This window comes from Cervus elaphus, chromosome 5, assembly GCF_910594005.1.
Source record: "Cervus elaphus chromosome 5, mCerEla1.1, whole genome shotgun sequence".
Classification (NCBI taxonomy): domain Eukaryota; kingdom Metazoa; phylum Chordata; class Mammalia; order Artiodactyla; family Cervidae; genus Cervus; species Cervus elaphus.
In genome coordinates this window covers 103,376,623-103,448,711 of record NC_057819.1, presented here as the reverse complement: position 1 = coordinate 103,448,711, position 72,089 = coordinate 103,376,623, and the positions used below count along the sequence as shown (strand labels likewise).

The window sequence follows — 72,089 nt, the reverse complement described above, 5'->3', positions numbered from 1 at the left end:
ATTTGCAGGCAGATTCTTTACCATCTGAGCCGTCAGGGATCCCATGACTGCAGTACATTTGTCGAAATCAAGAACCTGATGTTGATATATTAAGCTTAACTAAACTCCAGGCTCTCTGTGGATTTCATCAGTTTCCCACTGAGGTCCTCTTCCGGTTCCAGGAGCCAGTCCAGGGTGTAGTGTGGTAGTCGTGCAGTTGTTGTATCTCCCAGGCACCCCTGGTCTGTGACACCTTCTTGTTTTTCATTATTATGACAATCCTGAGGAGAATGAGTCTTGTGGGGAGAATTTTTTTTTCACTTTAAACTTTTTATTTTATATTGGGGTATAGCTGATTAACAAACAATATTGTGAACAACGAAGGGACTCAGCCATACGTGTACCTGTATCCATTCTTCCCCAAACTCCCCTCCAGTCCAGGCTGCCACATAATGCTGAGCAGTGTTCCCTGTGCTACACAGTAGGTCCCTATTGGTTGTCCATTTAAAATATAGCAGCAGTGTGTACATGTCCATCCCAAACTACCCCTCCCCCACATTGTTCCCCCATGGCAACCATAACTTTGTTCTTGTAAGTCCGTGAGTCTCTTCCTGTTCTGTAAGTAAGTTCATTTGTATCATTACTTTTTAGATTCCATAAGGGATCATTCATCAATATTCTTCCACTATGTGTGTTAATGTGCTAAAATGTAGCAAGATAAAGAATTTTGACATATATATATATATATGACATACTATACTTCTGTTTTATAATTTTTAAATTGGGATATCATCCTTTATCATCACTAAAACAAACAAACAAAAAGACTGGTTTCAGAATATTCCATTGTGAAAACTAAATCTTAATCTTTAGCCAAACTTAGATGACAGATAGCTCCTTAACTTTTTATCCTACGATTCCCAACTCTGCTGCAATGCACATCCTTGATCTAAATTTCCAGGTGTGTCCCTGATCATTTTCTAAGGATAAATATTAAAAGTTTCTAAAGACTTTTCTCTAAAAAAAAAAAAAAGATCTAATTGGCCCACCAGGTCTCCAAACAGTTTTTATTTACCCTGCCAGCGTCCATGCATACACTTGCATGTCACCAAGTTATGCTTTCATCAACAACGCAGAGTGTTGTTGCCCTGAAGCTTAGACAACGTGACAGAAGAGAAGTAGCTGATTACACGTGCGGCTGAGTTCTCCTCATGTCTATCAGCCACAAGGCTTTCTTCTTTTTAGAGCCGTTGGGCTTCCCTAGTGGCTCAGATGGCAAATAATCTGCCTGCAATGCAGGAGACCCAGGTTTGATCTCTGGGTCGGGAAGATCCCCTGGAGAAATGCATGACAACCCACTCCAGTATTCTTGCCCAGAGAAGCCCACGGACAGAGGAGCCGAATGAGCTGCAGTCCACTGGGTCGCAGAGTCAGACACAACTGAGGCAACTGAGCTCTCACGTTAGGGTAGGAGGGGAAGGAGACAGGTCATCTCTTCCTAAGTCATTTATAAAAATCTTATTCTGTACTGAGAGATTCTATATTGATGATATTTTGAAGTTATTTCTTCCTCAGTTACTGTTTTCCTTATTTTGCCTGTATTTTTTTTAGAAAGGGATCTTACAAATATATCATGCACTCAACAATCATGTTTCCTGTGACAATTTCTGCTAAGTATCATAGTCATAAGGCCTTTTCTCATAATATTTTTCTGTTGTTATTCACCTGTATTTTATTCTGATATTTTCATGTCTCTTTATTTCTAAATATTTAACCCACTTGGGGTTTATTTTGGTTTGAGATCGGGTTCTAACTTTGTTTTTCCAAATGGTTCGCCAGCTGTCTCAATACTGTTTGATGAACAACCCAGCTTTTCCCCCACTGATTTGAAAGTCTATTTTAACACCTCATATTTGGGGTCTGGCAGTAGACCACCTGTTAAGCAACCAGGAGAAGATTCCAACAAGGAAAACAGGAATAGACGAGAGCTGGAAACTCTTCCAATTTTGTTTCTATGGCCATTTCCAGTTAAATTATCAGTGTCTGCCAAAAGATAAGAGTCCAAGCCAAATCCAAAAGGACATTTCTATTTCTGCTCTTTCCACACCGAATCTCTCTCTTGTTCTATGCCTTCTCCCCAGAGGTAGAGATATCTGCCTTTGGGAGCAGCTCAGGATTTTAAGGCTTCCCTAGTGGCTCAGATAGTAAAAAGTCTGCCTGCAATGCAAGAGACCCAGGTTCAATCCCTTGGTCAGGAAGATCCCCTGGAGAAGGGCATGGCAACCCACTCCAATATTCTTGCCTGGAAAATCCCATGGACAGATGAGCCTGGCAGGCTACAGTCCATGGCGTTGCAAAGAGTCAGATATGATTGAATGACTAACACTTTCAGGACTTTAGGCACCTACTGTTTGCAAAACTGCACATGTCCTCTGGAATGAATTCTATTAAAAGCTTCCCCAAACTTTATGGTAAACTACTTTATGGCCTACTTCTGCCATTTCTATACCTTTCTGCAGAGAAGAAACTCTATTCTCCTAATTGAGAAGCCTGTCACAAGTAGTTACTAAGTACATAACAGCTTATAAGCTTAGTTGCAAATTCATTGATTTGAAGAATTAAAATCTACCTGATAATAACTATCTAGAGACCAGGCATTAGAATAAAAATTTTAAATTTCCCCCAGTGCCATTATTGTTCCCCCATTGTACAGGTGAGAACTGGAGGCACAGAGAGGTTAAATAACTTTCTGAATGTCATGCAGTTCTAAGCAGTGGAGGAAGAATTCCAACTCTATCACAGCCTATGCTGAAGGCCACCACCTTTATTCAAAACTGAAGGTTGATATGTTCCCTTGGGGACAATGTCAGGTTCCTTGTATGGCCTCTGATTTCAAGTCTGAAAGATTTTAGTAACTACCAGTAATAACTTCCTGATTATCACTTGCTTCACTCTTGGAGTGTTTTTTTTGTTTTTTCTAGTTTGTGAAATGAAATCTGCAGGGACTCCAAGTCTTGAGTTAGAGTGTGGTTTCCATAGATTGCAGTGCTAAGCCATTTCTTTAATGACACAAAAATAACATCGGTAGAGTTTTATTGAGTTTTGAGGCTTTATACCTGCTCTGGTTCCCTTGTGGATTGTACCATGTAGCAGAGCCAATGACGCCTCATGTTTCTTTCTCCAGACCTCTCTGTGTGTCCTCCTGTCTGATCACAATGAGAAGCTTTATGTGATTCAGTACCTTTGTAGTTATTCATTTTCAGAGGATATCAATTAGAATAGGATCTAGTCATTTCCTATCTTGTACAGTTCTGTGTAGTCTTGCCCCCCCCCTTCTTAATCTTTCCTGTTTCAATTAGGTCTTTACTGTTTCTGTCATGTACATGTGTGAGAGTTGGACCATAAAGAAGGCTGAGTGCTGAAGAATTGATGCTTTTGAACTGTGGTGCTGGAGAAGACTCTTGAGAGTCCCTAGGACTGCAAGGAGACCAAGTCAGTCAATCCTAAGGGAAATCAACTCTGAATACTCATTGAAAGTATGCTGAAGCTTCAGCTCCAATACTTTGGCCACCTGATGCAAAGAGCCAACTCATTGGAAAAGACCCTCATGCTGGGAAAGATTGACGGCAAAAACAGAAAAGGGCAGCAGAATATGAGGTGGTTAGATATCATCAGCAACTCAATGGACATAAATTTGAGCAAATTCCAGGAGATAGTGGAGAAGAGAGGAGACTGGTGTGCTACAGACCATGGGGTCACAAAGAGTTGGACATGACCTAGCGACTGAAAAACAACAGTCATCTCCTGCTCAAAGTGCTGAAGGGGTCTTTTCCACTCACCCTCTGATCTTACAGATTAGGAGGCTGAAGTTGGTCAGAGTAAATGATGTGTCCAACGGACCCCAGCCGTAAGCAGCAGAGGGTGATGGATCCCTCAGATCTCCTGACCTCCGGACTTTCCTTTTTGTCTGACAGCTTGCTGCCTTCAGCCCTATGGCCAATCCTGCTTTTCGATGACTTTTTTTTTTTTTTTTTTTGCAGTCACTGGATGGCTGACTCAGGTTTCATGTAACCAAACACAGCTTGAAAGCTCTCTTCCCTGTCGCTTACAACAAAGTGCCCGTGGAAGAGTTTATGGTGCAGACGTATGTGCTTGACTTCAACCTTCTCATCTTTTCTTAGTAAAAAGACATACAATATATACTGCCGCACCGCCCCCCTCCCTCAACTCCACAGAGGGATCAGAATCTGGATAATTTGTAAGTACATCTCCTCACTCTCTTTAATGGTGCGACGTCACAAATGCTCTTTCCAAGGCCTGCGAAACACAATTCTTGCATTTTTGGTTGTCACTGCATTCGATCAGTGCACTCTGCAAAATATGCTTTTAATTTTCTACACAAAATACTGCGTAGGAAAACTGCAGTTGGCTCACTTGGCATCCATTTCCAGCCTCTTCGTTCTTGCCATCATTCACTCTGCAGTCTGGAAAATTGAATACTTTCTCCTCGGCATCCTTTGTTGGCATGTGGGATGGAAACAAGTCTGTTGAGGGGGTTACTGGGAAATGGTCCTGATGAGGAGGAGGTCGAGAGGCAGAAGGTGGGCTCTCTTCCTCTTTCTTTCTACCAGGAGTGTTAGTGGTGATGCCCGGAGGTATGACAGCCATCTTGTAGCAACGAAGCAACAAACATAAAAATCAAAATCGAAAAGCTATGGAAAGCAGTATCAAAAGTTAAGAAAGGCCGGTGTCTCAGATGACATCACTAAGCATCTCAAAGAACTAGAGATCTCTAACATATATTGATTGTTTTAAGGACAAAAGGGTGGTATTAACAATATATTTTGAAAATAGGAAAATATATAAACAGCTGATGAATAAAAATCATAGTTGCAGTACCTGATTTTAAAATGCTGATATTTTATATATTTTCTCAATATGGCATTTCTCTGAACATTTTTAACCTATTAAAGTAGCATTAGTGTCTAAACTGTTGTAATTGACTTTTTGTTTTTTATTTCACGATGATTATGAATGTTTTCCCATGACATTAAGTATTCTTATATAACATGGCTTTTAATAGCCCCAATGTATTCTATTCCGTGAATATACCAGTATTTCTTTGACCAATTTTTCATCATTGGATTCTCTAGTTTTTCACCTCTTCCTGCCATTATTAATATTTACATTATAAGCACTCTTATTCACTCATCTTTATGTTAATCTTCTTTTCTTTAGGGTCAGTTCCCCAAAGTGGAGTCATTCGGTCAAAAGGAATGATCTTTGTTACTTTTTATGCTTATTGGCAATGTTTCTGCGAAAAAGTGTATTAAGGTGGTTCCTACCACGACTGTATTTGGAAGTTAGTACCTAGCATAGAGCACTCATCTAAAGTTTTGTCACTTTCATCTTATTAAAGGACTAATTATGAGGGCTCCCTTTGTTCCACATCCTTGCTAACATTTGTTATTTGAAGACTTCTTGATAATCACCATTCTGACTAGTATGAGGTGATAGCTCACTGTTGTTTTGATTTGCATTTCTCTAATAATTAGTGAAATAATTAGACCTAACAGAAGCAGAAGATATTAAGAAGAGGTGGCAAGAATATACAGAACTATATAAAAAAGATCTTCATGACCCAGATAACCATGAAGGGTGTGATCATTCACCTAGAGCCAGACATCCTGGAATGCAAAGTCAAGTGGGCCTTAACTAAGCTAGTGGAGGTGATGGAATTCCAGTTGAGCTATCAAATCCTAAAAGATGATGCTGTGAAAGTGCTGCACTCAATATGCCAGCAAAATTGGAAAACTCAGCAGTGGCCACAGGACTGGAAAAGGCCAGTTTTCATTCCAATCCCAAAGAAAGGCAATGCTAAAGAATGCTCAAACACAATTGCACTCATCTCACATGCTAGCAAAGTAATGCTCAAAATTCTCCAAGCCAGGCTTCAACAGTATGTGAACCGTGAACTTCCAGATGTTCAAGCTGGATTTAGAAAAGGCAGAAGAAATATAGATCAAATTGCCAACATCTGTTGGATCATTGAGAAAGCAAGAGAGTTCCAGAAAAACATCTATTTCTGCTTTATTGACTACACCAAAGTTTTTGACTGTGTGGATCACAACAAACTGTGGAAAATTCTTAAAGAGATGGGAGTACCAGACCACCTGACCTGCCTCCTGAGAAATCTGTATGCAGGTCAAGGAGTAACAGTTAGAACTGGACATGGAACAAACTGGTTTCAAATCGGGAAAGGAGTACATCAAGGCTGTATAGTCTCACCCTGTTTATTTAACTTATATGCAGAGTACATCATGCAAAATGCTGGGCTGGATGAAGCACAAGCTGGAATCAAGATTGCCAGGAGAAATATCAATAACCTCAGATAGGTAGATGACACCACCCTTATGGCAGAAAGCAAAGAAGAACTAAAGAGCCACTTGATGAAAATGAAAGAGGAGAGTGAAAAAGTTGGCTTAAACCTCAACATTCAGAAAACTAAGATCATGGCATCTGGCCCCATCATTTCATGGCAAATAGATGGGAAAATAATGGTAACAGTGAGAGACTTTATTTTTGGGGGCTCCAAAATCACTGCAGATGGTGACTGCAGCCATGAAATTAAAAGACGCTTGCTCCTTGGAAGAAAAGCTATGACAAACCTAGACAGCATATTAAAAAGCAGAGACATTACTTTGCAGACAAAGGTCTGTCTAGTCAAAGCTATGGTTTTTCCAGTAGTCATGTATGGATGTGAGAGTTGGACTGTAAAGAAAGCTTAGTGCTGAAGAATTGATGCTTTTGAACTGTGGTGTTGGAGAAGACTCTTGAGAGTCTCTTGGACAGCAAGGAGATCCAACCAGTCAATCCTCAAGAAAATCAGTCCTGAATATTCATTGGAAGGACTGATGCTGAAGCTGCAACTCCGATACTTTGGCCACCTGATGGGAAAAACTGACTCACTTGAGAAGACACTGATGCTGGGCAAGATCAAAGGTGGGAGGAGAAGGGAACAACAGAGGATGAGATGGTTGGATGACATCACCAACTCAATGGACAAGAGTTTGAGTAGCATCTGGGAGTTGGTGATGGACAGGGAAGCCTGGCGTGCTGCAGTCCATGGGGTCATAAAGAGTCAGACATGACTGAGCAACTGAACTGAACTGAATAATTAGTGAGGTTGAATATCTTTTAATCTCTATGTCTTCTTTGTTATTGATGTTTAGTTGCTAAGTCATGCCCAACTCTTTTGTGACCCCATGGACTGTAGCTCGCCAGGCTCCTCTGTCCATGGGATTTCCCAGGCAAGAATATTGGAGTGGGTTGTCATTCCCTTCACCAAGGGATCTTTCCTACCCAGGGGTTGAACTCATGTCTCCTGCATTGTCAGGCAGGTTCTTTTCTACTGAGTCAACAGGGAAGTCCTGTGTCTTCTTTGGAAAAGTGTCTATTCAGGTCTTCTGCACATTTTTTGATTGGATTGCTTATTTTCCTGATATGGAGCTGTACAAACTGTTTGCATATTCTGGATATTACCCCCTTCTTGATTTGAGAAGAGTATTTTTTCATATTTGTTAGCTACTTGTATCCTTTATGCAAATCATCTCTTTGGGACTTTCTCTAACTATTTTTTGCTTACAGTATTCATGTTTTTCTTAGTGATTTATAAGAATCATTTATATTTTAAAGATAGCCATCATTTGTGTATACATGTTACAAATTTATTCCTATCCTGATTATATAATGTGCTTTTATTCTCTCCTATATATGACTTGTTTTTATAATTAATTAATTAACTATATGATTAATCTATCTGGAATTCATTTGGGAATATTATATCTGAAGACTCCTAATTCTGCTTTTACCTGTTAGTTAAGTAATTATTCAACATTTGTTGAAGAAGTCTTGCTGATTTCTGAAAATGGTTTTTCTCTACTTGACTATTCTGTGATGTGAAACACTTTAACATTTTACACTTGTAAACTATTAAAGCCTGGACATCTACTTTGAGGAAGATGGAATAGATGTACACTTTCCTATTCCCCCTGCCAAATACAATGATAAGACCTGGAGATTTTATACAAAAAAAAATCATAAGAAGGCTCTCAAAGATGAGAGAAGGTAAACTGGCTGGGACCTGAAGATCCAAGGAAAAACACAGTGCTAAATCCTCTGGGTTTTTCTTTTTTCCTTATATATACCACACTTAGAATTAAAAAAAAAAAAAACAAAAAACAGTAACTAAGAAACACCAACAGGTGCATACAAGAAAACCCAAACAGAAACACAAATCAAAGCCACAATGAGATGTTACCTTATACCTGCCACCATCAAAAAGAACACATATTGGCAAGGATGTGGAGAAAAGGGAACCCTCATACACTATTGGTGGGAATGTACGTTGGTGCAGCCACTGTGGAATATAATATGGAGGTGTCTCAAAAACCTAAAAATATAGCAACCATATGACCCAGGAGTTCCACTTCCAGGTATAAAACTAAAAAAACAAAGGCACTAATTTGAAAAGATACAAGTACCCCCACGTTCATAGCAGTACTACTTACAATTGCCAAGATGTGAAAGCAAACTAAGGTCCATATAATGGATAAAGAAGCTGTGGTATACATACACAACGGAATATTACTCAACCATACAAAGAATGAAATTATACCACTTGCAGCAACATGGATGGACTTGGAGGGTATTGTGCTTAGTGAAATAAGTCAGACAGAGAAAGACAAATACTATATGATAGTGCTTATATATGGAATCTAAAATATACAACAAACTAGTGACTCTAACAAAAAAGTAGCAGGCTCACAGACTTAGAGAACAAACTCGTGGTTGCCAAGGAGGATGTAATATAGGGGTGGGGAGTAAGAGGTACAAACTCCTGGGTGTAAGCTAGGCTCAAGATGTATCATACAACATGAAGAATAGCCCTTTCTTATATCTGAGAAGTCGTAGAAATACATTGCTGTAGAGATTTTGAACCCTGGTAGATTTTTTTTTCACACCTATAGTTTCTTTAAACTGTGTGTTTTATTTGCTTCTTTATTTTCAGGGTGGGTTGGAGAGCTGTATGGACGAGGATCTGGATGTTGTAGGAAACTGTAATGAACAAGGCACAACAAATTTAACAGGCACGTTTTGGTTGATTATCCTGTACCAATTCTTCTTGAAGACAGGGTACCTGTTCCATCATAAGACAGGTAATTACCTTTGCTTTATAGAATGTTCCTCTCTTGTATGTTTGAATATTTTAAATCTACTTCATTTGTTTAGTTTCCTTTTGGGGATTTCACCCACCATGTGCTTGTTTATCCCCCATGTCTCATTTTCTTTGTCACTCTTCACATATTTTGTTCATTTCTTTTTCCTAAGCCTGTCTTTCATGTCTCTCTTACTCAGCAATATTTATTTTGATTTCTGAAGATTCTGGGTCCTTGAACTGATTTTTGGAGTGATTTTTTTTTCTCGTCCACGTTTTCCCTGGCACTCTTTCAGCTCACAATATTTCTTTCTGTTGCCTCATCACATCTCCTTTGATCCTGTATCTCTTCTTTGAGTTCTGAGTTTCACAGATGCCATCAAAAATTCACTGACCCTGAGGATAAATGTTTGTTTGTACTGTTGTTTGCAGAGTAATTCTTCTGATGTATATTCTCCATCTGGATTTTGTTTGGCATGTTTCTTTCTTCTTCCTCTCTAGCTATATCCATGCCATGGCTCCTTTCTGATTATGATTTATCTTTATATGGGGCTTCCCTAGCGGCACCTTGGTAAAGAATCCTCCTGCCAATGCAGGACATGCAAGAGATGTGAGTTCGGTCCCTGGGTTGTGAAGAGCCCCTGGAGAAGGAAATGGTAACCCACTCCAGTAATCTTGCCTGGAGAATTCCATGGACAGAGGAGCCTGCCCGGCTCCATGGGATCACAAGGAGTCAGACGCAACTGGGCATGCACACACGGAGAGGTGAAAAAACAGGGAGCTGGGGAGACATGCTGTGTTTTTTTCCCCTTGGGTGCAAGCTATCTTTGTGTAGGAAACAGAAATAAATACAGCAGAGAACACTTTCTGCTAATTCCATTCAATTTTTGGAAGTGTCTCGACAATACAGACATTTGTCAGATTTGAGGATAGTTTTTGGGTTCAGGGACCCATGCTCAGTTTTAATTAAATCTGTCCTTTCTAGATAAGCAGTGACATAATTGCCATAAATAACATCATATCTCTTTTCAAATGCAATTGCTGGGGTTTTTTTTGTTGTTGTTCGAAGGGAGCCTGCCCATTTGAAAAAATAAAACAAACGAGTGTTGGCATCTGCAGCACCACTGCTGTAAGGCACAGCTGATAACGCTAATGTGGTTTAGATAATAGTTGCCATTTATTGTTTCAGTATGTACTATTTGAACATAACTATATTCATAAGGTTGGAAGGAAATGTGGAGACCAAGAAATAATCGGCAGGAGCCTGAAATCACGTTGAGAAGACAAGATAGAGTAGTGATTAATTAATTGGTTAATTAATCAATTCTTGTATCTAGTCACTGAGTGTGTGCTGCCAGACATCATGGTAAATAATGCAAAACCAAACTCCATCTTTGAAGCCTTCAGTCTGATGCTGGAGACAGGAATCAAATGACCATAGACACAGACATAAAATTAAACTGTGAGACAGCCAAAAATTAAAAATAAATAGTAAAAATGTTATTAAAAAGTAGTAAACCATGAGGAGTGGCTTGCCATGTGTGATGAGAGTACAAATTTGCAGTTACTGCCTCATATTTGCATGCAGTGCTAAGTCACTGCAGCCATGTCCAACTCTTTGGGACCCCATGAACTGTAGCCCGCCAGGCTCCTCTGTCATGGGATTCTCCAGACAAGAATACTGACGTGGGTTGCCACGCCCTCCTCCAGAGGATCTTCCTGACTCAGGGATGGATCCCGTGTCTCTTTCGTCGCCTGCACTTGCAGGCGGGTTATTACCATGAGTGCCACCTGTTAATAATATTTGCGTGAGGGTTTGTCAAGTGTTATGAGAGTAGTGTTTTAGCAGTCTCAGAGGTGTCCAGATTAAGACATGGTGAGCTGATTCCTTCAATAAACAAACACTACTTAAAAAATACATATGAGATGAGAAGTCTGAGAATTCGTTAGAAAAGCTGGGGTCTGTATTTAGGACAAAGGTTTGGAAGTGAGGGTGTCGGCATGTAGTTGAGGATCAGTCACAAAACAAGAGGACTAAAACTCAAAAGTGTTTTACAGAAGAGGAGAAAGAATTCATGCTGGAGGGGTCAGGCTATATGGAGGTTTGAGTGCCAAGCTCAAAGTTTTGTGCACAAGCTCTAAAGGTTAAGTTTCCCCAAACTTGTTGCTCTCAAATCACCTAGATAATTTTTTTTGTTTTATAAAATATATAGCTGTCCAGGTGTCAAGTTAACCCAGTTAAGGAAGCTCAGGTGTCAAGTTAACCTCGGGCGATTTTGCACCAGAAGACATTTGGGAATTGCTTTAAATTTAATGCATTCATAGCAGATTTGAGGCACAAGAAGGCCAAGAGATCAGAAAACAATGTCCGTAAAAGATAGTTTATTACTCACAGTTCCCAAGGGGAGGGGGCACACCATGGTGGGAGGTCAATAGGGAAAGCACCAGGGTCAATCAGGGGACAAAAGGAGAAGCGGAACCATGGAGTCGAGCCTTTACTGAGATTTCCATGGGAAGGAATGAGAGGCAAGGTAAGCAGGTTTAGAATTGGATTTAGAGTGAATCATTTCACCAGGCTCAGGGGCTACAGGGGTGTCCCTAACTGTCTGATACCTGGTCCTGGAATGAGCAGAGCAGGTGGATAGTGGCCTGAAGTGTGGGAATTCCATATAAGAGGTAGATGGAGTTTGGGCTCGGGTTTGGTGGATTTGTAATTGAAAAGTATGCCTGTGGGTGATCTGTTTATTATTTCTTAGAATTAGCTAACCAGTATTTGGAGGAACATTTCCAGAGTTAGCAAGACCCTGGATGTCAAAGCATCAGAACGACAGAAAATAGAGGATGTGGTTGTGATGGGGTGCATGCTACTGGCGTCCAGAGAGAGGAGGCCGGCGCTCTCACTAGACATTCTACACGCACAGGACGGTCCTCCTGCAAACAGCTGTGCAGCCTCAAGGGTCAACGTTTCCCAGGCCAAGGCACCTTGGAAAATTGAAGAGTCCTCAAGGGCAATCCTGGAATTTCTTCATGTAATTTTGAAACTCCCAAGGGGATTCAGGAAATTGTGAAATCCATCAGAAGTCGATGTTTCTCTATATCCTAATATGAGAGATCGCAGCGAGCTGTCTGTGACATTTACGCATAGATGTTTATCATGAAGGAATTAACCCTCCATCCTTTCATCGCACCCCACTGAGAGATACCTCTTCTACCAGCATCACTCCTCATGAGATGTAATGTATGAAAAGTGCCTCGTCAATGTTTACGCGAGTCCAAGGTGGCACTTGTGGTTTTACTTTCATGACGCACATCGAAGCTCTAACTGTGGCTGGAATTTCACGTAGTTTGAAGGATGACTTCATCTGTGTCTGCCTGCTGGTGTATAAGCTGCCTGAGGTCAAGACAAGTACATTTTGCCCACAGTAGCATTCAGAGTACTTATCACAGTACCTGAACGCTTGAGGGAAAGTAAAGTGAACAAATATGGAGAGACCAAGGGGCATATGAAAAATAGAAAGATGTCAAGAACAGTGCCTAAATGGGGCTTCTCTGGTGGATCAGTGGTGAAAGAACCCTCCCGCCAATGCAAGAGACACGGGTTCAATCCCTGGGTTGGGAAGATCCCACATGCCACAGAGCAACTAAGCCTGTACACTGCAACTTCTGAGCCTGAGCTCTAGAGCCCAGGAGCAGCAACGACTGAAGCCCACGCGCCCTCAGAGCCTGTGCTCTGCAACGAGAGAAGCCGCGCCGATGAGAAGCCCTCACACCGAAACTAGAGAGTAGGCCCCGCTCTTGACAGCTAGGGGAAAGCAACAAAGACCCAGCACAGCCAAAAAAATAAATAAATATAATTATAAAAAGTTACAGGCTTATTTTTTTAAGTGCCTAAATAAACCATGTGACCATAAAATCAAATAAGCCATCCTCTTTGATGACAATTCTTAAATTATCATTTTGTTTGAAAAATTCAGTGTATGCTGTTTAGTGCTAGCATTAGTTGGTATTTCATGAGCATTTTCTATGTGCCAAATACTACACTAGTTTTAACTGTATTATCTCACTGAACCCTTAAAACTGCTATAAGAAATAGGTATTATTAGTCCGTTTCCTCAAAGGCAACACATTTTAAGTGAAATTACTCAGAACAGCTAAAAGGAAAGCTGAGAAAGATTCACCCACAATGACAAAGACAGATAATTGCAAATATTTATACTGAAGTAAAATGAAAGATGCAACACTTTACACAGGAGAAAAGGAATAGTATTATGTCCTATTATATTTCAAGAAGAACACTCCACCATGAAAATATAACACATACACACAACTGAAAACATCAAATTAAAGCATATAAAGAACATCGATTAAAAATACAAGGAGAAAGGAATAGAAACACAATAATATACTATTCTTTTTTATAGATGAAGGAAGTCACAAATAATCAAGATTATAATGAATTTAAGTACTAAAACTAATGATATTATAAGCATACCAAATTTGAACCCTAAAGATGGGAATCCTCTTTATTTTAATAAATGCTCATGACATATTAATACAAACTGATGATACACTTTTTTAGCCAACCTTAGTATACTTCTTCCCCAAAGTGGAAATTTTAGGATAACATCATCTAAACATACTATGGGACTTTCCTGGTGGTCCTTAGTCTCAATGCAGGGGGCCCGGTCCAATCCCTGGTCAGGGAACTAGATCCCGTATCCCACAGCTAAAGATCCCCCAGGCCACAACTAAGACCGGCACAGCCAAATAAATAAATACTTTTAAAAAGCCGTACTATGCTTAAAAAAAAAAAAACCCTGTAAATTAGTAATGCCAGTTAAAATAACACAAGCTCAATCTCATAAAATTAAGATAAGATACTGTTTAAATAGCTATTGTGCTTTTGAGGGGAAAAACTGTAATTCTGAACTACAGCCATCCCTTGGTACTGGATCCAGGACCTTCTGTGGAGACCAAAATCCACAGATGCTCAAGTCTCCTCATCAGTATCTATACCCATGGTTCTCATATTTGAACCTTATTATTGTAACTGGACCAATAACATGAACAAACTAACACAGCTAATTGAAACAACACAGCTAATTGAAACAAGAGAGAGAAAACAAATGTACAGAATCAGTCACAAGGGAATGATGCTGTGGACAAGAGTTTAAAAGCATTATAAGAGAACACTAGGTTACTGCTCTATGCTAATCAATTTGAAAATCTCAATGAAATGATGATTTTCTAGGAAAACAGAAATGACCAAAAGGGACTCAGGATAAAAGCAGATGACCTGAATAGGAAAAAAAAAAAAACAGGGAAGAAATTGAAAGTGTCAAAGGCTCACCTCCAAAAAAGGCTCCTGACTCACATGTTTTTATGAACAATTTTTTCCAACTTTTAAGAACAGATAATTCTCGGACTCTGTAAACTGTTTGAAAGGGAAGATCTGAAGCTTCCTAGTTAGTAAAGCTATCTTAACCCTGGTTCTAAAACTTGACAACCATAGCATGAGAGAAGAAAAACACAAACTCTGTTCCCATTGTAGAGAGAGAAAACATCAGGAATGTGAGTCTGATATGACATCGAAAAATAACATTCAAGGCCAAGTTGCATTTTCTTCTAAAGAATGAAAGGGTGTGTTAAAGCTACTATTAAAATATATTACATAAACAGGCCAGGGGGCGGAAATCTAAGTATGATAAGAAAAAAACCTATTAGGTAGAATCAAATACCAGTATTAGCAAATCAAAGAAAAATTTGATGTAAGAAAAAAGGATATGTTTGAACCCAGTGGAGATTACATGCGATGGTGAAGCACACGAGGAGTGTTCATTGAATCAGGTACATCTGCCATCACCACAATTACACACTATTTTTTGGAAGTTCTACCGAGAGCAATAAAACCAATGACTGAAAACAGAGTGAGTTTTAGTGGCAATAGGACCAACTTGTCATTTCCAGGTGATGAAGGATTTTTCTCCTTGGAAAATCAAGAGAATCTACTAAAAATCTACTTGGACTAAAAAGTTACATAGAACGTGGGTGAAACAAAATAAATAAGCACAAATTGAGTCACTCAGTCGTGTCCAACTCTTTGTTGGCCAAAGTACTGGAGTGGGTAGCTTTTCCCTTCTCCAGGGGATCTTCCCAACCCAGGGATCAAATCCAGGTCTCCCGCACTGCAGGCAGATTCTTTACCAGCTGAGCCACAAGGAAAGCCCAAACTAAGCCTCCACGACCCTTTAAAAATTTCAAAAAGCCAAGAAGCATTTTTTAAAAAGAGATTTATTCAAAGGAATAAAAAATACACAGAGTAGCTAGGAATGAATTGTAAAAGAAACATTAAGGGTCTATGTAAAAAAAGTACATGACCAAACTTTATCACAATGTAGTAAAGAAAGGAAGAAAAGTAAAATAAATTTTATTCCTAGAAGGAAAGATATTATTTTATAAATGTAATTCTTCCCTCCAATATTAGGTAACTTTAAGGCTTTTCTAATAGATTTCAGAATGGCATTACTTTATAACCTGGAAATGTGATTCTGAAGATTATCCGAAAACATAAAAGAAAAAATGCAGGCAATTTTACTTAAAAGAGGAGCAACTCAGAGACATGGCTAAACTGTTTATAAGACTACACTCATCAGAAAAACCTGGTAATATCATAGGATAAAGAGCACCATAGGAGAGAACAGAAAGCCATAAAAAAGCATATGATGGACGAAAATTTTCAAGAAACTGGAGAAATGATGCCTTAATTAGTAAATGTTACTGGAAAACTTGGTTATTACATACTCAAAGAACATTTAAAGACATGAACAATGCTTACAATAAAATATTTTGAAAAAAGCTAGATAAAAAATTATATATGAAGCATGAGTTTTATTTTCTAAATATGAACACATGTCCTTATATGTGTATATACTTATCAGAAATACTGTAAGCATAGAATTAAATATTAATTATGGTTATCTCTCGGTTGTGAGGCTACGAATGAATTCAATCGCTACTTTTCTGCAGTGTTTTGTTTCAGTTTTCCAATACACAAAAATGATTTTTATAATCTGGGGAGGGGAGTCACACTCTCACTTAATCACTAATCCTCTATCATGAATGTTCCCCACACCTCTGCTCTGATAATGTTCAGATTCCACGTTGCTGCCATGTCTGATTCTGACCCAGGACTCCTCCTTGAGAACAGCCAGGAGCAGACCCTTCAGGGAACTGCATAGTCTTTGCAATCTTGTTTTTAGCCACCTTTCCCATCAGCTGCTCTGCTCAAAAGGCCACCTGAACATCATTTAATTATTACACCTAGTTCAACATACAGTTTACCTACCACTGCGCATAGCCCGGGCATTAGGGTCTGTGGGTTACAATTCCAAAGGACATAGCTCCTGTCTCCAGGAGTGACACACACGTAGGAAAAGACCTGCCCAAAGTTCTATTCGGTGTCACATCAACGCTGACAAAGGTCACCCCATTATCTACCTCGCAACCGATAACCTCAACTTCTGGAGTGCCAGGGTGGCCAAATTTAGCAAACATCACGTGGGGCACCCTTAAACGATTATTCAAATTTATTCGAAATTCAAGTTTAACAGGGCCTCCAGTATTTTATCTGGCAACTTGCTCTGTTCTCATATCTAATCAGCAGAGTCTAAATTCGAACCTAATCTCTTGCTTTTAGTCTAATTGCCCTCAGAACTGCTGCATTTGGGGGTCTCGTTTGCTTTTGCAATTGTGTGTGTGTCTGAACATTTCAACAGGTTTGGCGCAGCTGAATTCTTGTTTGGCTTCTGCAGTGGCGTCAGGCGTCACCTCTGGTTAATGGCCCTCGGTGAATTAGCTGAGTAACCTCAGGGGCCCTCAGGGCACTCAGAGGGGAATGCAGGTCAGGGGAGCTCTGTGCTGTCCTGGGCCCTGTAGGCGGGCAGCTTGCCTTCCTGCGTCTCCTGGAGAGCTCTTCACCCCACCGCCGGGCTGTGACTCCCACAGAGAGCAGCGCTTTTCCTGCAAAGACGCCTTGTGGTCCACGTCCACCTCTGTGGGCTCTGGTCTGACAAGATGCTCAATGCTGCCAGGAGAAGCAGCCCCCATCTGCTACCTGCACCCCCTGCCTAAAGTCCAGGAGTGGAATGAATAAAGAAACGCTTCCAATGGCATCCATGTGGCTGCAAATGGCATTATTTCATCTACCTCCTCCCCCACCTTTTTTAAATAGCTGAGTAGTAGTCCGTTGGTCTTCCCTGGTGGCTGAGTGATAAAGAATCCACCTGCAATGCAGGAGGCTCCGGGTTCAATCCCTGGGTGGGGAAGATCTCCTGGAGAAGGAAATGGCAACCCACCCCAGTATTCTTGTCTGGAGAATTCCACGGACAGAGGAACCTGACAGGCTACAGTCCATGGGGTCGCAGAAGAGTCTAACAGTGACTAAACAAAAAGTATTCCATGGCATATGCATATGACATGTTTTTAAAAAATGGAGAATAAAGCAGTGCTTTACACTTCTGTGTCAGCTTCTGCACCACAGCCAAGCGAATCAGCCACACGCACCCGGGTGCCCTGTCTCGTTTGGATTCGCTTCCTGTTTCATCATACTAAGTGAAGTAAGTCAGAAAGAGAAAGACAGACACCTTTTGATATCACTCATATGTAGAATCTGAACTGTGACACAAATGAATTTATCTACAAAACAGGAACAGACTCACAGAGAGCAGACTCGTGGCTGCCAAGGGAGTAGGGGGAGGGGAAAGGCCTGGACTGGGAGTCTGAGATTAGCAGGCACAATCCTCTGCATCCTATATTACACACAGGATGGATAAACAGCAAGGTCCTAATGTATAGCCAAAGGAACTATATTCAATTTCCCATGATAAAACATAATAGAAAAGAATATTTTTTTTAAAAAAAGAATGTATTTAAAAAATTAAGAAATGCTTCCTGTTGAGCTGGGATCTCATTTCTGTGCTGGGCTTTGCCTCCCAGCATTCTCATTTATTCTCTGAGAGGCGGACCCTGATCCCAGTGATCTAAGATGAACTGCTTCAGGATGGGGTGGGGGGCACCATCTGGGAAGCCCCCACTTGAGTGGTGGACTCGATTCTGAGGGATGGCATTTCAGGGGTCTGTTGAATCTATAGCACTGGTGGATCCCATTCCAGGCAGCAGGATACACACGGGAATCCACGCAGCTCAAGGCCCCACCCGGCCCGTGGCCAGCAGGAATGTCATCGTAAACCCCAAGATTTAACTGGCCCTGGGAGTGTGGCTTGCATATTGGCAGAAATCATCCACTCCCTTCCTAACGCTCAGTAAGCATGAGATCCCTTATGTATCAGGTGACCTCAATATTCAGAGAGATCTGGAGGCCAAGGAGGAAAAGCCACACCTCTTAAATTGTGCTGACTTTGTGCCCAGAGCAGGGACACACAGGGCACCGAGGTGGCAGGGGCTATTTCATCATCCTCGTCCATTTCTCACCATCCATCTCGTGTACTAGAACCTGCTAGAGAGGGGCCAGCCCTCTCCTCTCTGTTGTTCTCTATAATGTCTGGTGTAGGGTGCAGGTGGTGTAGGACAGATACAGTTATCTCTGAGCCTGGCAGGTGGGAGTCCAAAGGTGTTGTTTGCGCTTTTTCAAGTCCTCTGCCAGGGACAGCCTTGGCATCAGTTTGCTGGCTGCCTGGCTGGCATGCTGAGATTCTTGGCTGGGAAAGGAGCATTTCAGGGTCAACCAAGAGGACAGAGTGTAGAGATGGTGGCCTGGTGCCAACCTGGCATGCAAGTTGAGTGCTTGGTCACCTGGAGCGATGCTCAGCCACCTGCTCATCGGGCTCTCCGTCCCCACCCGCTTCTTCCGGCAGTGGAGGGGGTGCTTAGGCATCTGTTACACCTCAGCAGACAGGGGGTGGGCGGGCCTCAGACCCTGCTCTGTCTCAGAGCTGTTATCACTTCAGCATTCAAGTTCTATCAGGTAGGCGCTGAGCCTGAGACGTGTGTGCTGTTTCCAGGACAGGGCGCCAGGGGACAAAGCCAACGTGAGAGGCAGTGACACTTCTGGTCAGTGCGGCCCCCTCTCTGTCTCTGTCTGTCTGTCTGAAGTCAGGGCTGGTGAGCGGCAAGCTGAAGGGGTGTCCAGGCTGGGGAGGGTGGTGGGCAGGGTCTCGCTAGAATTTCATAAGCTGAGCTTTGAGAGAGATTTGGAAAACAGCCGAATAAAACCCCTGAACCTGTGGCGAGCCTTGTGTTCATTAAAAGAGGGTTGATTCTGCTCCTACAAAAACAAACAACTCCTCCAGGCTCGGGCTCTTTCGTGTTATTGTTAAATGCCAGGATACTGTGACTTTTTGAGAAAAGAATTATTTTAAGGCCAGCCCCAGGAGGTGTGGCTGACTTCAGCTGCAAACATAAATTTAAAATGACAGAGTCCTTAGATTTATGGTTTGGCTTTTCGCAGTTCTTTAACATGCTGCATTTAATAAAAGTAATGGGGTCAGATTGAAGTTGTATGTACATCAAAGCTGAGTTCAACTCCTCTGACTTGACCTCTACTGTTTGTTACTGAACAAACAGTAACACCCTTCTGTTGTGTGGCTCAAAAAAAAGTTCACTATTTGAGGTTGACAACTCTTATCTTTCTCTATCTCTGTCATTCTACGACTTAATGAGCATCTTCCTTGTGTTGAAATCAGCCTTGCTATCAGTCAATCCTAGAGAAGCTCGTGAAGGGAGACAGATTCAAACAACTATGAGAAATGAAGTATTGAAAATGCAAGGCTGGAACCATGATTGGGGAACAATGGCAATTCTGGTGACTTAGTGGTCCAAACAGTATTTTTATTCTCTTCTTTAACGTTATCAAGAAGAAGGATTACTTTTATAAGTGATTACTGCCTCCCACGCAGCTAGCATGTCTCTGGGTAGTTGGTAGTGAATTATAGATAAGGGCTCTGTGAAGGTCTCTGTTGGTTAAGTCTAAGCAAGTTGTGTTCTGATGATGACGGTGGTGATGAGGCTGCTGCTGCTGCTGACACAGTTTATTGAAAACTCAGCATGTACCAGGGATTTGTTCCAAGTGATTTATGACAGTCAAACCATGAGAGAGACAGTGTGTGTGTGTGTGTGTGTGTGTGTGTGAGTGTGTATGCACTTGGCTGTGTCCAACTATTTGCGACCCCACGGACGGCAGCCCCCCAGGCTCCTCTGTCCATGGGATTTCCCAGGCAAGAATAGTGGAGTGGGTAGCCATTCCCTGCTCCATGGGATCTTCCCGACCCAAGGACAGAACCCACCTCTCCTTCATTGGCAGGTGGATTCTTTACCAGTAGTGCAACCTGGGATAACATAAACCATGAGTAACTATTATTATTTCCATTTTGCAGTTAAGGCAACTAACCAGAGGTCACGTAACTAGCCCAAGGTCACATAACTGGGAAGTGACAGATTTGCTGTTTCATTCAAGACTATTTGACTCCAGAGGATTCATTGTTGACTACTATACTGTTAAAGAGGATGTTGATGGAAGAGGAGAATAAAAGAGGTAAATCATTTCCTGAGAGTTTCAAAAGTGGAATATGGCAGGTTTCCACATGATAAAGAAAGTCTAAAGGTCATTGGGATTAAAAAGTCTCATTGAAGAGAACATGAGTAAATGCTACTTGTTTTCAATTAGTATCAAGTAGTATAGAAAGGAAGGGTTAAGGTTTCTTGTCATGGAAAAGGTGCTTACTTGTATCTAGGAACTTGTATTTTTATATCTCGCTCTAAATCTTCTAAAATGGAATGCCATGGTAACAGGAGTATTATGTTTTGCTGTTCAAATAAACTGCAAAGTTCTATTTTTGACAGAAAAAACAATTATTGAGAGCAAAATCAGGCTTATCTCTCTTTCTCAGTGAAATACTCTTAGGGGATGTTCAGCCTTTGGCACCCAAAGCTGTTGACTGTCGTGGTTAAGACTTGTTCTCGTTTTAGTTGGAATTCTGGCCCCAGCCATGGTGGTGCAACCTTGGCTAAGCTACTGAACCTCCTTGTGTTTCAGTTTCGAAGGCTGTGAAATATGGAGAAGAGTAAAGAGACCTGCTACACAGGTTGTTAGAAGACCTAATAGGTAAGGTGCTTAGAATGGGGCTTGGCAAGAAGGAAGGAGAGATGTTAAGTATCATTAACTTTCACTATTATTTACCACCTGGCAATAAATAATCTGACTTGAAGATACTTTCCCTCAGGGAAAAGCAATCACAATATTAAAAATCATACTTTGAAAACCCATACTTCTTAATGTGATAGTAAATATGCCATGGGTTGTTTTTTTGTTTTTTTTTTTTTTTTTGCCTAGGAACTTATGCCTGAGTGCTACAGGGGAGACAGATTTAGGAACAGGGAGAAATGAGGATGAGAATACAGATTCGAAGAGAAACCAGGCATGGTCTGCAAGTTGAAGACAGAACTTTTTCTGCCTGAAAACCACAACCCCCCAGTTCTCTTGCTTTTCTTCTCAGGTGAAAAACAGCTAATAATGCAGATTCCAGGGCACTGATGGGCCACCTTCACTGGGAACCAGTGGTTCAGGACCTTCAAGAATTAGTTTTCTTTGTCCTTGTCCACATATTACCCTGTATTTTCCCTTTGTGAACCCCTTCTTTTCTCTGCTGCCTAGAGGGACCGAGCCACTAGGTTTGGGGGACAAGGACTTGCTCTCTGTAACAGAGACTGACTAGGTGTTCACCTTTTCTCTTTCCTTCTGGGCACACAGCGAGGTGACTCGTTTACAATCCTGGCTTGCCCTGTGGCTGGGTTCTTGAAGGTGGGTTGAAGTGACCTATACTCTTCTCAAACTAGAAATTGCTCACTGATCTTTCTTTTCCTCCAGAACTTCCAGCAGGACTCCATCATATGAGTGCCCTGTAGATAGCTGAAGTGGCTTAAACTGTGCAGGACATCTTTAGAGTCTCAAAAAGATATACTTGAGAAAAGCAAGAAATCTTAATGCTAAGGGTCAGTTAGCATTCTGTTATTTAAGACAGTCTTTTTTTTTTTTTTTTAAACATTGCACAGAGCTCCAAGGAAGTAAGTAACTTAAGGGCTAGTAGGGGAGTTTGGTGGGAAGAAAGATACACATCAAACTGAGAACCAAAACAGTTCTGCTTTCATCTGTTTAAATAATGAGGGGAAGGGTTTAGATAATTGCTTGGAAATTCTTAAAATCTTTTTTTTTTTATTTTTTGACCTCACCAAAAGGCCTCTAGCATTCTAGTTTCCTGACCAGGGACTGAATCCATGCTCCCTGCATTTGAAGCTAAAAGTCTTAATTACTGGACCACCAGGGAAGTCCCTAGATAACTGTTTTTAAAAGTTTTTTTTTTTCTTTTAAGAATTTGAGCCACTGCTTAAAAGAAAGAAAATCTTTCACAGGGAAGGGACCTACTCTGTGTCAGCTACTTTATATCTATTATTTTCAATAACTATTACCACACCCTTACCAGTAACGAGGGCTTCCCTGTTGGCTCAGCAGTAAAGAATCTGCCTGCCCACACAAGAGACACAGGTTCCATTCCCTGGATGATCCCCTGGAGAAGGAAATGTCAACCCACTGCAGTATTCTTGCCTGGGAAATCCCATGGACGGGGGAGCCTGGTGGGCTCCAGTCCACAGGGTCACAGAGAGTCAGACACCACTGAGCGACTGAACAACAACCAGTGATAACCACCTAGTTTGTAGGTGAAGAAACTGAGGTGTAGAGATGAAACATTTTGAAGGCCAGAACACGATGTCAGCTAGAGCCAGAATCAGAATCCCCGGTTTATGTATCCTTGAACCCAACACTTAAGGACTGAGTCTGTTAATTCTTTCTTGTATGTATAATAAGCTTGTTTGTTTAAATGAATCACCCTGTGATGATGGTAACAATGATGAAAATGGTACCGTAAAAATAACTACCCTTTATTGACTTTCTGGTATTGTAACAGCATCATTTCCCCAATTTCCCTGGATATAAGAATTTCTGTGCTTGGCAAATACACAGATTCTCAGGTTCCAACCCACGTCTGCACTATCAAAATTCTCAGGCGGGGGAATTTGGTAAGTTTGGGAACCACTGCTCTAGGCTGGCTACATGATATGTGCTCTCCACCCATTAGCATATTTGATCCTGTAACAATTGCACGAGGGTTATTATTTAGCCCATCAAACAGATGAGAAACCTAAGGCAGAGAGAAGTTAAGTGCATCGCTCCTGCTGGTAGCTGTGAAAGTGCGTCAAAGTCGCTCGGTCGTGTCTGATTCTTTGCAACCCCATGGACTGTAGCCTGCAAGGCTCAGGCTCTGGCTGTGAAGTTCTCCAGGCAAGGATACTGGAGTGGGTAGTCATTCCCATTCTGCAGGAGATCTTCTCGACCCAGGGATCAAACCTGGGCCTCCTGCATTGCAGGCTGGTTCCTTATCATCTGAGCTACTAGAGAAGCGTAAGCTGTAGCGAGGGCAATCTCAGGTGTCTTCCAGGTCTGAGGTCACACCCCAATAGAAGGGCTTAACTGGCTTCCAGGGGAACTGATATGAGAGTCCCGACTGCTTGGTGTCCTGTGCAGGGCAGAGAACATTCCAGCTTGGCCCTCTGCCCCATCCTTCCTGGTTCCTGAAGGATCTATCCCTAAGCTGCTGCTTCTCCTCCAGCACCTCAAGTTTCCCTCTCTCCACTGGCTTCTTCCTCTTGAGTCATAAGACCAAGATTTAAAGAGCTTGCCCTTTAGGAGGAGAGAAGTGACTTGTAAATACAAGACTGCCTTAAGGCCACTGAAGGTGATCAAATGGGCTTGGCAGCGATAGTGCTAAAGAACCCGGCTGCCAGCGAAGGAGATGTAAGAGATGCAGGTTCAATCCCTTGGTCAGGAAGATCCCCTGGAGAAGGAGATGGCAACCCTCTCCAGTATTCTTGCCTGGAGAATCCCATGGACAGAGGAAACCAGAGGGCTACAGTCCACAGGGTCTCAAAGAGCCGGACACGCCTGAAGCAATGTAGCACGCATACACGAAGGTGAGCAAAGACAAAAGGGACCATGAGACTCTGGAAGAGAGACCTAAGTCCTGCTGTGGAATATTTGAGATGGTGTGGTATGGCCCCATTCCCACAGGCCAGTTCTAGGATATGGGTAGGTTTTCCACTGGCAGCAGTGGGGTGAGGTCACCAAGAAAATATTCTGCCCTCTTCTTTACTTTGCAAGTTGGGTCTCTGGAACTTAGACCAAGGAAGGGAAATAAATCTCAACCCTAGAGATGGGCTAGTTGTCTTTGTCATCTGTTTCAAAATAGGACAGAATTACAACCAGCTGGTCGTGACTTTCCATCCTGACCTCTGCAGGAGGGGGTGTGAAGCCACTAGAAAGCCCACTGCTTGTCCAGGGCACCAGCCTGCATCTCCCTCTTGGGGTGGCGTGGTCGCTGTGGGGTTTTCTGCTTTTATTTTTAATTTTGTTAGTAACTGCAAGCCTCATTGTTCCGGTATTTTGAATACAACATTTTGTAAGTTGAAAATAGAAGGAGAGGACAGAATGTGCAACATTTTCTAGTTCATTGTTCCATGTCCATAAAAAAGAAAAAAAAAAAACACTCCAAAAAGGAAAATTCTACACTCTCCAAGGTGGCAGCTTTAATCGCACTGTTCTCTCTGTAATTTACAGTGAAGGGTGAAAAATGAAGCTCCTTCAGGCCTCTCATGTCGGCACACACCAGGGCAGCCTTGCCCATCCTCACCACTGCTAACATTCTAGCATTCCACAGCTCATCGCCACCTGCTGTGGACTGAGGGTTCACCACACCCCCACACTTCAAAAAAGATACGTTGAGCTGCTAACCCCCCGTAGCTGGGAACATGATTTTATTCAGAAATAGGGTCTTTGCCGATTTCATCAAGTCCAGAAGAGGCTGTCCAGAGTGGGCCCTGATCTAACAGGAAGACGGCCTTGTGATAACACAGAGACACAAGGAAAAGCCACATGGAGATGGAGGCAGAGACTGGAGTCAAGCATCTCCAAGTGGAGGACAACCAAGAACCGCTGATGTCACTGGGGGCTAGGAGAAAGGCCTGGACCAGACTCTCCCCCAGACCCCTAGAGGGAATCAATGCTGCCGAGGCTCTGATTTTGGACTCCTGGCCTCCAGAGCTCTGAGAATAATTTTCTTTTATTTTAAGTCACTCAGTTGGTGGCCCTTTGTAACAGCCACTCTCCAGGACATAATACGCATCTCAACTGAGAACTGTCTACAAAAGAATTCTGTGTAATGTTACATATAAAATTTAACAAAAACACTGAACCTGACAACCGTTCTAAGTATGAAAATGGTGATCATGTGAGAGTGTGGGACCTTATAGAGTGGTTGCTAGGCTACTTGGATGGAGAAAAATAAGGTTTCTCAGAGAGAAGTTTGTTTCATCTTCAGAAGGAACCTCAGAGATAGATGGTCGAATCCACGAGAGGGGGAACTATGTCCTGCAGGGCAGAATCAGCCCAGGGTCCATCACTGCACAGAATGGTTTGTATATTTTTAAACCATTCTTAATGTAGGTCCATCTCTCTTTCCCTTCCATCCAGCAGAGGCCTCCCGATGGATGGGGAACCACCAGATGGAAGGACTTTTGGTCCCCAGAAGACTTTGTGGCATATGTCCCCTGACCCCCAACTCACGTTTTACTGGTACCTGGCAGTGCTAAGTCACTTTCAGTCATGTCCGACTCTTTGTGACCCCATGGACTGTATCCCACCAGGCTCCTCTGCCCATGGAATTCTCCAGGCAAGAATAATGGAGTGGGTTGCCATTTCCTTCTCCAGGAGATCTTCCCAACCCAGAGATCGAACCTGTGTCTCTTACAACTCCTGCGTTGGCAGGCAGGTTCTTTACTGCTAGCGCCCCTGAGAAATACCTCCTGTGTTCAGCCACTGACATGTTCTATGTTGTGACTGTTGCCCAGTCCCAACAAATACTCTTCTTCTCTGTGTGAGTCTGACCCTACTTCTACTCTAACCCTAATAAAAGCATTAACTTTTATTCTTTTATTAACTCTAATAAAAGAAAATGCAATGGAGACCACATGTGGCCCAGGAAGCTTAAGCTACTTACTCACCAGCTCTTTACAGCAAGCTTGCCAACCCTTGATCTAGTCCAATGATTTATAGTATCATCATTATTTTTTAGTGTGGAGCATTTATGTTTATTAAAAATAAAACATAGACACAAAGAGGCTGTGTAAAGCAGGCACACCAACTTGAGCTCTCCTACCACTGAGCTGATCGGGCCTGATTGTGAAAGTGAAAGTGTTAGTCGCTCAGTTGTGTCCAACTCTTTGCGACCCCGTGGACAGTAGCCTGTCAGGCTCCTCTGTCCTTGGAATTCTCCAGGTAACAATACAGGTTGGGTTGCCATTCCCTTCTCCAGGGGATCTTCCCAACATAGGGATCAAACCTGGGTCTTCTGTGTTGCAGATGGATTCTTTACCATCTGAGCCACCAGGGAAGCCCTGAAGGAACCCATGGTTCCTCTAAATGATCACTGCACTGATACAGGCAACGAATGATCAAGCCCTCAGTGTCTCAGCAGTCCTGAACCCAACACTTCGCACACATTCTTAAATTTAATTTTCCAAGTAATCACAGAAGTGCATTATCAGTGTCCCCATTGTTATGCATGAGGGAAGGGAAGCTTTGAAAAATTAAATACATTTACTGTCCTATATTTAGAGTTACAAGAATACTGGAGTGGGTAGTCACTCCCTTCTTTGGGGGATCTTCCCTACCCAGGATTAAACCCATCTGGGTCTCCTGCATTGCAGGCAGAGTCTTTACTATCTGAACTACCAGGGATGCCCATATCTACATCTAGTCAATGACAAAGACAGGATTCACATTAACATCCTTCTGGCTCCAAACCTCCCCACTTTTAACAGTGTCGCATTGCTCTCCCCAAGTGCAGCTGCTGTCTAAGAGCTCTCCCACCTTCTGGGGGGTGGGTGTGCATAGCCGTGCCCAGGTCTAGAGAGGTGAAGGGTGTGTCCAAGGCCAGAGGCTCACTGGCCATGTAACTGGATCTCCAGTCCAGGTCTTCTGACTTCTGACTTGCAGTCCTGTCATCCTGATCTGACTGGCCCTGGGATGCAGGGATGGGCAGGTGGGAGGGTCGAGGTCCCCACCTTCTCCTTCTCATCAGTTTGGTGGGCTGCAGAACGAGACTGTGTAGAAGGTGCTTGCCAGACCGTTGTCTCTTCCTCAGTTTCCTGTCTGGTTCTGGCTCACACAAGTAGCACCTCCCTCAGCAAAGCCCTTGCACAACTCACTCTCCGGTGGTGGGGGCGAGGTTGGGGGGATGGGGCAGAGGGTGAGCTCTGATCTCCAGGAGCTGCCAGTAAGGTCAGCAGAGCAGCCCCCGCCCCGCACGGACTTGGCCAGTCTTCCTCCAACTCTGTGCCTCCCCCTCCTCCCCGTTTCTTTCATGTCCCCTGCCCTGAAAGCACGGATCTGTCTTCTGATGCCAACTCTTGCTCCCTGAGAATCTGCCTCTCCACGCCGGCACCTCAGCACAGGCTTGACTGACATCAGCAGATTCCTTCTGAACCCAGCCTGGAGGACTGCCCAGGTTTTACCCCAAGGGCTACATTTCCAAGATTCTCGCCGCCCCCATCCCACCTCCGGGGAGCAGCAGCCCCTTCCTCCCCTGTGAACAGGGACTTGTGTTCATGGCATTGACTCCAGTGGCTTTAAGAGACAAGGAGTCAGAAGCAGTGGTAATAATAACAGAATTATTTCACGAGTGAAGCATACACAGAGTCCCTTGTAAGGCAGGTGCTATTATAATCTCTGTTTTGTAAATGCGGTAACGTGTTCAAGGACACAGAGCCAGGAAAGCTTGAAGTCAGACTCTGACTTCCACAGCCTGGGTTCTTATCGCTCCTCTAAGGTACCTGGAATCAAGACAGCGGTCACCTTTGTGGATGCTAGGCCTGCCTCTCGGTGCCCTGTCATCGTGGTGGGCATCACCGGGAGGCGTGTGCTCACATGTTTTCTGTGGCATTGCCTGTGTTTTCTCCCCACTGGGCAGCTAGGCCGTCTGTCTTCACTGCTCCAGGGAAGGGAAAACCAGCAACGTGGAGATAACATAAGAGTCATATTTTTAGCTTTTGAGTCTCAAATCCCAGGCTTTCGGCATAAACCAGATTGGGAAATTTACATGGATGGCTGGGAAACTCTTAATCTGGGCCTGATAAGACTTTTCAGATCTGGGAGCTGGAGGAGCTGGGAAGCTGATCTGATGGTGGGGTCTCTGGGAAGGAGCCCCGGGGGCCTCCCACTGCCCTGCAGCCCAGCATCCCCCAGGAGGGGTGAGATGTAGCAGTCAGACAATCCTGGAGATGGCAAATCAGAAGTCTGGCCTCCCTCGGATCTGCCTGAGGACACCCTCATTTGACTGAGGTTGCCTCTCCATGACTAAGAAATACTGGGGCTCAGAAGAGAAATTAAGTACATTTATAAAAACAAAAACCAATAAGGACCATTGCATTTCTTACACAGCTGAACCTGGGGCCCTGTGAACCCACCACGGGTGCAAGATCTTGCTCTAGGGACTTCTTTGGTGGTCCAGTGGTTAAGGTGCCACACTTTCAATGCAGGGAGTGCAGGTTTGATCCCTGGTTGGGGAATTAAGATCCCACATACCACGTGTGCAACCAAACAACAAAAAAGGAAAAGATCTCACTCTGCTGCACTGATCCTACAGAATTCATCTTTATTCTCCCCATAGGATAAGTTCTTCCCTAGTGCCTCAGATGGTAAAGAATCTGCCTGCAATGCAGGAGACCCAGGTTCAATCCCTGGGTTGGGAAGATTACCTGGAGAAGGGAATGGCAACCCACTCCAGTAGTCTTGCCTGAAGAATCCCATGGACAGAGGGACCCAGTGGGCTATAGTCCATGGGGTCACAAAGAGTTGGACATGACTGAGCAATTACCACTTTCATAGGATAGCATTTGATTACAGAGTGCAAACATTACTTCCCCGGGGAGCCACAGCTAATAAGTAGAGGGAAAAAACAGCAGGAGAAAAGTGGAAAATAAACCATGAAGGAAAAAGAAAATCGAAGGAATAGTCAGAGGCAGGTAGAGACTGCCTAGCAGAGCCTCAAAGGTACAACCATCCCAGAAAGAGCATTCGCCTTCATCCCCCAGTCCGAGTGAGTGCTCCATCAGGATATACTTACATTTTATTTGGCAGGCTAGTCATTCCCTCCGTCCTTTTCCCCGAAGCTGTAGCTTGGGGTCGGACATTGTGAAAACGGAGCCAGCCTTCAGGAAGGAGGTATTTCAACTGCGTCGTTTCGGTGAAGAAAAAAAAAATGGCGTGTGGATCAGAGTTCTGTCTTGGAAATTATGCTTTGTGACAAATATGTTACGAATGACTCCCCCCGTAACCCGCGCCAGTGTGTAGGCTAACACAGCATTCAATTATTTTAACCTGCCATGAACTCGCCTGTGATAAATCATGGGAAACTGCAGAGAAGGCTTCGGTCACTGCACTGCTTCACTCGCTGGAGTCATTCACGGCTCTAAAAATACAGTTTCTATCATTGGATTCCTGGGATTCCTGCAGTGCTTACATTCTGATTTAAGTGGCATTAAAGCTGGGGTGATTAAGCGGAGAAGTCCAAGGCTACCAACCAACACAACGTCCCCTGAGTGTCAGCCGTGTATCGGTGGAGTGCACGGTTTAGCCGGCACGCAGCTGGGGTGCGGTCAGAGCCTGGCCTGTGGGTTTGGGAAGAGGCTGGGGGTTCTCAGCCTGAAAAAGGACCTGTTGGTGAAAGTGTGGACAAGGCTTTTGGTGGAACCAGTCTTGAGAGTAAGGGGATCAGATCGTGTCAAGTCCAATTTGGAACATGTCTGGAAGTGATGGGGGGTTGACTGTTCATATTTAAGCCTCGACTCAAGCATAACCTAGGGCTGTTTTGTTCAAACAGGCAAGGATTCTAATAATGGACTAATGATGTAGAATAAGGCTGCATCTACTTCATCTTTAAGACTACCTTCTCCATGCTCCATCTGGGGAGAGAGATGGGTCCTTTTGCCACTTTTCCTTGTGGTCCTGACAGTTCCACCCTGATTCTAGGGCCCCTCCATCTCCTGGAGGATTCTTGGGAAGGCTTGAGTGGATGCTGCTAACTCAATTTATAGCACGTCTATTTGCAAGAGGGTTTCCCTGGTGGCTCAGTGGTAAAGAATCGGCCTGCCAGTGCAGGAGATGTGGGTTCAATCCCTGGGTTGGGAAGATCCCTTGGAGAAGGAAATGGTGACGCGCTGTATTTTTGCCTGGGAAGTGCCACGGACAGAGGAACCTGGTGGGTTGCAGTCCATAGGGCTGGACACATCTGAGTAACTAAACAACAACTATTTGCAGGGAAAGAAAGAGAGGAGGGGGAGAGATTTGGATTTGTTGCTTTCATAAATAAAGGGTTATAAGATTTGAGACATGAAGTTCAGTAGTGCTACAGCAAGAGAACCACCACTGTCCTGGAAATCCATTGTTTGGGGTGGTAATTCCTCCAGGCTCAATTTCCTCTCCCAGTAAAATTAGTTAGCTGGGTTAGTTCTCAACCTGAGCTCTGTATTAAAATCCCAGGGAGAATTTTAAAAGCATGCCAATGTTCTAGCCCATCTCCAGATCTTATTTAATTACTCTGGGGTGGGGGGTTTCTCTAAGTAGTTCTGATGTCAAGTCTGAGGTCTCCATCAGCTTTTATGCAAAAGCCTCTGTGATGGTCTGAGCTTTTAAGGAAAAGGAGCAAAAGTAACCCATGATAAATGGCACTGGCCTGTTACAGCTGGGACCGTTCTGATACAGTATTTTTCTAGGATGCTTTGCAGAAGTTTTCTACCCCACCATGTGGTTGGGGACAAAACAGTAGTAAAATATATGATTTTGATACATTGGTTACTAGGAATACAGAGGGCATGGCTCTACATATGACAGGGGTTAAGTCTTGAGCACTTATCCGCAGAGCTCACATTCCCAACTTGTGATAAAATATATATATATAGAGAGAGAGACAGACAGATAGAGTTCTTCCCGGGATTCCAGTTCGATGCTCTGCATTGACCAGGGTCTGATTCTGAAGAGCACATGAGTTATTCCAGGTCTGAAACTTACTCCACCATTGTTACACAGCTCGTATACTGCTATAGGATACTGTCTGTGACGTAAGTGCTGTGAGAAATGGTTGTGGACGTAAAAACGCTGTTAATGAGAAAAATCCTTGTCACCAGCCATCCTTTGGGGGTTTCTGGATTTGATTACCACTTTTTCGATGCTTGAGAATCTGACTGGTACTTAATGCTTTCTCATTTTTCCTGATAGGGACCGCTAAGCACATTATGTTCTCCCAGTTGGCAACTCCACAAAGGCCAGCAATAAAACCCCCCGCTTGTGTAATAAACCGTTGTACAATCTACTGCTTATGAACAAGGTCCCTGAAAGTGTGCAACCTTTCTGCACGTTAAACACAAAACAGATGGAGGGTTGAAAATAACTTTCCTCTTCAGGGGAGGGGGAAAGCCGAAGGACAGAGGGCCAGACTCACTGTCGAAGTCCTGAGTTACTAAGCTGGAGGTTGAGCTCTGGTTCCAGGCTGTCAGGGGCAGGTGCATTCTTTCAAGGATGCTCCAGACCTCAGGGACCTGCGGGGTGGGGGGAGGGGCAGCGGGGCTTCAAGGAAACGTGTGTGCAGCGGTGAGGCGGGCGGCCTCATCCACCACTTGCTAGCCGGGTAACCTGGGCAACTAACTCGCTCAGAGCCTGTCTTGTCAACCTCCTGCATCAAACGATGACCTTGAACCTTATTCCCCAAGTCGCTGGAAATGGAAATAATCATATTTTGTTGCTATTGCTGTATATTTGCTTTTGTTTATTTGTGTGTGTACACACACACACACACACACACACACACACACATATATAATATATAAGGGCTTCCCTGGTAGCTCAGATGGTAAAGACTCTGCCTGCAATGCAGGAGACCAGGGTTTGGTCCCTGGGTCAGGAAGATCCCCCAGAGAAGGGAATGGCAACCCACTCCTGTATTCTTGCCTGGAGAATCCCATGGACAGAGTAATCTGGTGGGTTACAGTCCATGGGATCACAAAGAGTCAGACATAACTAACACACACACACATAATATATATACAAAAAATAATATATATATATATATATATATATATAAGTTTATATATATTACATAAAATTCATGATACAGGAGAAGGGATGGAGCCAAGAATTTATAAATGATTATTTACATATGCATGCATGTATGTATTAATCTAGATTTATTTTCTCCCTTGTTTTAGGGGAAAATAGTGGCTGTTTATAATACACATTTATCATATGCTGTTTTATAGTTTACGGTGTTATTTGTGGACATGACTGAGATTTAGTTATTAAAGAGAACTGAAAATTCACTTCAGGGTAACCAAATAGCCACCTTCCATTTGTACCCTGCTCCCAAAGACAGGAAAATTGCTGACCCCATGGTAAAGTGTCGGGTCTGAGAGGCAGGCAGGCAGTGTTTTATTGACACACACACTATTGACACTATGCAACTGATGAGAACCTACTGTGTGCACAGGGAACTCTACTCAGTTCTCCATGGTGACCTAAAAGGGAAGGAAATCCAAAAAAGAGGGGACATGTGTGTTTGTAGAGCTTATTCACTTTGCTGACTAACAAAACATTGTTTTGCAAAAACTAACACAACATTGTAAAGCAGATACACTTCAATAAAAAATAATTAAAAGCAAAACATAATAATGACACTTACAGAAAACTTTCCTTAAAACATAGAATCTTTTCAAGTGCTGATGAGGCATCTGCTAAAGGAACGAGATTTGGGGGAAAGAGAGGGCTTTCAACTAGTTTTACTTGTCAGGGTCCAGTCAGGAAATCAGAGCTCACACAAGGAATTTCAAAGGATGGGATTTTTAAGAGAAATCGATCACTCAGTTGGGGAGGCAGCTGCCACGCCTGAGCTGAAAGCAGCCAAAGGAAGAAGAGGCAGGCTGCTGAAGAGGCAGGTCCCTGGGGTGGGGGCATGGCCAGGGCCGGTGGCTCTCAGAGGCAGAAGGTTCTGTCAGAGCAGCTCTGACGAGGGGAAGCCGGAAGCTCCCTTCCCTCCTCGGGAATTCATTCTCTCTCTAGCACCACCTATCGGCAGCGTTAACAAGAGACCAACTCCCCAAGAAAGCAGGTTGCTGAAGGGATGGGTTTGGAGCTGAGATACAAGAAGGGGGACAACCCGTTAGTTCATGAGGCCAGCGGTTCGTTAGAGATTCCCAGCAGGTAGAATGGTGGGCAAAGAATCATTGACACAGGAGGAAAAAGAAGAGAATTAATAAGCTCTGTGGTCAGATTCCCCCAGCAGAGAAAAGAGCCTGCAAGAAGCTAGATGGAATCCAGGCAAACAGATCACATCAATTCCCAAGTCCTAGGGAGATCTGGTGGGGCTTCCCTGGTGGCTCAGACGGTAAAGAATATGCCTGCAATGTGGGAGACCTGGATTTAATCCCTAGGTCAGGAAGATCCCCTGGGGAAGGAATGGCTACCCACTCCAGGATTCTGGCCTGGAGAATTCCAGGGACAGAGGAGTCTGGTGGGCTACAGTCCATGGGGCTGCAAAAGAGCTGGACATGACTGAGTGACTGAGAACAAGGAGATCTCATCCCTGTTCTCTCATCCCCATCCGGTTCTCTGACCGTTGGTCAGTAAGTGGGAGAGACCTGTTCTCTGCGGCCACTGGCTTCCTCCTGTGAATGGTCAGAGACTAGAGCCAGTGACCGTATTTCATGTATACGACCCCCCTTCAAGGATCACAGCCTTGCTGTGGTGGAAGGGGCTTGTGTAACTCAATGAGACACGTGGTGCAGAGCCATCTAAGATGGACAGGTCATAGTAGAGAGTTCTGATAAAACCTGGTCCACCGGAAGAGTGAATGGCAAACCACTCCAGTATTCTTGCCTTGAGAACTCCATGAACAGTATATATTAAACATGCATTATTTTTTTCCAAAGTTATTATTTTATTTAATCCTCCTGTAATCCATTAGAGGTAAACCAGACCATTTTTGTTTATTTTTTTTTTATCAAAGTATAGTTGCTATTGGAGAAGGAAATGGCAACTCACTCCAGTATTCTTGCTTGGAGAATCCCATGGATGGAAGAGCCTGGCAGGCTACAGTCCATGGGGTCGCAAGAGCCGGACATGACTTAGCGACTAAACCACCATATTTGCTATGCAATATTATTTGTTACAAGGTGCACAATATAGTGACCAGCCTGAAAGGCAGGTATGCATGAGTCCATTCATACAACATTCTGGAAAAGGTAAAACTACACGGATGGACAATCCTTTATCAGTCCCCCTGGACCATGGGGGAAAGAGGCAGCAGCCGATTACAAAGGGGACACCTAGGGGGATGTTTAAGGGTCGTTATGTATGGCTCTCCAGTGGCGACTAAACAACACATATATCTGTGTCAATGGGAATTTGCTGTATTACTCAGGGAACTCAAATGGGGGCTCTGTGACAGGTTGAAGGGTGGGATGGGGAGGGAGATGGGAGGGGAGTGGGGAGGGAGGGGACATGGGTGTACCTATGGTTGATTCTTGTTGATGTTTGACAGAAAATCACAAAATTCTGTAAAGCGATTATCCTTTAATTAAAATTTTTTCTAAAAATAAAAAAAAAAACCCACCCATCAAACTTAATGACACAAAAAGTGAACTTTAATGTATGAAAATCAAAAATAAAAATTTTTAAGCAACACATCAGATTGGAGTCAGAGAATCAATGTATAGCATAACCTCACTGAAGGGGCTGGGGGAAAAGGGTGGGCATAAGTAAGCTTGGAAAACAGGCTTCTTTTTTTTTTTACATTTTAAAAAATTTAAGTATAATTGCTTTAGAATGTTGTGTTGGTCTCTGCTGTACAATGAAGTGAATCAGCCATAAGTGTACATATATCCCCTCCCTGTTGAACCACCCCCGCCATCCCACCCCTCTAGGTCATCACAGCACCAAGCTGAGCTGCCGTGCTAGACAGCAGTTCCCCCTAGCTATGTTTTACACCTGATAGTGTATAGACGTCAATGCTACTCTCCCAATTCATTTCATCTCCCCTTCCCCCACTGTGTCCACACGTCCAGTCTCTACATCTGCATCTATTCCTGCCCTGCAAACAGGAAACAGTCTTCTGACTGAAAACTGGGAGGCTAAGACAGAAACAACTGTATACAAACACCACACTTCAGTTGGGGACGTGGTTTCTCCTGGTTAATGCTGGCTACCAACTCTGAAATTGTGTTCCATGTCTACTGGGCTAGACAAGCCAGTCAGTGGATGGTGACTGGCTGGAGCCCATTTTCCCACTGTTGGAGAGGGAATGTCTAAAAAGGCAAGGGAACCAAGCTAGAATGAAACCAGTTGAGCTGCAGTGGAGTTGGTGACACTGCTGTGAACTCAGCTGAGCTTGAGAGAGATACAGATGGATGCATTTGGAATTGATTCCAGATCTGTGTGTCTCCAGATCTGTGTATCTCCAGATCTGTGTGTCTCCAGAGTGCTTACTTCTTCTTCTTCTTTTTTTTTTTTTTTTTTTTGCTGTTAGTAGTTTTTATTTCCACTGCTTTTAAGATAGCAAACCTAGGAGTTAACTAACCTAACTGAGAAAAGACATATTTGGGACTTCTAAATACTATTTCAACTTGAAAATACTGTTTCATTGCATTTGTTATTGATAACATATCTTAAGTGTCTACCTCCATCTTAAACCTAGAACTCAGAACAAATGCAGAATAGATGATTTTAACCTTCAGCTTTAAATATCATTTGGTTTTCTTCTGTCTTCCTACTTGAACACTTTCTGTAAAGTGAGGGCCTTGTTACTGCATTTTAAATATGCCTTACACCGTGCAAAAAAATTATAGTAAAAATATTTTTTAAAAAAGAAAATAAACAATCCATATCTTATATCCTGTGAAAACTCAGTCTTGGCATTGCCATGGTAACAGGACTTTTAAAGGGAGTTAACTGAAATGCAATTGCACGTGTTATTTCTTTGTGATTCATACTTCATAAAAATGCAAACACAACACTAACACATGTTTTGCCTTAATGTTTTATATCACCCTTTAGTCTTACGTGGAATTTTTTATGTTAAAATGACTGAAGACATTTTTAAAAATTGAAGTACAGTTGATTATGAAGTTGTATGAGTTTCAGACATATAGCTCAGTTATACATGCATAAGTATTCTTAGCACAGGAAACTATTCATTATTTTGTAATAACCTATAAGGGCAAAGAATCTGAAAAAGATTACAGGTATTTCTTAGCTCTGCCCACTGAGAGATCTTAGAGGCTGTTAACACCAGAGTAGCCATGAGCACACAAAGTACCCAGTTATTCTTCTCCAGTAAAGGAACCAAGGCTCCTTGGGGGAAAATAGCAGATCCCAGGGCATCTTGTAGAGCCAGAAAATACTTTAAAAAAAAAGAAAGAAAGAAAACAAAGGACAAGGACACAGGAGCCATATTGAAAAATCTCCCAATGGCCAAAGCTGGAACAATTTGATAACAAAATAATGTAAAGATTTTATTATAACCCTCCAACTAAAATAATGATCCATGAGTCCATGCTGGTCTTAATAAGTGAATAAACAAACAAATAAATGAGAAGAGACATCTCTTTTTGCAGAAGAATTACAATAATTTATGCAGATACTGCCTCCTTAAAGGGGTAATGTGCTTTCACATGCAAAGGCAGGTGACTTAGTGGAGGAACCTGGCAGGGGCTTCTTTGGCCAGATGATCAAAGTTGACATCACCAGCGATGTCTCACTGATAATATGTGGCTCTGATACATGATGAGAAGAGTGCTTTACCTCTGTAGCATCCTTTCCAAAAGCCCATTGTTGTTGTTTAGTCAAGTTCAACTCTTTTGCAACCCCATGGACTATAGCCCACCCAGGCTCCTCTGTCCATGGGATTCTCCAGGCAAGAATACTGGTGTAGGTTGCCATTTCCTGGATCTTCCTGACCCAGGGATCGAACTAGAGTCTCCTGCATTTGCAGGTGGCTTCTTTATCACTGAGCCACCTTGGAAGCCCCCCAAAGTCTATAATCCCAGTCTAACAGTGAGGGAAAAAACAAACAAATGAACAAACATAAAACAGACAGACTCCAGTTGAGGAAAATCCAGCTAAATACCTGACTGATACTCTTTAAAACTATCATGGTCACAAGAAACAAAGAAAGACTAAGAAATTTTTGAAAATGAAAAGAAATTGAAGAGAAATCTGTAAGTAGATGTTACATGGTAACCTGGAGCAGAAAAAAGGCTGTTAGTTGAAAAATAGATGAAATCTGAATAAAGTCTGAGTTTAGTTCACAACAACGTTCCAGTGTTGGTTTCTTGGCTGTGACAAATGTAAGATGTTAACAGTAAAGGAAAGTGGGTCAAGGGCATAGGGAATTTGTACCTTCTTTGTGACTTTTCTATACATCTGAAACTATTCTAAATAAAAGAATGGGTTAAAATATCATTTTCAAAATACCCCCAAAGGTTTAATACAAGATGTGAGAGATTGCTACCAGGAAAACTATAAAACACTGTTAAGCAGGAAATTACATTCAATATCCTGAGATAAACCACAATGGAAAAGAATATTAAAAAGAATTTATATATATATATGGGCTTCTCTGGCGGCTCAGATGGTAAGGAATCTGCCTCTAATGCAGGAGACCCAGGTTGATTCCTGGGTCAGGAAGATCTCCTGGAAGAGAAAATGGCAACCCACTCCAGTATTCTTGCCTGGAGAATCTCACAGACACAGAAGCCTGGCAGGCTATAGTTCATGGGATCACAAAGAGCTGGATATGAGTGAGTGATTAAAATAAAATAAATTTTAAAAATATATAAAACTGCATCACTTTGCTTTACAGCAGAAATTTAAGAATTAAGACATTATAAATCATCTGTACTTCAATAAGATAAAATAAAATATAAAATATTGCTAAGAAGCATTAAACATAATCTAAGTGACTAGAAAGATATTGTATACTTGGATAGAAAGGCTCAATATTGGTAACATGGCAATTCTCCCAAACCTAGTTTGTATATCTGAAAACACTTAAAAAAATATTTGTAGAAATTAAGGCAACTCTAAAATTTCTATGTGTGTGTGTATATGCTCAGTAGTGTAGGCCTCTTTGAGGCCCCATGGGCTGCAGCCCTCCAGGTTCCTCTGTCTGTGAGATTTCCCAGGTAAGAATACTGGAGTGGGTTGCCATTTCCTTCTCCAGGGGATCTTCCCGACCCAGGGATCAAACCCACATCTCTGGTATCTCCTGCATTGGCAGGTGGATTCTTTACCATAAGCACCACCTGGGAAGCCCCCAGATTTTTGTGGACATGCCAAATTATCCAAAACAGTTATAAAAAAATGGAGAGTTGCAGCATTTATTCCACTCTTCAAGATTCTACTCTTGATGACAATCAAGACAGCACAGTAGTATTAAAAGGATTGACAGATGAAGCAGAACTGATAGCCCACAAATAGGTCCATGTACACAGTCAAACAGTTTTTGACAAAAAGGCCAAAGCAATTCAATGAAAAAGGAAAGTTTCTTCAACAAATGAGGCTGAAACAAGCAAACTTTTGTATTATAAAAAAATACCTTAATCCCTATCTCACAACATTATCACAAATTAGTATAAGATGGATCACAGATCTGAAGGTAAAAACTGGAACTCTGAAGCTTCTTTTAAAAAAAAAAAAAAGGTAAAAAATCTCTTCAACCTAGAGATAGAAAGATTTCTTAGAGAGAACACAGAAAACACTAACCATTAAAGAATGATAAATTGGACTTCACCAAAATTTAAACCTTAGCCTCATCAAAGAAACAATTAAGAAAATTAATGGTCAGGCCACAGATTGGAAGAAAATATTCACAACACATATATTTCACTAAGGGTCTGTATCCACAATATATAAAAGCTTTTACAGCTCAATAATAAAACACAAATGACCTCATAAAAATGGGCAAAAGATTTGAACAGATACTGAAAAAAATAAGACAAGAGGATGGAAAAAGGTGCATGAAAAAGTTCTCTTAAGACTGTTAGTGATTTGGAAAATGCTAACAAAAACCACAACAAGATGGTACCACACAACCAGTAAAATGGCTGAAACAGAAATAATTGATCACACCCAATGCTAAAGAGGATGCGGAGCAAGTGGGATTCTCCTGCATGGCTGGTGGGAGAGTCAAATCATACTGTCACTAAAATTTGTATGGGAGTTTCTTAGAAACATACCCCTACCTTATGAGCTAAAAATCTCATTTCTAGGTCTTTACCAAAAGCAATGAAAACATACATCCACAGAAAGCCTCGTCCAAGGATATTCAAAGCAACTTTATTCCCAGTAGCCCTAGACTTGAAACTGCTCACCGTCATCAATCAAGAACGGAATCATCATATAATGGAATATTACTCAGTAGTAAGACGGAATGAGCTATCGATGACACTTATGTATGAATCTTAAAAACATTATGCTGAGTGGAAAGCCAGATGAGTGGTTCCTTCTGAGGACGAGTGACTGGGAAGGGGCAGTCGGGCTCCTCTGGAGTAAAACAAACAAACGACATCTTGGGACGAGTAAGGGTCACTCAGCTGTATACGTTTGTCAAAAGAGACTGAAATTATATGGACTTTATGTGAATTATACTTCATTTTAAAAAACTGACACAAACTAGGTATTGTTGGTCCAGTGGCTAAGACTCCGTGCTCCCAGTACAGGGGGTCTGGGTTCAATCCCTGGTCAGGGAACTAGATCCCACATGCTATAGCTAAGACCTGGTGCAGCCAAATCCATGGGAGGTGAAGCACCCATGAATGAGATTAACACCCTTTTGAATGAGACTCTAGAGAGCTCCCCAGCCCCTGACTCCCGGGTAAGGATACAACAAGACATCCCCAACTTAGATGCAGTCCCTCACCCAACCCTGCTGGCACCCTGATCCCAGACTTCCAGCCTCCAGAACTATGAGAAGTGTCTCATGTTCACAAGCTGCCAAGTCTGAGGTATTTTGCGATAGTGGCCTGAATGGACTAAGACACTTGGATGAGCCATTTCCTCTCTCATCTTCAATGGAAGGTCACTTGCTTACACTTCTCATGGGGTGATTATGAATAGCAGTGTGGGTAAACACTCGTTAGAACTAGCACAAGTTCTCCTTCAGTATAATTCAACAAATTCCACGGCTGGTTTACCTTGACGAATAAACACTCTTCATCGTAGCCTGATACCATTTCTTAGCAGCATGCCTGAGCCTCACAGATGCTTCTGGAGGGACAGGTCATAAAATAATGTAGCAACCCCATGTGGAGAAACAAAATGTGGCATTGCTCTGCCTATTCCATGTCACATTGAAAAGGGATCTGGTAGGAGCAGAGGAAATGTCTTGCTCAATTTCTTCTAATTACCCTCCTTTGTTGTTGTTCAGTCACTAAGCCACGTCTGACTCTTTGTGAGCTCATGGACTGCAGCATGCCAGGTCCTGTCCTTCACTATCTCCTGGAGTTTGCTCAAACTCATGTCCATGATGCCATCTAACCATCTCATCCTTTGTTGCCCCCTTCTCCTCCTGCCCTCGATCTTTCCCAGCATCAGGGTCTTTTCCAATGGATCAGCTCTTCATATCAGGTGACCAAGTTATTGGAGCTTCAGCTTCAGCATCAGTCCTTCCAATGAATATTCAGGGTTGATTTCCTTTAGGATTGATTTGATCTTCATGCTGCCCAAGGTACTATTAAGTGTCTTCTCTAGCACCATAGTTAGAAAGCATCAAAGTTTTACTTTCTTTAGCATTCATTTTTCATTGCTGCAAAACAAATGACCACACCCTCAATGGTACATTTATTTCATGGTTTCTGTCAGGTAGGAATCTGGGCACATCTAGCTGTGAACTTTGCTCAGGCTTACAAGGTAATAATCAAAGTATCTGTCAGCCAACATTCTCATCTGGCAGCTTAACTGGGAAGAATCTGCTTTTGAACGCACTCTGAATTTTGGCAGAATTTTGTGGGCTGCTGAAGACTCTCTCAAATGATAAATCACCTCCTATCTTTTTGTACCTCTCATGTTCCATGTATTCAGTTCAGTTCAGTCACTCAGTGTCCGACTCTGCGACCCCATGGACTGCAGCACGCCAGGCTTTCCTGTCCGTCACCAACCCCCAGAGCTTGCTCAAACATGTCCATTGAATCAGTGATGTCACCCAACCATCTCATCCTCTGTCATCCCCTTCTCCTCCCACCTGCAATCTTTCCCAGCATCAGGGTCTTTTCTAATGAGTCAGTTCTTTGCATCAGTTGGCCAAAGTATTGGAGTTTCAGCTTCAGCATCAGTCTTTCCAATGAATATTCAGGACTGATTTCCTTGAGGATTGACTGATTGGATCTCTTTGCAGTCCAAGGGACTCTCAAGAGTCTTCTCCAGCACCACAGTTCAAAAGCATCAATTTTTCAGCACTCAGCTTTCTTTATAGTCCAACTTTTGCATCCATATGTGACTACCAGTAAAACCATATCTTTGACTAGATGGACCTTTGTTGGCAAAGTAATGTCTCTGCTTTTTAATATGCTGTCTAGGTTGATTATAGCTTTTCTTCCAAGGAGCATCTTTCAATTTCATGGCTGCAGTCACCATCTGCAGTGATTTTGGAGCCCCCCTAAATAAAGTCTCTCACTGTTTCCATTATTTCCCCATGTATTTGCCATGAAGTGATGGGACCGGATGTCATAATCTTAGTTTTCTGAATGTTGAGCTTTAAGCCAGCTTTTTCACTCTCCTTGTTCACATTCAATAAGAGGCTTTTAACTTCTTCGCTTTCTGCCATAAGGGTGGTGTCATCTGCATATCTGAGGTTATTGATATTTCTCCCAACAATCTTGATTTCAGCTTGTGCTTCATCCAGTCTGGCATTTCGCATGATGTACTCTGCATGTAAGTTAAACAAACAGGATGACAATATACAACCTTGACGTGCTCCTTTCCCAATTTGGAACCAGTCTGATGTTCCATTGTCCAGTTCTAACTGTTGCTTCTTGACCTGCATACAGATTTCTCAAGAGGCAGGTAAGGTGGTCTGGTATTCCCATCTCTTGAAGAATCTTCCACAGTTTGTTGTGATCCACACAGTCAAAGGCTTTGGCATAGTCAATAATGCAGCAGCAGATGTTTTTCTGGAACTCTCTTGCTTTCTTGATGATCCAATGGATGTTGGCAACTTAATATATGGTTCCTCTGCCTTTCCTGAATCCAGCTTGAACATCTGGAAGTTCACGGTTCACATACTGTTGAAGCTGGGCTTGGAGAATTTTGAGCATTACTTTGCTAGTGTGTGAGATGAGTGCAATTGTGCAGTAGTTTGAACATTTTTTGGCATCGCTTTTTTTGGTATTGGAATAAAAACTGACCTTTTCCAGTCCTGTGGCTACTGCTGGGTTTTCCAAATTTTCTGGCATATTGAGTGCAGCACTTTCACAGCATCATCTTTTAGGATCTGAAATAGCTCAACTGGAATTCCATCACCTCTACTAGCTTTGTTCGTAGTGATGCTTCCTAAGGCCCACTTGACTTCACATTCCAGGATATCTGGCTCTAGGTGAGTGATCACACCATCATGATTATCTGGGTCATGAAGATCTTTTTTGTGTAGTTCTTCTATGTATTCTGGCCACCTCTTCTTAATATCTTGTGCTTCTGTTAGGTCCATACCATTTCTGCCCTTTATTGTGCCCATCTTTGCATGAAAATTTCCCTTGGTATCTCTAATTTTCTTGAAGAGATCTCTAGTCTTTCCCTTTCTTTTGCTTTCTTCTATTTTTTGCATTGATCACTTAGGAAGCCTTTCTTATCTCTCCTTACTATTATTTGGAACTCTGAATTCAAATGGGTGTATCTTTCCTTTTCTCCTTTGCCTTTAGCTTTTCTTCTTTTCTCAGTTATTAGTAAGGCCTCTTCAGACAACCATTTTGCTTTTTTGCATTTCTTTCTCCTGAGGATGGTCTTGATCCCTGCTTCCTGTTCAATGTCATAAACTTCCGTCCATAGTTCTTCAGGCACTCTGTCTATCAGCTCTAATCCCTTGAATCTATTTGTCACTTCCACTGCATAATCATAAGGGTTTCGATTTAGGTCATACCGAAATGGTCTACTGGTTTTCCCTACTTTCTTCAATTTCAGTCTGAATTTGGCAATAAAGAGTTCATGATCTGAGCTACAGTCAGCTCCTGGTCTTATTTTTGCTGACTCTATAGAGCTTCTCCATCTTTGGCTACAAAGAATATAATCAATCTGATTTTGGTATTGACCAGCTGGTAATGTCCATGTGTAGAGTCGTCTCTTATGTTGTTGGAAGAGGGTGTTTGCTATGACCAATGCATTCTCTTGGCAAAACTCTGTTAGCCTTTGCCCTGCTTCATTTTATACTCCAATGCTAAACTTGCCTATTACTCCAGGTATCTCTTGACTTCCTACTTTTGCATTCCAGTCCCCTATGATGAAAAGGACATCTTTTTTGGGTGTTAGTTCTAGAAGGTGTTGTAGGTCTTCATAGAATTGTTCAACTTCAGCTTCTTCAGCATTACTGGTTAGGGCATAGACTTGGATTACTGTGATATTGAATGGTTTGCCTTGGAAATGAACAGAGATGAGTCTATCACTTTTGAGATTGCATCCAAGTACTGCATTTCAGACTCTTTCATTGACTATGGGATTCTTGTCCACAATAGTAGAAATAATGGTCATCTGAGTTAAATTCGCCCATTCCAGTCTATTTTAGTTCACTGATTCCTAAAATGTTGATGTTCATTCTTGTCATTTCTTGTTTTACCACTTTCAATTTACCTTGCTTCGTGGACTAACATTCCAGATTCCTATGCAACATTGTTCTTTGCAGCATCGGACTTTACTTCCATCACCAGTCACATCCACACCTGGGTGCTGTTTTTGCCTTGGCTCTGCCTCTTCATTCTTTCTGGAGTTACTTCTCCACTATTGTCCAGTAGCATGTTGGGCATCTACTGACCTGGGGAATTCATCTTTCAGTGTCATATCTTTTTGCCTTTTCATACTGTTCATGGGGTTCTCAAGGCAAGCATACTGAAGTGGTTTGCCATTCCCTTCTCCAGTAGACCACGTTTTGTCAGAGCTCTCCACCATGACCCATCCATCTTGGGTGGCCCTACACAGCATGGCTCATAGTTTCATTGAGTTAGACAAAGCTGTGGTCCATGTGATCAGTTTGATTCATTTTCTGTGACTGTGGTTTTCATTCTGTCCACCCTGTTCATTTCATTCTGTCCATTCCATGTATTAGGTGCTCAATTAAAATGAAATGAATGATCAAACAAATGTTTCCCCCCTCATCAAGACTTCCATCTTTCCTGGGTATGAAAGAGAGAAATAAACCTTTCTGTCTCTTCTTTGGGCTTCCCAGGTAGTGCTAGTTAAGAATCTGCCTGCCAGTGAAGGAGACACAAGAGATGCGGGTTTGATCCCTGGTTCGGGAAGATCCCCTGGGGTAGGAAATGGCAACCCACTCCCATATCCTTGCTCGGAGAATCCCATGGACAGAGGAGCCTAGCAGGCTACAGTGCATGGGGCCCCAGAGAGTCTTACACAACTGAGCACACAGGCAGTGTCTCTTCCTCTCAATGCCCCTGCCACCTCTATGCATGATAATATTAAGGACCAGAAAACAAAGAGTGAAAACCTATCCAGACTCTGGGAAATAAATCAAGTGCAAGGAAGGGTGTAAGTAGAAACATTCACATAATGCATCAAACAGAATGAGCAAGAACAAAAGTACTATGTAAAGTGACTTGGGTGAGAAATACATTTACAGTTATTTTAGCATTTCACAGATATTTCATCCTCTGCGTGCACTTTCATCTCTCTCTTTTTTCTTGTTTAATTACGCAAGCATTTGCATTAACCCTAGGTGTAAACTCAATTCTGCCTGGAGAGCCCAGCTACTGTTTAGCATGCCTTGGCCGGTGTAAAGACAATGAAAAGTAATGAGTCTGGTCCTCAGAGATGTGCAGACAGGGACCCAACCCCTATCCTCTGTAACTTCCAGGAATGCCCTCCCTCCTTCCGGCAGGGCCCCAGAGCCGGCCCGGGAGCTGTTCTAAAGGACTGTACCAAATTCCAAGGGCGGAAAGGAAACCACAGATATCAGAGTTGAGCTCTTCAATTAGCTGCCTCTCCATCACCTTTTGATCCCAGGATCCTGACACTGCCTGCAGCCCCGCCAGAGCCCCATTGTCTGGCTTAGCAACACTCCACTCCTCCCCTCCCAGCCTCTGACTGACAACATTTTCATTACAGTACTTTTAACGCTCTAGCAAATTCCTCAGTTGCGGTTAGGACACCAGACTATTTAGACAGAGTCCACAAACTGTTTGGACTGCAGGGGAGGTTCTGGCATTTGCCTTTTCAAATGGGTTCAGATGGCAGAGGACCTAATGTTTGCAGGAGGATCTACAAATGGGCTTTGCTAATTAAAACATCATCCACAAGGCAATCTGGAAAATCAAGATGCTCAAAAACCATGGATGGTGTTAGCACTCCAGCAGAGGTTTTTAAATAAAATCACATCATACATCATCTGATTTTGCCACAGAGAAGGGGAAAAAAAAAAAAAGCCCGACTCATAGATGTGCTGTGGCAACAAGGGAATTATTAGGAACTTCAGGCAAACAGTACACTCTGTGGCTTCCCTGGTAGCTCAGTTGGTAAAGAATCTGCCTGCAATGCAGGAGACCCTGGTTCAATTCCTGGGTGGGTAAGATCCCCTGGAGAAGGGAATAGCTACCCACTCCAGTATTCTTGGGCTTCCCTGGTGGCTTAGCTGGTTAAGAATCTGCTTGCAATGTGGGAGACCTGGGTTTGATCCCTGGGTTGGGAAGAACCCCTAAGAAGGGAAAGGCTACCCACTCCAATATTCTGGCTTGGAGAATTCCTTGGACTATTCCATGGGGTTGCAAAGAGTTGGACATGACTGAATGGCTTTCACTTTCTTTCTTTTTCTTGGTACACTCTGTTGATCCCAGACCCAAGAAGGCCAACATTGTTTGTAGGTTTGTCTCATTAGTCTTGTTTGGTTAAGAGGATTTTAGATGCTCCAAAGACTGTCCAGGCCTGGAATGAGGCAGTTGAGTACTTGAAATGAAGTACTCATTCATTTCAATGAATGAGTTTAATTTTTTGTTTTACTGAATGTTAATTTCAGTGCAAAAAAACTCTATTCAATTCAGTTCTTGGAAAATCCTTAAATATATCTTGATAAAACTTGAGTATGTGAATCTACTTTTTCAACTGCAAATTTTATAAACACAAAATCAAGTATTTCTGGTGAAATTTATTAATCAGTCTGAAATGTGTAGGCCTTCCCTGGTGGCTCAGATGGTAAAGAATCTGCCTGCAATGCAGGAGACACAGGTTCAATCCTTGGGTTGGGAAGGTCCCCTGGAGAAGGGACTGGCTACCCACTCCAGTACTCTTGCCTGAAGAATTCCATGGACAGAGGAGCCTGGCAGGCTACAGCCCATGGGATTGCAAAGAGTCAGACAGGACTGAGTGACTAACACTTTTTTTCTCTGAGATGTGTGCTAAATATATAATACACTCCAGATTTTGAAGATTCCATATGAAAAATACATATAATATATTGAGATTTATTTTTGACAATAAAGAAATGATGTTGCAATTATAATATTTTAGATAAATTGAGTTAAAGGAAATATATAATTAAAATGGATTTCATCTATTTCTTTCTCACTTAAAAGTGGTTACTAGGAAAATTTAAATTATAGGAGAGGCCCACACTACATTCCTATTGGATCACATTGCACTAAAACATTGCTACTCCCGTTGGCCTAAAAGGATAGGCAGTGCATACAGCACCATTTCTGTATCAGATATCTATAGACATCTTTAGATCATATGAGCTGGGTCCTCTAATGCTCTTGGCAATTTCAAACCTGTTGCCTAGAGTGATATGAAGACATCCATATTAAACTGAATTAATACATTAAGCAGAACATCAGAAACGCTGCCTTGATTTCACAGATGGACTACCGTGCTCCCTCACATACCTTTTTCATTACCAGTCCTGCCTTTTTGAACGTCTGCTGAGTGTGAGCAGGTGGTAGCACTCGGGTGCCTGCAGAATGCTGTGTTTCACTCAGATCCTTGAGCTGACTGCTTTATCTCATGTATGTGATTCTTTCCTTGAATATGTCATATTCAAGATTGTCTGGGCATTTCAAAGAAACTCTCCAGAATCCAAAAAGAAGATCAGTTTGATTTAGAATTTTAGAATTTAATTTTTAATTAGGATGCATGACGTGCTGGCGAGTAGGATCGTCTTCAAACAAAATCCCACAATTCCAGATGAAAGCATCCTATGTGCCTGAGTTTCTGAGTCATCCTCATCACTACTTTGGTGGCCCATTGTCACACCATGTGTCAGACTACAGGCTTTTATATTTTGGCTCAGGAATGCCCACAATGACTAGGCTGTAAATTCAAAGGGATTACAAAACACTGGTAAAGATTTTTAAGTCATACTCTTCTTCATCCATTTACCCCAAAGGAACATGAAACTTAGGTTTGTAGCTATCTGAATATAAATATGGAAACCTTTTTTAAACATAAAAGGTGTATAAATATGTGGGCACATTTATATGAATTTTGACTCTATAAATCAATAATGATAATGCCTCAATATGTTTTTTATATTTATTTCATTTATTTGTTTGGCTTTGCCAAGTTTTAGCTGTGGCATGTGGGATCTTTAGTTGTGGCGTGTGGACTTTTAGTTGCAGCACGTGGGATCTAGTTCGCTGACCGGGGATGGAACCCTGGTCCATCCCTGCATTAGTGAGGAGTCTTAGCCACTGGACCACCAGGGGAGTCCCTTAGTGAGTTTTATTTTCTTAATATTTATTTATTTTTTATTTGACTGTACTGGGTCTTAGTTGCTGCATATACGATCTAGTTCCCTGACCAGGGATCAAACCCTGGCTCCCTATGTTGGGAGCACAAGGTCTTACCCACTGAACCACCAGGGAAGTCCCTTAGTAAGTTTTAAAACATAGAAAGAATCGAGATGGAATGGAATCAGCAATGGGTAAGGAGTCAAGTACTTAGAGTGTCCTATGGGTTTTGCTCTTCTCAGTAGGAGGGTGAAAATATCAACTAATATTAGGTGTTTGATACATTATAAATATGTGACATATCCTCATATCCTTCATATTCTCATATCATATATATATATATGATATATATCTCATATCTCATAACCTCTGACTTTTATCTCCAAGGTAAGAGAAGAATGAAAGTGGAATATTAAAAAGTAACTTGAAAGAAGGCAAGAAGAAAGGGAAAAAAAAAAAAAAACAGATCGGAGGAACAGAAAGCACACAGAATAGAAAGTAAGATGGGAAAGTCACTCAGTTGTGGTATATTTGTCATATAACATTGTGTCAGGTTTAAGATGTGCATGTGATCTGATACATTTACATACTGCAGTATAATGGCAACTTGTAGTGTTAGCTAATGCCTCTACACATATAATGATCATTTCTTTTCATGGTGGGGATAGTTAAGATCAGGTCTCTCCACAATGATGTTTATAATATTGTTGTCTATAACCACTATAATGTACTTTAGAGCTCTAGAACTTATTTATCTGCCAGTTGCTAGTTTGTAGCCTTAATGTCTCTCCCATTCACCCATTCACAACCCCTGGTAACCACAAACCCACTCTGTTTTTACAAGTCTGGCATTTTTGGATTTCACATGTAAGTGATATCAAACAACATTTGCCTTTTTCTGCTTGACTTATCTCACTTAGCATATTGTTTTCAAGGTCCATCCATGTTGTTGCCAATGGCAGGCTTTCCTTCCTCCTCATGGCCGAGTAAGACTCCACCGTGCTTGTATGCCACATCTTCTAAACCCATTAATCGACAGGCTCTTAGATTGTCTCCATATCTTTGCTGCTGTGAATAATGTTGCAATAAATACGAGAGTGCATTTCTATCTTTTTAATATATATTTTTATTGAGGTATAGTTAATGTAAAATATTATATAAGTTTCAGGTGTACAACTTAGTGATTCACAATTTTTAAAGGTTATATTCCAATCACGGTTATTTTAAAATCTTATCTATCTTCCCTGTGTTACACTATATATTCTTGTAACTTATTTACTTTTAAAATTTATTTTTAATTGGAAGATAATTGCTTTGCAATGTTGTATCGGTTTCTGTTTGTAAGAACATGAATCAGCTGCAAGTAAACATCTATCTCCTCCCTGCTGAGCATCCCTCCCATCCCTCTAGGTTGTCACAGGTCACTAAGCTGAGCTCCCTGTGCTACACAGGAGTTCCCCACTAGCTAGCTACTTTTTACAAGGCAGTGTATTATGTCAGCGCTACTATCTCAACTCACCCTACCCGCTTTCTCCCACTGTGTCCACAGTCCGTTCTCTACATCTGTGACTCTATTTCAGGAGTGCAGATGTCTCTTTATATGGAGAAATGGAAATGCTAGATGATATCATAGTTCCATTTATTTGGGGCGGGAACCTCCATATTGTTTTCCATAGTAGCTGAGCCAACTTCAATGATGCCTAGACAGGAAAGGGTGTGAAATCTAGAACTGAGTGATTTATGCTGAAATGAGTTTCCTGAGAATTGACTAAGTTCTGTTTCTTGCCAGCAGAAGAGATAAGGTATTGAGATAGCAAGTAAGTGAACACAATAAATAAAGTTGCCCATCTCCAGTGGGGTTTCTTGGATGTCCAACTTTAGGAATCTGGACTCAGAGGGAAGAAGCATAGATGTGGTAGTCCAAGGTCATGGCTACATTGTAACAATCAGGATAAGGGGAGGAGTAGTGCAGGGTTAGTCGCTCAGTCCTGTCAGACTCTTTTTCTGATGCCAAGCTCCTCTAGTTCATGGGATTCTCCAGGCAAGAGTACTGGAATGGGTTGCCATTCCTTTCTCCAGGGGATCTTCCTGATCCAGAGATCAAGCCCAGGTCTACTGCACTGCAGGTGGATTCTTTACCATTTGAGCCACCAGGGAAGTCTCTAACATTGCAAGGTCATGGCTATGCTGTAACAGGATGTGCATGTGTGTTAGTTGCTCAGGGGTGTCCAACTCCTTGAGAATCCATGGACTGGAGTGCATCAGGCTTCTCTCTCCATGGGATTTTCCAGGCAAGAATACTAGAGTGGGTTTCCATTCCCTTCTCCAAGGGATCTTTCCAACCCAGGGATCCAACCTCAGTCTCGTGCATTGCAGGCAGATTCTTTACCACCTGAGTCACCAAGGAAGCCAGGATAAAGACCAAGAAATGGCACTTTGAGAAACACAGGCTGGGGTCATGGTCCTCGAATTGGGGTCCTGGAACTGTGTGTCTTGAAGGTTCACTCCTTCCCTACATCTTGTTGAGCTTGCCTCTGAGTTCCACTCAGGACATATTTAAGCTTACCATGTACGGGTGATCTTCATTGTCATTATTCCTTTCTAATTACTCTTTGATTCTACAGTTTTCTTGGCTCTTTCCTCATTTTCTTCCCCAAAGAAGACATTTTAAGTTCCCCCTAAATCTCATTGTAGTTTTTTTGAAATTGCTTTGGACTTACAGATTATTGAGGCAAAAACAGACGTCTTCTAAGAGGAAAGGGAAAAAGCTGGCTTAAAACTCAACATTCAGAAAACTAAGATTACAGCATCTGGTCCCATCACTTCATGGCAAATAGATGGGGAAACAGTGGAAACAGTGAGAGACTTTATTTTGGGGGGCCCCAAAATCACTGCAGATGGTGATTGCAGCCATGAAATTAAAAGACGCTTGCTCCTTGGAAAAAAAGTTATGACAAACCCTAGACAGCATGTTAAAAAGCAGACATAACTTTGCCAACAAAGGTCCATCTAGTCAAAGGTATGGTTTTTCCAGTAGTCTTGTACGGATGTGAGAGTTGGACTCTAAAGAAAGCTGGGCACTGAAGAATTCATGCTTTTGAACTGTGGGGTTAGAGAAGACTCTTGAGAGTCCCTTGGACAGCAAGGAGATCCAACCAGTCCATCCTAAAGGAAATCAATCCTGAATATTCATTGAAGGACTGATGCTGAAGCTGAAACTCCAGTACTTTGGCCACCTGATGCAAAGAACTAAGACCCTGATGCTGGGAAAGATTGCAGGTGGGAGGAGAAGGGGATGACAGAGGATGAGATGGTTGGAAGGCATCACCGACTCAATGGACATGAGTTTGACTTAGCTCCAGGAGTTGGTTATGGATAGGGAAACCTGGCGTGCTGCAGTCCGTGGGGTTGCAAAGAGTTGAACACGACTGAGTGACTGAACTAAACTGATCCTCCAAACAGGATCTGAGTTTCAATATACTTAAATCCCATTCTAAATTCTTCAGTGAACTTTTATGGTTTTTCTTCATCTGTACTTTTATTTTGGAGCATATTCCCGGGCAGTTTATATTTGAGGATTGTTTTAGTGATTAGGATCTTTTCCCACTGTACTTTCTAAATGCTTCTTGGTGATAAATTGGGAAAGCTATTGCCTTTTTTTCCTCTATATTTATTTTATTTCTCTGTTTTGATATTTGAGATTTTATTTGTGGCTTAATACATAATACTTAAAGTTCCATGTTCCCTGGAAAAGTGCATACTCTCTGTTTGTAGAAATATAGCTCAAAATGTACCTTTTAAATAAACTTACTCATTTTATTAATTTTTTCTACATCATCATTTACTACTTTGAGATAGGTATGTTTCTATAAATTTCTTCATGTATTTTTAAGAGTGTGAGTTTCACATTATTTGATCCACTGATTTTGGAACATAAAGGTTAATTGGTACTCTATTATCTTTTAGTTTTTACAATAAAAATGGTGGTCTTTGTTCATAGTTCCATTTGATGCTATATTAAATTCTATATAGCCTATTAATATTATAACTTTTCGTGTGTGTGTGTGTTTGCTATACTTTTTACCTGGATTCATTTTAGGTATGTCTTTAGTCAACAGTAGATAACTGGACTTGGTTTCATTACATATCAATTTCAGGATCTCTTTAATAACTGAATTTATCTCATTTGCAATCACTCTTCCAAGTACTATATTTGGTTTGTGTCTACTTTTCCTTTTCTGTTTTTGCTTCCTGAGCTCTCCTTTCTTTACTTTCTTTTTTTCCTAACAAAGTCAGCATTTTTTTTTCCACTTTGCTTTTCTCTGATGAATTACTTTTGAGTTTTCAAATGTTTTCTTTAAACTACAATTTGAAATTGTTATAATTAAGAAATGTAATTTGTCGGCCACTCTAATTTAAGCAAAATGTTTAACACACTTCCATTTCTTTTCCTCCATTCAGACTATGGCCCCTGTTAATGTAGTTTCATAGATGGAGATTATTCATATCACTCTATGTTAAAGTGTTTTATCTTCTTTTATGTGGAAAATTCTCATTTATAACACTTTTAGGACAAGTTTACAATTATTGGGCTTTCCTGGTGACTCAACAATAAAGAGTTCACCTGTAGTGTAGGTAACATGGGTTTGAGACACCAGTTTGACCCCTGGGTCAAAAAGATTCCCTGGAGAAGCAAATGGCAACCAACTCCAATATTCTTGCCTGGGAAATGCCATGGGTAGAGGAGCCTGGCAGGCTACAGTCCATGGGGTCACAAAAGTCGGACACAACTTAGCAACTAAACCACCACCACAATTACGATCATTTGGATCCCTCTTAATTTTACTTCTGCAGAAGGAAATGGCAACCCACTCCAGTACCCTTGCCTGGAAAATCCCATGAACGGAGGAGCCTGGTAGGCTACAGTCCATGGGGTCGCAAAGAGTCAGTCAGTGCAGATTGCTGATCATTTTTTATTGTTATTTTCCCAGCTTCAAACAATTAATTCTGATGCTAATTTCTATTGATGCTAATTGTTTCTTCAAGGGACATTTTCCCATGAAGCTTACATGGCTGATATTTTCTCACTTCTCCTATTTGAGGATGCATTTTTGTTACCTTCACATACAAAAGGCAGACTGACAAGGTATAAAATTCCTGATTCACAACCTTTTCTCTCAAAATTCTTATGAGGTCTCCACCACATTTTGGCATTTAGTGTTGCCCTAAAGAAGTCTGATACCAGCTTAATTCTTTCTTGTTTATCCATGGGTTACCTTTTCCTTATTATTTCCTTATATAGAAGCTTAATAAATTTTCTTCATTTAGGGAGTCAAACCGTTTTCTAGAGTATGTCTCAATGTGTAAAATTCACTCATACAGTGAACTTTATGCTGCAGAGACAACTCTTTCTTGGACTCAAGAAATATCCTATCATGTCATTTTCTATGTCTTTTGGGTGCAGGCTAGATGAGGACAAACAAACAAAACAAAAATCTTTATTTTCATGGAGCTAGTTATTATTAACAGTCCTGTAAGCAAAAAACTTAATAGAGGCGGAAGCCTCCACCATACCTGTACTAGTGTTATTACTGAAAGTGAAAGTGAAGTCATTCAGTCATGTCCGACTCTTTGCGACCCTGTGGACTGTAGTCTACCAGGCTCTTCCCTCCATGGGATTCTCCAGGCAAGAATACTGGAGTGGGTTGCCATTTCCTTCTCCAGGGGATCTTCCTGACCCAGGGATCGAACCCGGGTCTCCCGTATTGGAGGCAGATGCTTTAACCTCTGAGCCTCCAGGGAAGATAGTGTTATTACTACCTGATGTGTATTGAACACTTGCTACATACTGAGTTTTGTGTTAAGTTCTATATATGGTCTGTTTAATTCTCATGACGAGAATGGGAAGAAGATTCTGTTATCAATCAGATTTACAGATGGGGAGACTGGGCTGGGATTTGAACCCAGCCAAGTGAAGAATAAGGCAGCATTCAGTCTGGTCAGAAGAAACAGCTGTCTTGGAAAGCAAAGAGGTGGGTGAATTTGAGAAAGAGAAAACAAAACCTGTGGCTGAAGAATTGAGGGGCGAGTGGTAAAAAGTGAGCCTAAAGAGGAAGGTAGGCGTCAGATCATGCCCTTTCTGGGAAATGCACAAAGTTGGCTTCTGTGCCATTGTTTTGCTTTTTCGTGCCTTTGAGGCTAATTTTAATTCTACTACCATGTCTTTAATTTCTTGCAGACCTCCTACATCCCAGTTTCAACATCCTGAAAGCAATTCCATCTTCTCTTTCTTGAATTTCATTGCTCAGGCCCAAGTCCCCTTTTATCTCAGGCTCTCCTCTCTTTATGATACTATGTAGAGATTATGGCATCTTTAAGCAAGTTGAGAAACCCAAACAGTTGTCTGAATTTTTCACATGGGTTCGACATGAGATAATCTTCAGACTTCCCTCGATTCGTCATCTGAATGCTGTCCTTGTATGTTGTCCCAGAGTATTTTTTAAAACCACCCTAGTTTCAGACTTTGGGAGGAGATATTTCTCTCTTCATATCCTTGAACAAGATGAAACCTGCCCAGATTCCATTCTCATCTGAAGATTTAGAGGAGTGTTAAGGATGCAGGTCTTCTTATCTACCCACCGTGTGATGGTGAATCCATGTTTGACAACTAGAGCAGGTAGGATACTTTGATGTTGTAGCCTAATCCTGCTTCTCATCACACATTATTTTCTGTTCTTTAAGGCGGGGGTTGGGGGGAGCATCTTTTACCAGTTGGTTCTTGGATTTTTTTAAGCTGATGCAGGATTTGCACAAAAAAATCCCCCATATGTATAGTCCCTGAGAGTTCTCCCTGCTTTCATCTTCACTTGGATCAATTTCCTTTTAAAGACAGCACCTCTGGAGTCCCTTGGACAGCAAGGAGATTGAACCAGTCAATCCTAAAGGAAATCAACCCTGAATATTCATTGGAAGGACTGATACTGAAGTTGAAGCTCCAGTACTTTGGCCACCTGATTCAAAGAGCCAACTCATTGGAAAAGGCTTGATGTTGGGGAAGATTGAGGACAGGAGAAGAAGGGGACGACAGAGGTTGAAATAGTTGGATGGCATCACTGACTCAATGGACATGAATTTGAGCCAACTCCAGAAGTTAGTTAAGGATATGGAAGCCTGGCGTGCTGCAGTCCATGGGTTGCAAAGAGTCAGACACGACTTAGCGTCTGAACAACAACTGGTAACAGACAAGTCCACCCCCAGACTTCCCTGTGCTGCCCAGACACTTTTCTAGATTAAAAAAACACAAATCTTTACAGGGACACAGGTTGATAGGTGTGAAATTAGAAGAATGATTTTCTTGCCCTGTAGAAGCACACTTACAGGTGTGAGAGGGGCTCCGGCTCTGCTTTTTCATTAGTATTGATCAACAACATGTTCCTGAGACAAGATGCAGATGTGGGAGGGAAAGGGGGAATAAAAGCATCTTCTTGGTTTTTTGTTAAGGATAAAACTTTATAATTTTGGGTTGCCATAAACTGCAGCCTGAATGGGGTTTTACTCGGCCTGGCTCCCTGTACTTTACAATTAGGTCAGTTGCTATCAGAATCTGACATCTTTTCCTCTTGTTGATTTTAATTCTCAGTGTTACTCTGAATTATTCCCTTTATACAAGTATTCAGAGGAGCCTGCTGACCTTCTACCATGTTTTCAAAACTTTTATCTTTGGCCGCTCTGTGAATGCAGTGTAAGGTCTTCTCATTGTGGTGACTTCTCTTGTTTCAGAGCTTGGGCCTTAGGTCTCTAGGGCTCTTAGGCATCCCTCGGCATGTGGGATCCTAGTTCTTGGACCAGGGGCTGAACCCATTTCCCCCGCATTGGTAAGTGGATTCTTAACCACTGGACCATTAGGGAAGTTCCCTTCTACCATTTTTCATTTGTAACTTATTTTAGTAAAAATTTGAATTTGACGAAAGCACAAAGAAAGTTTTCTGGAGGATCATACCTAACTTCTAATCCTTTGTATTATTAAAAGGACCACTCCCCTCAAAAGAAAGGCAAAAGAAACCTTTCAGGTTTCAAGTATCAATCAATGTAACTTGAATTGGGAGTCTTTCTTGATGGTTATCTGATCAAAGGCAAAATTGACAGAGTATTTTTCCAGCCTACAAATTTATTAACTGTGAAAAAATGTAGAAATGGAATTTCTTAATCTTTGCAAATGTGGTTTATTCCTCCATTCTTTACTGCTAACTTTTGGAGTCAAATACTCAGTTTGGAGTGACACATCTTATTTTGTCTTTTCAGCCAGTGATGACCTCTGAAATCTGATCAGTATTATTGAATCTCTTACTTTACATGTAAGATTTTTAAAATAACATTTTCTATGTAACATGGGCTTCCCTTGTGGCTCAGTTGGTAAAGAATCCGACTGCAACTCGGGAGGCCTAGGTTTGATCCCTGGGTTGGGAAGATCCCCTGGAGAAGGGATAGACTACCCACTCCAGTATTCTGGCCTGGAGAATTCCATGGACTATACAGTCCATGGGGTCACAAAGAGTTGGACACAACTAAGCAACTTTCATATCATTTCATGTAACATTGCTTTTCTAACACCTTCACTTTTCTGCCTTAAGCTTCCTTCTTCACCTACCCCATTCTGGCTCCCTGGTTTATTTGCTTTTTTGATCCTGGGCTTTCTCTAAGACTTTTCTGTTGAAATCTGAAAGAATTAAGCAAGTGAGTCAGAAATCACTTCTTGTCAAGCACAGTGCCAGAAAACTAGCGGTTTTGTGTTCAGTGGGAAAGCATTTACCCTTTCTTCACTTCTTGCCACTTGAAAGGAAATCCATCTCTTTCTCCTCTTTGAATTTAATTCCCCAATCTCTATTCCAAAATAGAAAAAGATCAGGAAGAACATACAAATGTTGGACATCCAGTCTCGGCCACATATCATATTTATCACCTTTAATGTCCCCTTAATGTCTTTGTGTATTGCCTTCCTAACTGAGCTATGACTCTGCTAGTAAAAATTATGTGACTCATGTCCAAGTCCACATTTAGCAAAATTTCTAAAGCTTTGTTAGTGTGCAAGGCAATGAATATGAAATGAGGTCTGTGTTCTTTATTTGGATTAAGTTTAAAGCTTTTCAAATAACACCATCTGAAAATGTCAGTATGACAGAGCCGCTATCCCTATGTGGGGCCGGGGGCGGGGGGAACATACCCATGGGGTGCAGGACCGAGGAGGGAGATCCACTGTTTATCTTACTATCTTATAGCGCTCTTATACGTGCTGCCACACGGCATTTTATGTATGAATGAAGTAAAGTTACAGATAAACATCAGGGGAAATTTTCAGATGGAGAACAATCTGGTTTAATCGTTAAGTCATGTCCAACTCTTGCTTTACATGTAAGATTTTTCTTGCATTCCCAAGGACTATAGCCCACCAGGCTCCTCTGTCCATGGGATTCTCCAGGCAAGAATACTGGGGTGGGTTGAACGATCTAGAGAAGGCTCAAATGATAGTAATTAGTATGAGACAGTGTGGGTCAGGGGCCAAAAAATTCTGGTCCAAGGGCCAAGTTGGGCCTATTTTTGTAAATAAAGTTTTATTGGAACACAGCCATGCTTTTCATTTACATATTGTTTTCTGGCTGCTTTCCTATTACAAGGCAGGGTTGAGTATAGTGGTGACAGAGACTGTGTGACCCACACTGCCTAAAGTATTTACCATGTATCTCTTCAAAGAAAAAGCTTACCAACCCTGGTGTAGAAGATTGCAGGTTTCTACCCAGAATCTATTCTTCTCTCTTTCTTTCCCAACAGGGTCTTGATTTATCTATGTTCCTCCTCTTCCCCCATGCAGCTCAAGTGTTCCAAGGCACGTGCACCCTCCTTCAACCCTGACTGGTCCACAGGTGGGTCTATCAAGTTTGCCAATTCCAGAAGGATGAGAGCCAGTCAGTGCATGGAAATCTCCCAACCACAGAGATGGTTTCAAAAATGGGTATAGACTCCAACTGGAATTATGTGAGGAGAAGACAGCATTGTCTCAGATATTATGCAGTGCTGCAGCCATTTTGCCACCATGAAGAAAGCCAGGAGGAACTGTAGATAGTTACAGAGGGGGGTGCAGCTGAGAGAAATGCAGAGAGAGCTGGAAGCCACAGATTCAGATATCTTTGGTGACTGACTTATTTCTGGACTTCCAATTACTTGAACCAATTTTTTTAGGTCATTTGCGTACTAGGTTTTTCTGTTATCTTCAACACAAAGACTTCTAACCAATAGAAATATTCCATTTATCTCATAAAAGTATCACAGAAGTTTGAGTTCACCTTATTTTTTTGTAATGGGCTTCCCAGGTGGTACAGTTGTTAAGAATCTACCTCCAATGAGGGAGATGCAGGAAACATGGATTCAATCCCTGTCAGGAAGATCCCCTGGAGAAGGAAATGGCAACCAACTCCAGTATTCTTGCCTGGAAAACCCCATGGACAGAGGAGCCTGGCAGGCTACAGTCCATGGGGTTGCAAAGAGTTGGACAGGACTGAGCTCACGTATTTCTTTGTAGCCCGAACAATGTCTCCCCATCTGGACAGAACCTCCACCCACTCCTTTCTATTAGTATCTCCTGGCAGCTGCCTCTTTGAGTGATTGTTCAGCAATATGTTTAAAGGAGGACACCCTGGCCCAACTCTTCAAATCTCAGGATCCAAAGTGGTCACTCTTTGGTATCCTGTTAGGTCTCATAACTGTTGTCCTCTTAACTCTTTGACTGCAGGTCAGGATACCTGTGTGTAATGCCCCAGGTTTGCATCTTCCGCTAGTTTCCTAGTTGTTACTCTCAGAAGTCCAACATTCTTAATATGGTTCACAGGATGCTCTGTGTTCTGTCCACCGCCCTAGCTTCATCCTGAAGCCATTTCCCTCTTCCAATCTACTTTCCAGTTACACTGTTTTCTAGTACTTTCTCAAAGGAGCCACACTCTTGGGTCTCTAAACATTTAAGCATTACTGTTCTATTTGCCCAGCATCCTCTTCTTTCCAATTTTCACCTACTTTGGTTCATCCTTCCAATTTCAGCCCAACGGTTGCTTCCTCAAAGATGACTGATGTGACACCAGGACTAGTGTAGCTCTATGACCAGCTCCCATCCACTGAACCCTTCCATCTTCATAACATCCTCATCTTTGTAGCTACTAACTCAAAATCCATATTCACAGGCATGCTGGAAGCTCCAGAAAAGCACAGTCCTAGTTATGTTGTTATTGTTCCCTATCAGGTCCTGGTTCTCAGCACAGTGTCTGGCACAGAGGTGACCCTCAATATATATGGCTCATGACTAAATGAATAGTTTTGACTATTTTAAAATGGAAGTTATGGACCCGATCCATGTTTAAAGGCAGAGTACATTTCTGATGACTCATGTCTAGTGACTTGAAGAGAATGTCGAGAGTAATAAATATTCCCTGACTCCCTGTTTTCTAGAAAACATGCAGAGCATCAGCCTTATGACAACCATTTATATCTTAATTATAAGATATCAGGCTCTCAACCAGTCCTTCAGTACCCATGAGTTCCAGTTTCTAAAGTTCCTCAAAGTACATTGTATTCATCTTGCTCTTCTGATGAGAAAACTGAGATGTAAAGAGAAGTAACTTAACTTGCTAGTTATGTGCAAACCTTTTCACTGCCACAGACCATCATGTTGATTTTCAAACCTAGAGAACAACTTTGCTCGTCTAGTAAGTGAAGAGTCTGTGGTTGCTTGGGTTACCTTGTATCCAGGTCTGGACTCACGTGTGTGTGTCTACACAAGCTGCCATGGAGTATTATACCCTCTCAAAATTCCTATGCTGAAACTCTCCAAATGTACTAATATTTGTGTTTTTTAAAATAATTTTTACTGGAGTACAATTGATTTAAAATGTTGTGTTAGTTTCAGATGTACAGCAAGGTGAATCAGTTATACATAGATCCACTCTTTTTTAGATTCTTTTCCCATATAGGCTATTACAGAGTATTGAGTAGAGTTCCTTGGGTTCATAATACATTTGAAAATACATAGAGCTTAAAAATTTCATTGATCAGAGGTATAGACTGTCTCAGTTTCAGCCTCAGCTTTATGGACTCCCAAGGTTCATGTGTGTTAGAACACTCTCTTGTGGGTCAACCAGATGTCAATTTGCCTGTGGAAAGGTAGAGCTCCTTGAATGAGTTTATTCTAAGATAAAGAAAATCCAGGGGTATGGGATTTTTTGAATAAGCTTCTTAAAGTTTCAAGTCAATATAGAAGCAGGACCATTCTGAGTTTTTTAGACTCTTTTACTCTGCCAAACCAAATGGACCATTTGCCCCATGTCTGAGTCCTTTGTTAAAGGGAGGACAATACATGGAAATAGAATGAGCCAGTCCAATAAACCTTTTAAGAGAATACAGCACAAATGATATTAAATCAGATCTATTCCAACTGACTATTATAATACACTGGAGAAGGCAATGGCACCCCACTCCAGTACTCTTGCTTGGAAAATCCCATGGATGGAGAAGCCTGGTAGGCTACAGTCCATGGGGTCACACAGAATCAGACATGACTGAAGTGACTTAGTAGCAGCAGCAGCATTATAATACACAGTCTACTTCATTACACATCCTAGGAAGTGCTGGCACCTTGAAGATGGAGAAAGTGATGCTTATCAAGAGATGCTTGTGCATGGTAGGATGGCAAGTACTGAGGTGTGCTCAGGAGAAATAAAGGTGTTCAGCAGATGATGGGCAGAAGACAAAGGAACCCAGTGGGAGATAGAAGTACCTGGTAGCCAGGACAGGCAGAAATGGGACTAGAAAGGAGAATGGAAAGGAAAAGCAAGCGAAGAAGGTACCTAACAAGATGGTTGACTTATTTATGGAAATACGTGAGCCACACCACCATAACATGCTTGGGGTGGATTTTCTGGGGTCTGCAGTCTGTGTGGATAGAGGGCAAGCAGCAAGACCTGGATATGAGCTAAAGAAACTCGTTTTAGTCAGGTTACTGAAGAAGTAGTTTACAGAGTGATGGGAGGACCAGGGGAAGAGATACAAAAAGCAGGTGTGGAGCACTGGAAAATTTCTTAATTCTCCTTAAAAATTAAGCACTTACTCGGAATATTGATATCCTCAACAAAATAAAATAACTTTAATAATAGAATTTATTTTTAAAATAGAATAGCTAATAACAGATTCTGGAGAACCTGGACTTCTAAGTGAAGGAGGAAGGGAAAAGAGTAAAATCAAAAGAATGGACCAGAGGGAAATTCAAGAGAACCTGAGCTTCCAGGAAGAAGCACAGAAAGGAGCCCAGAAGTCGGGGGGTGGGTGGATGATGCCTGCCCTATGATCACTGTCAAGGTAACCATGGCAATCAACATGGAGCAGGCATGCTTCCCCTTGGGTGGATTCACAAGAAAGGAGTTTTACAGACACGTCCGGTATAATTTGGTTGCCTAAATATTCTATGAAGTATTAGGAACGTTGAACTCTGTTCAACATTCCTGGGGAATTTTCATTCACATAATAAAAAAATACAAGCTGCGACGTGGGTGATGTGACAACCCCGGAAAGCCCATTGGATCCAAGCATCCAGACTTCACTGCAGCAGAGGATAATCTTTGAAAAATTAGTCCGGGATTTGGTGATGTACAAATTCAGCTAAAGTGACAGATTTATGTGGCCCGGGATGATCCTGGTTTTGAAATGTAACATGAAATGCCAGACAGTGAGTGTTCCGAGACCACCAGCATCGGAGAGGCCTCTCCACTGGGCTGACGCATTATTTACGTTCAGCCCGCTTTGCACATCGAGCAGTTTCATTTTCAAAGTGAAGACCGGGGTCCTTGACTTCTAAACGGGAATTCTAGGCTGACCTCGGAGACATGTGCTTTCCTAACACACCCGGTTGGCACTGGTTCTAGGGTTGAGTTTGGGCAGAAGACACACCACACACTGTTTGCTTGTCATTGTTTGACTTTATTTACAAATCGTAAGCACGGCTGGGCCGCTGAGCACATCTCTCACTAAGGCTCTTGCCAGCCCAGAACAGATGGAGACATAAGTCAGGCCCAACTCTCTTCCTCTGCACCATCCCGTGGGAGGGTCCCAGGTCCCCTTGTACCATGTAAGTAGTTACTCTCTCCCCATGCACGCCCAGGGCTGACCCCACTTTGGGGCTGGAAGGAGAACAAGGGCTGCCAACTCGAGAGAGTGTTAAAAAGATGTTGATGCTTTACATGTATTGTTTATTTAAAAAAAAAAAAGTACACTAAAAAAAACCCCTAAATGTCTGAGGGGAAAATAGAATGGATAAGATTTATTCAGTCCTTCAAAAGAAGAAAAGAAATGCGTATAATAAAATGGCAGAAATAAACTCAGGCTTATCAATAATCACAATAAGTATAATTGAGTAAAAGTCCTCATTGAAAAATGGAGTTAAAAATATAAAAATAAATTTTTTTTTTGCTTTTAGAAGAAAAACACATGAACACCAAAAAGAAACATATTGAAAGATAAAGATGGAAAAAGAGTCAAATACAAACTATACAAACTATTTCTGTTTGTATATAGAAGAAAAATGTAATTTGATAATTCACAGAGGAGATAAACCAGAAGGCCATGAAACAATGGGGAAAATAGTTCAGCTCTACTAACTCTACTAACAAGTAGCCAAATACTAACCGCTCCAGTGTTCTCGCCTGGAGAATCCCAGGGACAGGGGAGCCTGGTGGGCTGACGTCTGTGGGGTCGCAGAGAGTCGGACACGACTGAAGTGACTCAGCAGCAGCAGCAGTCAAATTAGAGAGAGGAAAGAGAGGAGGGAGAAGGGACGTGAGGAGAACAGAGAAAGAGCAAAGGTTGGGGGGGAGGTGGGGCGAGGGGGTGATGGCGCATGTCAGCACAGTCTCATTCAAGGCAGTTAAAGTTATGCAGTTGATTCTACTTTAAATAAAATTATACCTTTCTCAATGAAAACCCAACAGGAAATATACATAACATGGTTATATACATAACTGGCAAAATCACCAAGCAGAGCTAGAGCTCCATCACTAGAACCCATGAGGTCTGAGATTTAGCTCCGTGCTTCTCCTACACCACAGGCCTCCCAGGTGCCACAAGTGGTAAAGAATCCACCCACTGGTGCAGGAGATGCAAGAGACACGGGTTCGACCCCTGGGTCGGGAAGATCCCCTGGAGTAGGAAGTGACAATCCACTCCAGTATGCTTGCCTGAAAACATCTCATGGACAGAGGAGCCTAGTGGGCTACAGTCCATAGGGTCACAAGGAGTGGGACACAACTGAACACCCCTTTCTTCCTTCTCCTGCATTACAGTAGCTCCAAAACTTAGCCAGAGAGAATAGTCAGGAACCTTCATTAAAATTCCCAGTTACATGACCTGTTCTTTTTCAGATGTTTAAACCACAGATGTGAAATGTTCACTCATTTTTGATATCTGTCCAGTTCTACCAAGATACCTAGCATCTATTTTTAAAGAGATTGCTGGGGAGCCCTCGACAGTGGGTGATAGAGAGCCAAAAGATTAAATATTTATCTTCCAAAAGGTTCCGACTTCAGATATTGGCTAAACAATGAGATTCCTGAACTGGAAGGTTGGGACAAGCTCTTGCAACATGGAAAATTTGCTCCCTTCCACCTGGTAAACGCTGCCAGGCTGGCGGTGGCATCTGGGTGAATAGATCCAGAAACCAGTTTCCAATAAACAGGGACTCTCGAGCCACAAAACTCTAGGCAAAGGGCCATCAGGGATGGCTATTAAGAGATGGTCTGGAGCTATGTCCCCCTACCATGGGTTTAGAGGAAACTTTCAAGTAATTTCCATCTTGTTTGGTCTAAGGAGGGTATTTATTAAAAGAAAGCTGCATGCTCTCACCCAAGTGGAGATGTGGTTTCTGAAGATACCAAGAGGGCAAGGACTGAGATGAGTATTTCATAATTTCTCAAGCTTTAAACTAAATTGTGAATAAAATGGTGAGTTGATCAGCCTTGTTTATCAAATCAGAAAGTGTCATGAAACAGAATTAATGAGTTTATTACAGTGCTTTCTCTCTAATCATGGGATGATCAAAATACCAAGGAAATTTCGAATTCTCAGACACAGAAATGAGGATTTGCTTATAAAGGAAGCGATTATGTTTGAAAGGACTCACTGACCCTGTAAGCCACATCAATAAGAATGAACATTCAAGTAACCCTGAATCCACACTGACAACCAGAGATGCAAAGGTGCTTTGCTTCAAAATGCAATGATTTTCCTGAGTGTTTATTTCACGCTGTGTCTCAAGGAATCCTTGATATGGGCAATTTAACTGCCTAACCTGTCTAACTGGGGCAGCTTTAAATAAAATACAATACACTGTCAACAGTTTTAGAAAAGTACAATGCTGGAAAGAATATGAGAAAGAATAGTGATATATATGTATAGGCTTCTCCAGTGGTTCAGACAGTAAAGAATCAGCCCACAATGCAGGAGACCCACCACATTCACTGACAGACTGCACCCTGCTTCAGTCACACCAAATTAAGACAATAACAGGAGGCTCTGTGCTTAGGACAAGCAGGCCCCTTAGATAGTTAGATGTGTATTTCAGTAACCATTTTAATGAACTCAAGTGCTTGCATATTCCCATACATTGCTGTTTTTGTTCAGCCACTAAGTTGTGTCCGACTCTATGTGACCCCATGGACTATAGCCAGGCTCCTCTATCCTTTGCTACTTCCCGGAGTTTGCTCAAATTCATGTCCATTGAGTCAGAGATGCTATCTAAACATCTCATGTTCTGCCTCCCCCTTCTCCTGCCCTCAATCTTTCCCAGCATCAAGGTCTTTTCCAATGGGTCGGCTCTTCACATCAGGTGGCCAAAGTATTGGAGCTTCAGCATCAGTTTTTCCAATGAATGTTCAGGGTTGATTTCCTTCAGTATTGACTGCTTTGAAATCCTTGCTGTCCGAGGGACTCTCAAGAGTGATCTCCAGCACCACAATTCCAAAGCATTAATTTTTCAGTGCTCAGCCTTCCTTATGGTCCCATACATAGACAAGCGCTAGAAGCACTGAGATGTCAGTCCTTTGTGACCAGCATTAATCTTTAGCTGTGACATATTCCCTAGCCCTGTCCCCCAACCCCCCCCAAAAAATCACATATAAACTGGCTTCTCCCTCTACCTCTTTGGAACAGTTCCCTCAAGCTACTGAGAGGCTATCTTCCAGGCTCTGATTCTCAGCAAGGCCCCAGAGGGACTTCCCTGGTGGCTCAGATGGTAGAGAACCCACCTGTCGATGCAGGAACCACGGGTTCGATTCCTGGGTCGGGAAGATCCCCTGGAGAAGAAAATGGCAACACACTCCAGTATTCCTACCTGGGAAATCCCATGGACAGAGCAGCCTGGTGGGCTGCAGTCCACGGGGTCACAAAAGAGTCAGACATGACTCAGAGGCTAAAACAACAACAAAGGCTCCGGCTAAGACAAACTCACAGCTCTGACACTGTGCACTTCTCTTTCAGCTGACAACACAATACTGAAGCCAGGAAATCGACACTGGTATAATACTGTTAACCGGACTACAGATGTTATTCGGTTATCGCCAGCTTTTACCTGCACTCATACCTGTGTGTCTACGCAGTGGGATCCCATGTGTAGATTCGTGTGATCACCATGGTAATCAGTGCGCAGGACAGTCAGTCACCACAAAGGAACTGCCTCACGTTGCCCCTTGCTGGCCCCACCCAGTCCCCACTCAATTTCTTTGAAATCACATGCATTCTCCATTTTTATATTTGGAGAATGCTTCATAAACGGAATGTATGCCACCTTTTAAGACTGGCATTTCTCAGTAAGCACAAGCTCATTGAGAGGCATCTAAAATGTTCCCTTTCTTCTTTTTAATAATATTTATTTGGCTGCACCAGGTCTTAGTTGCAGCACTCTGGATCTTCAACCTTCATCGTGGCATGTGGGATCTAGTTCCCTGACCAGGGATTGAACCTGGGGCCTTTGCATTAGGAGTGCAGAGCCTCGGCCACCAGACCACCAGGGAACTCCCTGTTTCCCATCTTTCTATCTATCACAGATTAGTATTCCATTATTTAAGTGTACCAGAGTGTCTTTAACCATTTCCTTGTTGAAGGACATTTTTGGATTTTATGAATAAAGCTGCTATGAACATTAGTGTACAGGTCCTTGAGTGAAGCTTTTATTTCTCGGGGATGAATGTCCAGGAGTAAGATGGCTGGGCTGCATGCTAAGTGTATGTTTACTCTGGTGAGAGCCGGCCAGTTTGTCCAGCAGCTGTCACATCTTACATTCCCACCAGCAAAGAGGAAGAGATCCAGATTCTCCACATCTTCACCAGCATTTTGTGTTATCGCTACTTTTTCTTTTAGCTGTAACAGGTGTTGTTTCATCATGGTTTTAGCCCACATTTCCCTAGTGGCTAGTCATGTGGACACCTTTTCATATGCTTTTCTGCTTTCTGTATGCTCTTTGTTGAAATGCCTCTTCTTGTCTGTATGTGTTTGCTAGGGGTACTGTAACAAAATACCAGAGACTGGATAGCTTCAGCAATCAGTTTTTCTGCAATTCTGGAGACTAGAAGCCTCAGATCAAGGTGTTGGTGGGTTTGGTTTCTCCAGGGGCCCCTCTCCTTGGCTTGCAGGATGCTGCCTTCTCACTGTCCTCACATAGGCTTTCCTGTGTGTGTCCAGATTTCCTCGTCTTATGAGGACACCCCAGTCAGATCGGAGCAGGACCCACCCTAATGGCCTCGTTTTAAATTCATTTGCCTCTTTCAAGGCCCTACTTCCAATTACAGTCACATTCAGAGGTCCTGGCTGTCAGGGCTTCTTCAATTTCTATCAATTTCTGGCTGCTCATTTGCTCAGTCGTGTCTAACTCTTTGCGACCCCATGGACTGTAGCACACCAGGCTCCTCTGTTCTCTACTATCTCCTGGAGTTTGCTCAAATTCATGTCAGTTGAGTCAGTGATGCCATCTAACCATCTCATCCTTTGCCACCCCCTTATCCTTTTGCTTTCAGTCTTTCCCAGCATCAGGGTCTTTTCCAATGAGTAGGCTCTTCATATCAGGTGGCCAAAGTATTGGAGCTTCAGCCTCAGCATCAGTCCTTTCAATGAATATTCAGGGTTGATCACCTTTAGGATTGACTGGTTTGATTCCTTGCAGTCCAGGGGACTCTCAAGAGTCTTCTCCAGCACAGTTCAAAAGCATCAGTTCTTTGGTGCTCAACCTTCTTTATGGTCCAACACTCATATCTGTGCATGACAACTGGAAAAACCTTAGCTTTGATTATACCAACGTTTGTTGGCAAAGTGATGTCTCTGCTTTTTAAGAATAGGATTTTTACAATAGGACTCCTCAAACTCAAATGTTTACATGAACCAACTGGGATCTTTTAAAAATGAAAATTCTCTTCCAGTAGGTCTTGGGTTGCCTTGATAGTTTTCATTTCTAACAATCTCCCCATTGATGCCATTGCTGCTGGTCCAAGAACCACATTTTGAGCAACAGAGTTTTAGAATTCAATGTTCCTCTGATATCCAGTAATAACAACTAGGTAACAAATTGTGGCTTCTTTTTTTATCAGCGAAAAGAACACCTAAATTTAAAGTATCACTAGAACACATGGGTTAACTTATGTTTGGCATCTTTGTGTCCTTATTTCCATGGTTCTAATTTTCTATTTTTATTTCTAGTCTTTATTTCTGTACATGTATTCTTGTAAATTTTCTCAAAACCTTTCTAGAACAAGGTGAACTATAAATAAAGATACGTGATTAAATGTACCCAGGAAGAATTCCATCCATTTTTCCCTTCAACTTTCAAAATCAACGTTTCTTGGCTTATATTATAAATGAAGAAATACATCATTTTGTACAGTATTACAGATTTGGAGTACACCTTGGCTATTTTTCCTAAATTATTCATGACTTCCATATTGACAATTACTTTCTCCTTGTTAAAAGAGGTTCTGGTGTGCTAGGCGATGCTTAGGACAGAATCTTCAGTATGATATTGCTTAATACATATTTGCAAGATGAATTACTTGCTACAAATATTATATCCTTATTATTAGCAACACAGTTCAAAATGCATTTGGTTGGAGCCCTTGTGGGACTTTCCTGGTGGCTCAGTTGGTAAAGAACCCCCCTGCCAGTGCAGGAGATGCAAGAGATGCAGGTTCGATCCCTGGGTTGGGAAGATCCCAAGGAGGAGGGAACAGCAACCCACTCCAGTATTCTTGCCTGGAAAATCCCATGGACAGAGGAGCCTCGTGGACTATAGTCAATGGGGTCACAAATGAGTCCGACACGACTGAGCTCACACGCACGCGTGGAGCCCTTGTGCACCATTGGTAGAAATGTAAAATGGAAAGAGTACTGTGGAAAACATTATGGTAGTTCCCCCCAAAATTAAAAACTAGATTGACCATGTTATCCAGAAATTCTACTTCTGGGTATAAATACAAAAAAAAAAAAAAAAAACTGAAAGCAGGTTCTCAGAGATATTTGTACACCGATATTCATAGCAGCCTCATTCACAATAGCTAAAACATGGCAATAACCCAAGTGTCCGCTGATGGATGGATAAAGAACAATGTGGTCTGTACATACAATGGAGTGTTATTCAGCCTTAAAAAAGGAAAGAAGTTCTGACAGCTATTACTGCTACAATGGATGAACCTTGAGGACAATATTTTCAGTGAAATAGGCCAGTCACAAAAGACAAATGGTATTATTCCACTTAGATACGATACTTAAACTATTCAAATTCCTAGAGACAGAAAATAGGATGGTGGTTCCCAGGGGATTAGGAGAAAAGGGAGAGTTATTATTTAAAGGAGACAGAATTGTTTTGCAAGATGAAAGGAATTCTGGAGATGGTTCACAAAACAGGAATCTTTAATACCACTGAAGTGTACAGTTAAACATAACTATAGTGATACATCTTATGTGTGTGTGTGTGTGTGTGCTCAGTAGCTCAGTCATGTCTGACTCTTTGCAACCCTTTGTACTGTAGCCCACCACGCTGTCTGTCCATGGGATTTCCCAGGCAATGATACTGGAGTGGGTTGCCATTCCCTCCTTCAGGGGATCTTCCCAACCCAGGGACTGAACCCACACCTCCTGTGTCTTCTGCATTTCAGGCAGATTCTTTACCATTGAGCCACCAGGGAAACCCCGTCTTACATATACTTTGCCACAATTATAAACAGGGGGAAATGTATTAGGTATTCAGTGTTTTTAAATGAAATCTAATGTTCATCAGTTGCAGAAAGAGATGCTTCCATCATGATAATACTTGGCATCTGTGCCCATTTTTAAATTGTATTTGCACTGCCTTGGTTTAGCCATGCAATTCACAATGGATTTCAACAACAATTTAACTTCTTTCTTTCTTCTTTTGCCAGATGACTTCCCATTAGGATGCTCTGCCTATGAAAATCTCTTCCATTTGCTTTTTGTTTAGTGGTAAAAGCCAATTTTAAAAATTATTTTTTTAACTGAAGTATAGTTGATTTATAATGTGTTAATTATTGCTGTTTAGCCAAGTGATTCCGTTATACATGTATATATGCACTGTTTTTAAAAATATTCTTTTCCACTGTGGTTTATCACAGGATATTGAATATAGTTCCCTGTGCTCTATAGTAGGACCTTAAAAAAAAATTAGCTTCAACTAATCCTTCAAGAAAATTGCTTTATGAAGTTGTGTTAATTTCTGCTATTCAACAGCATGACTCAAGTATAAGTATACATACACCCCCTCCCTCTTGAGCTTCCATCCCACTCCCCGCATCCTGCCCCTCTCGGTCGTCACAGAGCACAGAGCTGAGCCCCTGTGCTATAGAGCAGCTTCCCACTAGCTGTCCACTTCACACGTGGCAGTGGACACACGTCAATCCCAATCTCCCAGTGAGTCCCACCCTCGCCTTCGCCGCCGCGTCCACAAGTCTGTTCTCTACATCTGTCTCTCTTCCTGGCCTGCAAGCAAGTTCACCAGTATCATGTTGTTTATCCAGTCTATATATAAAAGCTTACATCTGCTAACCCCAACCTCTCATCCCCTTCACAACCACAAATCTCTTCTCAATGTCCATGATTCTATTTCTGTTTCCTAGATAGGTTCATTTTGTGCCCTATTTTAGACTCCACATATAAGTGATTTCATATGGTCTTTGTCACTTTCTGACATACTTCACTTAGCATGATAATGTCCAGTTGCACCCATGTTGCTGCAAATGGCATGATTTCATTCTTTTTTATGGCTGAATAGTATTCCACTGCTAATCCTAGCATTTGGCAAAGTGAGTTGAGCTTAGTTGCTGCTTAATAATGTTTAAATAAGCAAGTGGATAACTATGCCTTTTAAAACCAAGGAATGCAACTTTCTGCCCTTCTATTTGACCCAATTCTTATAAAAAGCTTTATACTTTCAAATGGAATGTCTTATCACAAATTTGAAAATGTCTTTCACAGTCTCTTCAACGAATGGTGCTGGGAAAATGGGACAGTCACATGTAAAAGAAACAAAATTAGATCATTCATTAACTCCATACACAAAAATAAGCTCAAAATGGATTAAAGACCTATTGTGAACCCAGATACTATCAAACTCCTAGAGGAAAAGAGAGGCTAAGCACTCTCTGACATAAATCACAGTAGCCTCTCTTCCCATCCATCTCCCAGAATAATAGTAATAAAAGCAAAAATAAATGAAAATGTCGTTCAGATTATAAATTCATGCCTGTGATGTATTTCTGAGTTCGCTGGGCTGTATTGTTTTCTCACACTCTTTGCCTTAGGATACACAGATCTCTGAGACCACAGAATCGTCCTCACGTTAAGAACCATGAGCAACACATTCTGTGCAGAATTTGTCCTACTGTCACCCTAGGTACTAGTCTGCATTTTTATGTGAGTTTTTCTGTTTGTTTTTGTACAGAAAGCCCAGTGTTGAGTGATTAGTAAGTGGTCTATGGACAGGCTTTTGAAATCACTGTGAATGCTGGAGGAGACTCCTTTTCATTTACTGAGACCACTTTACAGCTTTTTAAATGTTCAAAGGGGTTAGCAGCAAGTCACGTCTGCATATTGAAAACATCATGAATGCATGGAGAACTTCCCGTTGTTCTACCTCGAAGTTCATCCCAGCGACACATGTCCTTTGGCTTCCTTTCAGATGTGGCATTTATTCATTCACTTCTGATCCTGCAGCTGCAATGGAGGGACGGGTGAGGCTTGGCACATCATGTTCTTCTTGTTAAAAAATACAGGCCCCTTCTCAACCTAGCCAGAGGATCTTCACACAGCTCTCCTGAAGCAGACATGTCTGATCCACCACGACTCTTCCTCAGGCACAGGGACAAGTTTCCTTCTCTGTAGGTGATCCACAGAGTTTTTAAATTTTTTGTTGGACTATAGTTGGTTTACAATGTTGTGCTAGTTTCTTCTGCACTGCAAAGTGCATCAGTTATACATATACCCACTCGTTTTTATGTTCGTCTCCCACACAGGTTATCACAGAGCATTGAGTAGACTTCCCTGTGCTATACGGCAGGTCCTTATTAGTTATCTGTTTTATGTAGAGTAGTGTGTACATGTCAATCCCAGTCTATCAACTTATCCCTCCCTCGTCCCCCCCCCATAATCATGTCTGTTTTCCACATCAGTGACTATTTCTGCTTTGTAATAACTTCATTTTGTACACGACTCACAGAGTACA

The 72,089-nt window shown here is 42.0% G+C and overlaps 1 long non-coding RNA gene across 6 annotated transcripts; it reads left to right on the top strand.

The window, feature by feature from the left end:
• The first annotated feature begins 19,128 nt into the window (after positions 1–19,128).
• LOC122694752 lies at positions 19,129–71,263 on the top strand. Of its 6 annotated transcripts, XR_006341233.1 has the most exons (7): positions 19,129–19,264; positions 20,587–20,744; positions 21,246–21,314; positions 48,680–48,790; positions 58,158–58,209; positions 69,775–69,835; positions 71,170–71,263. It is a non-coding gene; the product is annotated as an uncharacterized LOC122694752 (long non-coding RNA). The 6 variants fall into 6 exon arrangements; XR_006341236.1 differs by lacking the exon at positions 58,158–58,209; XR_006341231.1 differs by lacking the exon at positions 71,170–71,263 and having other exon boundaries at positions 69,775–71,085.
• The last annotated feature ends 826 nt before the right edge of the window (positions 71,264–72,089 follow it).